Source organism: Acomys russatus, chromosome 7, assembly GCF_903995435.1.
Source record: "Acomys russatus chromosome 7, mAcoRus1.1, whole genome shotgun sequence".
Taxonomy (NCBI): Eukaryota; Metazoa; Chordata; class Mammalia; order Rodentia; family Muridae; genus Acomys; species Acomys russatus.
The window spans coordinates 10,673,480-10,745,568 of NC_067143.1; the positions used below are offsets into that span (position 1 = coordinate 10,673,480).

General features: G+C 40.6%; 1 pseudogene; it reads right to left on the reverse strand.

Annotated features, from left to right (window-relative positions):
- Positions 1-17,896: 17,896 nt before the first annotated feature.
- Positions 17,897-42,580, reverse strand: LOC127192432 (voltage-gated hydrogen channel 1-like; annotated as a pseudogene).
- Positions 42,581-72,089: the final 29,509 nt, after the last annotated feature.

A 72,089-nucleotide genomic window follows, 5' to 3' on the forward strand; every position in this document is an offset into this window, starting at 1 on the left:
AAAGAAGATGATGAGCATCAGAGAACCTCCTTATGGATTTGGCTTCAAATGTGGCAAGCCAGCCACTGGGCAAAATGTCCTTGTTTCTGCCAAAGACAGAATTCTTCCTAAAAATTAGGCAATTTTAGATGCAGGCAGAGTCGACAGCCAAATTCTGCCAAGAAAGGGTAAGCAAGTCCTCAATAGCTCCTGCTTCGCAAATATGTCTGTCAAATATATTGGACCAGAAGGCTGAAGATGATGCTCCAACGTTATAGAGAGTGTTGGGTGACTATTCAGGCAGTAAACTGTCTCAGTCATTTTTTCATTTTGGAAACTGCTAAATTGGACTTCTGGTTCACGAGGGTATTTAAGTTTTATTCCTTCTCATATTTCTGATGCAGTTGAAGACCAGATAGTTTAGTCTTTAAATTAAGCTTAGTAGGTTAGGAGTTAAGATGTTTTTAGATCAAGATAGATGTTTTAAGTTAGTAGAGATGAGATATGATAGATATTGATCTTCATTCAGAAATTTAGACCCAACAAGATAGGAAAGATGTTTACTTCAAGTTTGCTGAATACAAATAACCAAATCACTATGAATCGAACAGTTATGTAATTCCTGATTGTCTTGTGGTTCTTCCTGCCGTGTTTATTTTATTTATGCATAATAATATAAATTTATACATTAAAAAGAAATATAATAAAAATTGAGAGAAAAAGAATGTAAAATATACTGTATGTTCCCTCACAAACAAACAAACAAAGAAACAAACAGATGATCAGTGCACCAGATGGCTAAATGCACAAAGGTTAAATGCACCAGATAACTCTGTTAGGCAAAAAAAACTTTCCCCCCATGGGACAAATAGTTCTCTTTGTACCTGTTTATATGCACCCACCACATAGCACACACACATAGTACAACCACACTCACAATATACACAGTACACACAATATAGCACACAATACACATCAAATACTATGTGGCATACACCCACACATTGACACTGTACACATATACCTACTCACACCACACACATCACACCCCATGTAGCATACACACTCATATCACTTACTATGTAGCACACAACATACTCACACCACACACACATGCACATATCACACACACACACATCACATACTACATAGCATACAACCCTTCCCAAATATATGCGGAAGGTCTTGGCAGAACAGGAAGTGCTGGTGAGGCTCTGTGTGACCTAGCACAGCTTGTGATAATGGCAGACAAAGGCATCACACCTGCCTGCCTGCCACCAGCCAGCCAGTCAGTCGTTTTGCCTCTGGAATGCTACAAAGATTTATTTGAACTGATTGGGCTATAGGAAGGGAAAGGCATGCTGAGTAATTGAAATAGTCCACAGGCTTTCTGGGATTCATTAAACATAGTTTAGAGTTATTGCATGGCATTATCAATGGAGCAATATTTTCCAATGGCTTGGAGGGAAATGGACAGATCTGTCTGGTATGTTTGTATTTAAGGGGAGGGAGGTGAAGTGGCTTTATATCCTTTCAGTAGCACAGGTATTTTTATGTGCGTTCCATACTAAGGCACTCAAATTATCCCTTTTCTCCTCTGGCACAAAACTTGATATTCCTGTTTTATTTAACAGCCATCCCAGCCACAAGTCACTTTAAATAGATGACAATATGAAAATATAATTTCTTTGCAAATCAATTCTTGATTATTATGAAGTTATAGCTCCTGCCCTCATCGCAATGTGGTGTGTGGGCTTCGGAATGAGGCCAAGAGGGCAAACTCGGAGGCTGGCAAGGTCATGGTGAGATGCCTCCCGAACCACTAGCTAGTAACATCATCAAGTTCATCTTGGGTACCTGAAAGAACAGAAGACTACATCTCCAACGGCTCTGGGAGCTTGTTAACCTCACTTAGCATGAAATGATTTGTTTTAGCAACAGCTGACAGAATTCCAGGGCTGGCTGGCTGCAGACTAAAAACACTGTTGGGGGTTGCAGAAGGGCAGCTCATAACAGAGTCAATGGTCCTCTGATTATCATAGACAGACCACATCCATCGGGGGGGGGGGGTGTGGACACCTCTATCCTGATCCTGAGCTAAGAGTTCCCGTGACAGATATCTGCTTTGAGGAGAGGATTATCTTGCTACTCTGTGTGTGGACCTTAGAAAAGCGTTTTGCCTCTCAGTGGCTTCAGAACCTGCTCTTAAGATTAGTCAGGGTGACTTAACATCAGCCTAGGATGTCAGAAGGACTTGTTGAAATAATCAAACACACACACACACACACACACACACACACACAGAGACAGAGAGAGAGAGAGAGAGAGAGAGAGAGAGAGAGAGAGAGAGAGAGAGAGAGAGAGAGAGAGAGAGAGAGACTTGGAATGTCAAACCTTGCACTTAATAGACAAGAAGGATACTTCAAGTTCACTTAACTTAAAAATTATACTTATTTGTTTGTTTATTTGCTCTGTTTGTGTGTGTGTGTGTGTGTCTGTGCCTTTGTGAGTTATATGCACCACAGGTGTGTAGGTACCTTTAGAGTCCAGAAGAGGGAGTCAGAGTCTCCAGAACTGGAGTTCCAGGTTGCTATGAGCTGCCATTGTGGGCACCGGGAACTGAACATCCTCTGCAAGATTTGTCCTCTGTAGTTTTGTGCGTACGGACGTTGGTGATATGTGTATAAGTGGTGGTGTGTATAGGGGTGGTAATATGTGTAGGGGTGGTAGGGACGGCGATGTCTGTAGGGGTAGTGGTGGCGGTGTCTATAAAGGTGGTGGCATGTACAAAGATGATCGTGTGTGCAAGGGTGGTAAGCGTGGCAGTGTGTGTAGGAGTCCCGGTGTTCGTGTGTGTATATGGCTGGTGGTGGTGGTGAATGAGGAACATTTTAAAACAGTCCCTGCTTACTGCCACTGAGCTGCGTCGCGGATGCTACTGTAGGAGGACTTGCAGATAGTCTTCACTGGCTCATCATAGCTACCCCAGGCCATTGCATGTGTATCTGCCTAGTAAAGAACAATGCTGGGCACATGAATTCAGACAGAGCATGGAGACATTATAAAGTCCCTGGTAGGCCCCAGGTTGAGAACGGCCAGATTCCAGTAACTCGGCGGAATAAGTTCGCTCCAGGCTCTGCCCTTTATTTCCCAGCTGCTCATCCTCTTTCTGACAACACCCTTTCGCGTAGGTCTCAGCCAATCTACCTAATTCCCAGAGCCGTGGGCTGGCCTTCCCAGGTTTTCCATCTCTTACGCCATGACTTGGTATTTGTCACCCATTTTTTTCTGTCCAATACACTCTTGTTGATCTTGCCTAACCTCACAGCTGTGACAGAAGCTCCAGTCCTAGTGATCCAAGATGTGAATCCACAGGACATCTCCTGCTCCCAAGTTCCAGGATCTTGGCCAGTGAGCTATTTCACAAGTCCTCTCGCATTCCTAAGAGACCTCATAATGAGACCATCTCCAAAGCCCAACGGAACTCTGTCCTGCTCTGCCTGCTCCTTCTGCAGTCTCCCCTATGCTGCTGCGCTGTCTCTGGCTGTCCACCCACACAGGCTACGACACCCAGCACGCTCTGTCTCAAGCTGCGCAGTTGAAGCTCAGGGAGACAGACTTTCGTCGGTGCCATCCTGATTCCCATTGCTTCCGCCTGAGTTCTGTCATCTACCGTGTAATGTTGGATCATCAGAAGAACTGAAATGCGGGGTTGGAGAGCGTTACTTTCCCCTATTAATTTAACAGTGCCTTCAGTTTCTCACTACTCAAAGCTACTCACGCTGTCATTTCCTCTAAATGCAATCCCTTCCTCCAACATCACTCATCACCTTCTGTCTAATCCATGATTCTGCTGCTTTGGTGTAACCTCTTTCCTCATTAAGACAAGCCAGTCTGATCCACACAGCAGACTAGTTGTCCACTCTGCCCGAGCACTGCCTGGCCTGTCTCTCTTTTCCTCTCTCTTTCTCATCAGTCGGCCAGCATGTTTTAACAAGGCCATAGCTCCCTCTCTGAATATATTCTAACAAAGGCGCACCTGTCTCTACCCTAAACAAGTTACTTTCTGTATTATTCTGCTTGCAAAATTGTCTTTCCACAGCATTTACCACCTGTTGGTTTCACAGATTAGAAGTAAACAGATGTAGACATATGTATAAATATACACACATATGAGTTGCTGCACTGTTTACTGTTTATCCCGTTGCTTAATATCTGGGCTGTTTTTTTCCTCTATCAGAACATAAACTAAGTGGGCACCTAGATGGCCTTTATATGTTGTTATTGATATATTGACATGAAGAAAATGAGTAAGAAAATTGAGTTCTACCAAGCTTCAATTACTTCCATAGAGGATCCCACTGAAAACCGTTGCTAGATGTTGCTCACATTGTTATTTTAGCACTGAGGACACTGAGGCAGGGGGATCACAAGGGTTAGGGAAGGCTGGAGGCTGTAGAGTGAGTAGATTGAGGCCAACTGCAACTCCCAGTAAAACCCTGCTTCAAAATAAATAAATAAAAGTCAGGGTTTTTTTTTTCTCCATTTCATTGAGACTAAGCGGGTGTGCCCAACCTTTTAATATTGCAACATATTTTCATCAATAAAACTCATGCTGGTGAACGTCACAAACAAGTAAAAAAATATCATCAAAGGCTGAAAAGATGGCAGAACACTTTCTGCTTTTCTAGAGAACCCAAGTTCAGTTTCTAGCTCACACATTGGATGGTGCACAAACACTTGTGGCTCAAAGCCCAAAACACATAAAGCCTCCAGTCTCCAAGGGAATTTACACTCCGATGCACGTACCTTCATGGATGAGGACACACACACACATGCACACGCACATACACATGCATGCATGCATGCACACACAGAGAGTTAGAAATACTAAATATAAACATAAGGGTTTTTAATTCATTTCAGTAAATATGGACTTGTAGTGATCAAAACCTGGTTCCAATGTACAAACAGAGTAGCAATTATAAGAAAACGTCTTATATAGTATTCCTTCCAAACCATAGTGGTTTTGGTGCAAAGAAATATATACCCCTCGGCTTTAAGTGTTGCCTCTATTTGGCTTACATGAAGTCACATTCTTTTTTTTTTTTTTTCAAATACTGATAATTGAAGAAGATAATGAAAACTACCAGATAATTTTCAAAGTCCAAAGATGATTTTCTGAAGAAAAAAAAAAAAAAAAAAAGACTGTTCTGTGGTATTACAGCGATTGGTCAAATAAATGTTATTCTCATGTGTCAGGCAGGGTGCTGTAATTTTTCTAGAAGCTGTGTGCTATGATGGGACCATAAAGTGGCTTGCTTCCCTACCTTTTTCCCTTTGCTGACAAATAACATGGAGGGAACATTCAGAAACCGGAAGAGCTGGGAGGAAGTAGAGCTCTCTTCCCCATCAAACAGTCTCCCTTAATGGAATTCTGCTCACGTAGCCCAGAGCCCAGACCTGCCTTGGTTTAATCAGCTTGCTGAACATTAGAGTCGGGAACAGCCACGGTGATGGAGGCTACACATACATTATTCATTCCCTCTAAATTAGGTCTCGGTTCACTCCCCTCCTTTGGTGTTACTGTGAAAGCTGCCATGGAGGGAAGACAGCCCTGTAACAGGTTTATGTGGGTGTGTATCTCTGTTCATGCTTGAAGAATCCCACCATACACCTCCAAGATGTAAGGCAAGTCTCTGTAGTCTAGGTAGCCGACACAGCATGGCACTGGTGTTTAAAGCAGGACCTTCCTCCTCCGCTAGTTTGAAAGAACAGTCTGGGCTGAAGAATATCCTGTCCTCCATGGCAGACACAGAGCAGCACACGTGTGGGCTGGGAGTTAGGTTGGCTCTGTTCTGTCCTGCATGGAAAGGTCTCACAGCAGCTGCATGGGACGAGCGAGGCGGTAAGGCTGTAGAGATGAGCAAGACACACACAAACATGTAAGGCTGTAGGGACGAGCGAGGCACACGCAAACATGTAAGGCTGTAGAGATTCTGGGCACATCCAGCCCAATGCTTTTAGGACCACTGTGGCAGATACACAACTGTTAATTTCCAGATTTTTCTCTATAGCTGAAAGAATGACATCTCAGAGTTGGGATTAGAAGGATAAATCATTCAGGCAAGCCTGACATGTTGAGTTTCTCCTGATGTGCAATGCTTCACCATCAACACTCCTGACCCAGAGAAGAATGAGGACATCGTGACTCTATTACCCAATGAGTGGCCGGAAGAAGATGAATTTATCGAAATTCTACCTATGGTTTTCAGAATGGCAAAAAAAAATTATAGTAACAGTTCAATAAAGCCTGTTTCTTCAAGAGTCTTTTAAGGCTCGCTTTGTGTGGGCAGCTTTAGCCATGCGAACCGTTACGTCCATCGGGAAGACAGGTCCTGCAGTACCCCTCACTCATTCCTGATAGAATTAAAGGGGGACCAGGTTGGCTGAGGTGATGAGATGATATTTACAGCACAGCATCATCAAAAGGCAATCCCTTGCTTATTTGGGATTCGAAGCCTGGCCAGATCTCCCTTGTGACTCATTCAGGATTCATTCGGAGCTCTGTGCTTTCAGCGTGCTCTGTGCTCTCATGAATCCTTAATTCCATCTGAACACAGTGCTGCCAGCATCACTTTCCATCAGCCTGCTGGCTCAGCTGACATGCGCCAGCCTCCCCCATGCTAAGCATTTTACCCCTGCTCTGAGACTGAGCAGGTGGGGAGTCACTGCCACAAAGACAAGGGAAGTCAGAGTCACTGTTCACAGTTTCTTTTAAGACACCACAGCAGCCTCATCTCCTCTGACTTGTGGAGCTGATGGTGGGATTTTCTGGGGTTTACATCAGGTCTTGCTGATAGAGCTCCACAGAGCCATCAGTGCTGAGCTTCCAATGGATTATTAACAGTATGGAATTAAAGCCCTGTATCTTCCCAGAAAAACAGAAGTGATAAAGTGAGGACAGATCAGACACAGATGTGAAGCTAAGCCGGTATCATGGGTCACTCCTAGGGGTGATACTGCAAGCATGCTAGAGCACTGGCCATAAATCTAATACAGGGTGATGCCCTAGTCTGTCAAAACTGCTGCTAAGATATCCAGCTGGCCATAGGGGCCAGAAGTGAGGTGAGTCATAGATTGGGTTACAATGCAACCTAAGCATCATAAGGTGAGTATTTAACCTAAATAATGCAACTAAGGCAGAGGGTCCAGTGTGTAGTAAAGACAAACTCTTTCAGCGCAGGGGGCAGAAATGCTGAATGTAAGATAGTCACCAAGATGAAGACAGTGACTTTCAAATATCCATTTCCCTTATGGTCTGGAGTCATGGCTCAGCAATTAAGAGCTCTTCCCGGGGTCCTCAGCTCAGTTCCTGGCTACAGCTATAATGAGATCTGATGCTGTCTTTTGACATGGAGGCATACGTAGAGAAAGAGCATCCATACATAAAATACACAAATAAAATTAAAAAAAATATTCCCCTCAGAGGCATGTGTATGGCCTAACTTCACTTCAGGCTATGGGAGACAGACAATGTGAAAAGCATGTAGGTCGTATTGAACTTGTAAGCCTTTCTCCCCCGGGGCTATCTCAGTAGCCCAAGCTAGAGATAAATCAGATGTGGTCCTGTTTATCATCTGCAAATAGAGATCAAATATAAGTTAAAAAACCTATGACACTTATAGGCTACGTGGGAAGTAATGGAGTTGGTGTCGCAAGGGGGCAAAAACAATGGCTAGTGTTTACTGAAAGCTCACTGTGGACCAGGAGAAGAGAGCAAAGGAAGGTAGAAGTTGGACCAACCCCCTAGAGTTTCACATGCAGCTAGCAGCTACATCTGATTCCCACAGCTCGTGCCTTGGCCACTGCACAGTCAGTTCCGGGAGACACATACGAAGACTGTGAGCAAACAGTGCTGAGAGTTTTCTAGAGGCAGCAACCTGTGCTCTGTGGCCTTCCCAGAAGACTGCTGAGATAAGACATCAGGGCCTTCAGCAAAAGGTACATATTGTATCTCCTGGTATAGACGAGCATGGAGCCACAGCAAGCGGTTTCTCTCTGAGTGGAAGAACAAGAGATTTATCTGTCCTTGGACCACTTACTCTCTTCAGTGGAGCAGAACGTGGGATCCTGGACAAATAGACCTCAGAATGTTCTACCAGTGAACAGAAATGAAAAACAAAAGCATCTAAGCAAGTTTTTGCTTGGAGAAGAAAATTTATTGGAGGTTTGTCACATCTGAAGCTCTTCAAGTGAAAGAACAGAGTGGCGTTTTTCCACATGACTTCATGTGTGCAACTCAACACCGTGATTGGAGACCACAGATGGATGCATATTTATTTTCCAAAATCCAAAGCTAACAAAAATGAGAAGTGGACATTGTGTATGTGAGTTCTTGGTAGCTAACAGTATTCACATAGAAGCTTTCCTATCTTCTACTGAGAGCATCGACCTGCAGATTTCCAGGCTCCTAAGAGTCATTTGAACTATATACTCAGGATGACTGACTCCGATGTGCTAGTCATTGCTCCTCCAGATGTCACTCACGGGCATCAGGGATTTCTCATGGTTTTGGAGGCAGGGTCTCACAAAGCCCAGGGGGACCTTGGAGTTTCCATGTAGCTGACACTATCCTAAAACTCCCTCCCTGCTCTACCTGACAGGTGCTGATGTTACAGATGAGTGCCGCTACACCCAACCAGAATCTCTGTTTTAAATCATGGACTAGAACATCCTGGTCCCTGTGAGAAGTGTCAGTGTGGACAGGATGAACAGGAACTTCTTTCAAAGATGAAGTTGTATTACATGATGTAGGCTCCACTGAGGTCCCTCTCATGGCCAGATTGATCTGTCTACACTGAGGAATCCTAATGTTTAGGTAGCCCATGATACAAAGGTAGCCCGTGTCACTAACCTTAATGGTCGGTTGCACTATCCTCACCTCTTTCTGATTACTTTGCTCATGTAGCTAATGTGTACGGGGCATCAACTGCATGCTAGGCTCTGTGCCCATCTCTGCGGAAACATAAGGGAATAAAGCAACCACTCTTGTGGCATACTGGGGAGACTCCAAAAATAAAATGAATATTTAACACATTTCATGAATGAATTCACCTATGTCGCCAGAGGCCAGTGGGTTTCTATCTTTGTGTTTTATACGGAACCTAGAACAACCCTGTGAAGAAACAAGTGCTCAATAGTGCTTATTTGTTTGGCTTTTGGTACCAGGGACTGAACCCAAGGCCTTAAACTTACTAAGCATGGCTCTTCCTCTGAGCCACTTCAACATGCCTCAAAGGTACATTTCAAAGAACATTTAAATCAAAAGTAGACTTAGAGATAAAGTGCAAATTATATATTTTTTTCTATATTAAACTAGACAATCTCAGTGGTTTTTCTGAAAATGTGGGAATCCATCAACTTAAAAAACTCTCAATGATAAAAGACTATATATATATATATATATATATATATATATATATATATATGTATGTATGTATGTATGTATATTCATACATGTGTATATATGTACATGTACATACTTACATATATTTATGTACGTATATATGCAGTCTTTTATCAAGAGGGTTTTTAAAGTTGATGAATTTCTCCCTGCATTGACAGAAATAACTTCTGCAAGAAGTAACACAGGCTTCTCATGCTTTAGGGATGCCCGGCTCATGACAGTAGAGAAATCTAAGGGCTTAAGACACACTGGGGTGTAGGGCAACAGTCAGCAAACCAGATATATCTGTAGACAGAAGACACATTAAATATTTTTGCTCCTGTGGACCACACAGTCTATCCAAGCTATTCATTTCTGCCATGTAGTAGAAATAGGTATGAAAGACATTTAAATAAGCAGATATGTTCTGTGCATAGGTCACTATGTCAACTAGACTTTTTATCACTATGACAAAATACCCAACAGAATGATTTAAATGGGGGGAAGGATTGATTTTGGTCATAGTTTCTGAGGCTTCCATCTACGTGGCAGGGAGGGTGTGGCAAGACAGAGTAGTTGTCCTTGCAGGGAAGAGATGGTACCCATGACTACATATAATCTTCCCAAGACCTTAGGGATCTATTTCCTCCAGCAAGGCTCCACCTTTCAAGGTCTCCACAACCTCCCAAATAGAACCTCCTGCCAGGAATTGTATTTAACACATGAGCCTGTGGGGGACACTGCATAGTTAGACCCAAAGCCTAACAACTGTCATAGGATTAGTAGTAAGAAATGTGTTGTTTGACTTGGAGTAGTCAGAAGCACACCACGTTTATTTTCAAATATTTGAATCACGTCCATGAAGAACAGGAATGTGAGCTATATTATATGACGAACAGATTTATATGCAATGAGTGAGATTTTATGTCAACCCCTTTTTTCCAAGTAAAACAAGGTCTTTTTTAATATAAGTTCTAGAGTGGTCGTGAATTTAAGGAGCTCGGTTTTACTGGACATATCAAGAAAATATCAGATGTCTACTTCTTTTTAATGTTCTAAGAGAGCTTTACCCCCTCTTCTTTAAATGTCATTTTCAAATATAAATTTCATGATAAAGAGAATCTCATGCATGAGGCACAGCATAACTTTAGGCTGACTAAGAGGCACAGGTCACCAGAGGCACAGCAATTTCACACATGGAATTTTGTCTCTGGAAAGTCAATTACTGGCTAGAAAGCAAATTTTACTAAGTATCAGGTATGCCTATTATATTAGTAAAGGAGGCAAAAAGCTAAGTTAATAATAGATTAGATGTCAGTACAGTATCCAGAAACATGATTTACAGAACTTCAGATGTTATCTTATAGTTTGAAAAACAAAACAAAACAAAAACAACCAAATAGATGTCTCCTAATGCACAATTTAAAAAAAAAAATGGTTAAACATCTTTGAGAATTTGATAGTACTTAAAAATCTTAGTCTTCTTTGGACTTGCTATAAAATCTTTGTCTGTTGTCTTAGGATGTTTTGTAAATTGTAGTTTTTAAGCTGTAAATGCTGAAAACAACTGCGATCCCAGCTGAATGTTGTAGATGCATAGAATTAATGATAGTGATTTATTCAGAGCCTCTTGCCCCCTGAAACAAATAAGAAGCAGGCTGTGTCTGAAGGATGAGCACGACAGGAAGCTAAATGGTTTAAAATTTGTGGCTGCTGTTAACAGGGTACCCATGTGTGCCAAACAGGCAGAGCCTCAGTCAGCCTCAGATTGGTTTCCACCTCCCAGCGGAGGGTCGGGAGGGGTGACCGACTCCAATCAATAGCCAGTTGTTAAAGTAACAGCCGTATCGGTTCTGGATGGCCGACTGGGCGAAAACATGTTTGTTCTACTTAATGTGACAGTGTCCTGTCAAATTAACAGCCACGGTGGCAGGAGCAAGCTTGCTTTAATGGGTCTGAGGCAGTTCCGCTGAGAATTTATCATCAGCATGCAACCGAGAGGAACCCTAAACCTCATTACCGAGGTTTATTTGCAGACGATGACTGAACCTATGCCGCATACAGCAGAATTTGTTTGCCTTCTCGCAATGGCAGTGCAGTGCTCTTCATCAAACGCTGCCCTTAGAACTCTGACACATGATCGGGGTTGGTATGGGTTTTCAGATACCCAAGGAAGCACAGCTCTGAAGGAATGATGCCCAGGCGGGCACCAAGATGAGTGCGCATTGGAATGAGCCAAGCGCCAGAGGCAGAGTGCAATGCTGAGCAGGCCCCACGCGTGTTTGCTTTCACCTCCCTCTTGCTTTGCATGTTTCAAAGCAGGTGGGCGGATGTTTCAAAGCTAGATCACCGGCTTTTCAGATTCACCATATAGTAGGATGTGTCTGGTTGACAGAAAAGTTTTTCTTTTTTAAGAATGCTTTTTCATTTGGAAATGATGCAATTTAACAGTTGATTTGGTGTGTGCTTGTCTCCCTCTCCTCTTCCTTCTCCTCCCTCCTTCCTCCCTCCTTCCTTCCGTCCCCACTCTCCATCCTTTCCTTCTTTCTTTCCTTTCACTCCCTTTCCCTCACCACCCTCTTCATTCTTTGTTGATACAAAGTTTCACCCCCTGGAATTCACTGCAGTCTAGTGATCCTCCTGGCTCCGTGTCCTGAGCACTGGGATTACGGGCACTCTCCATGCCTAGCTTTGGATATTGGGTGTTAGCAGAACAAAGTAGATTTCCCCCACGGGAGTAGGACAACACAGACTGGCAGTGAGACTCTCCGAGGGAAAACCTGTAGAAGCCGCTGTTTGGCTGTGAGAAGACAAGGCTACAAACCAATGTTGTGGTTCCCGAAAAGTCTTCAGAGAACCTGGTCCTCAGAGAATGAAAGCTTATGTAAGGTTTTCCGTGAAACTTCTCAAAGTGCGTCTGTGGTGGGAGGGTTGGCACTGCCTCGATTCTGTCACTGTTTATACCTGCATGGGTAGTTTTTACAAGTGGCAAACCATCTCGTAGAACTGAAATGTTTGGGGAGAAACATGATATTTGCGTGGCGTGAATCCAGACAGCAGCATAACACTGTTATTTGAGGACAGCTTGAAGGCAACACTAATATTCACACAGGCACCCTTGTACAGTGAGGACTCTCCTACACACCGTCCCTGTCTTGTGGAGTGACTTTGCAGACAACAGACGTGAATCCACAACCTCAGGAAGCCGAGGATATCTTTCAAAGAAACAAAACCAGCAGCATTTCATCAAGATTTTCACAGAATTTCTATCTAAGTTTTCAGAAAGAAACCCAGAAAGAGACCCAGTTTGCCCCAGCCTGCTAGCCATCCCCTGGGACCATGAGACCCCGTCTGATTGCTCGCTGCCCCTAGAAATGCGAGTGCAGATGCCTGATGGAGAAATTCTTCCTTTGCACTAGGGACTGTGGTGTGTCAGGAAATGGCACCAGCTTGGTCAAGTTCATTTCTTGAAGCAGATACAATTCTTTCCACTCTGCTTCATTAAATGTCAAATATCCCAATAGAAACCTAAGCCTGCATTTTCCACGTGCCATTAGAGGTATATTAAATTTTCCGGGATGAAGGGGTACTTTAAAAGTAAGCACCGTTTGAAATTTACCCATTATGGCACCACCTGAGACCTTAACAATTTTGTAATTTTTCTCCTCTGAAAGTGGAAATATTCAGAAGCAAACACAGAATCTTTCATTTTACTCTTAATGTGGAACTGAGGCAAAGATACAAAATTGTTTCCCTGGTAGATAGTGACAGACAGGACACTGACATTTTTCACAGATATTAAGCCATTGTCACTTGCTGGCTGACAGGCTTAAAGCATCAGGAAGCAGTCATGGGAGCAGGTGCTGCCTCACCCCAGGCTCACCGGGCTCACCAAATACATCCCACTCAAGAATTCACTCTGTCAAAAGCTTGAAGATGGATGTGTAAGAAAGGCCGAGGGTAACTCTGTGCCATCCAGAGGACCTAAGTCTAACGCATCCTCTGAACCTATAGCCAGAGAGAACTGACTTCCACACACCTGTGACGGCACATGACTGTATATACCTGTTTACACATCACATCATACACACACACACACACACACACACACACACACACTACAGGGTTTTAAAAAGCTTGAAGATGAGTCGTTTGCACGCTGTAGTGTCCAGCACCCAACAAGCTAATCGTGGGACTGCATTTCACACTTCAATTTAAAAGACAAGAAACTAAAACTATTAGGAACAAAAGTAAAATGAAACTAAAACAGAGTCTCCAAATAAACCTCTCTTAACCACCTCGCTTCCCTCATGCGCCACCCCGTGCTGGGCTCAAGCTCATGTCTTGGGAATATGAAGCAATGGGGAGCTAAAATCCTAGACTGATAACAATCTATTGAGAACTGGATAGAGTTTAAGATTCAGGTCAACTAAAGGTTTGGCTTGGCTGAGCTTTCTTCTTGCGTTGGGAGTCTTTGCTGGGGACAATTACAAGTGTCATCCTCCTCTCTTACTTCGACTGGCCTTTGCTGGATGCAATGAATCGATGTCATCATGCTCGAAGAGAGGAGGAAAGGAACCCCTCCATCTACTTCTATGGGATTCTTAGATTCTTTGGCTGAACGCATCAAATGCAGCATTTCATCCTGGAGTCCTTCAGATCTATTGGCCTGAATTATTTTATACTGCATCTGGCTGGAATGCAAACAGTCTAGGAGAATGGATTCGGAGGGAGGGGTCTGGAGGCTGAAATGAGGTAATCCTATGAACGCTGCTTTATAACGTCTGCAGGGTCCACACGCATTCATTCAAAATTCTTATAAAAGACACATGGAAGGCATCGACCCGCTCCCAATAAGAGCTTGGTGTCAGAAAAGGAATCAGATGTTTGCAATATTTTTTTCTTAATTAATCAAATAAATGTGTTCTCTAAGTTTATTACAGTGAGATTAAAACTTGGTACACTGAGTCTTCCAGGGTCTTCCTTTGAGGTCAGCTTGCTCTGGGAACACTCAGAGAAGAAATTAATACCAAATTTTGGGTACCAGGAACTAATCCCTAAAGGAAACTGATATTTCAAGAATATTTGAGGAGAGGGTAATTTTAAAGCAGATCACTGCACCATGGAATAGCTGTTCCTGTGGCACACCTGAAGGACATGTTGGGATCAGAGACTCACATAACAGTGAAATTTCTGATGCATAATCATATGTTATTCTTAATAAACCATCAATTTCTCCAAAACTGTCATAGTGGCCTTACCTGCTCTACATTCAGTATGATAGTGAGTTAATATTAAGTTGATAGGGATTAGTGTAAAGGGAACACACATTAAGTTTCAAAGTTGTCGTTCCTCCAGGATCTATGGAAAAGGCATACTTGATTAAAATGTTAAGTATAAAATGTAATAACTACAAAAGTGTTGTATTCATGACAAAAAAGTGTTATGACTTATTTATAAATAATTAGGAGCAGATAGTTTTATATTATATTCATTTAGAGGTAATGATAAAACAATTCTAATGAAAAGCCTGGCAATCTGTCTTTCTGCTTCTCCACTTAATGCCAATTTTTAAATGACCTTAAAGTAAAATTATTTGTAAGCCTGAATATCGACTTCCATTTTTTTCTATCTGTCTCAGCAAACTCTCTAAAATCAAAGCTCCCTGCCCATATTGTTACCTGTGGGCATTTATAATCCCAAGAAGATTGAGTTCTCTTGTTCCCTACCTTCATCCCTAAAGACTTGGGCATTCAAGTGTGAGATCTGGGTCTCGGGTATTGAAATTTTTGACAAGCTGAAGAGCATTGAACATCCTTTCTATGAATGTTATACAAGCGTGGTTACATGTTCTGTTGTGTTTTTTAATTGATCCATGCTCCAATTAATTTGTGTGTTAGTCATACAAGTGCATGTGAATATATGTGAGTGAGCGCATATGTTCTGTCTTGTTTTATTCCTGCTGACCTTCACTGGTTATGTGATCTTGGAAGAGTGAGTCACCAAGTAGATTCTGAGACATGGTTTCCCCTCTGGTCAGTTGAAGACACATTGAGGTGGATGACTATGCTCCTGGAGAGATAATGAAGGCTTTCTAGAATATGAGCATCCAGTTGTACATCGTGGTGGCTGATTCATTCTGTTGTACGTTCACCCATAGAGCAAAGATGGAGCAGGGATGAGATTTTTATGCTTGCCACTTACGTATAGTCCATGTCCAACAGTGCTTTTGTCCATCTTAAAGATTTCAAGCTTCATCCACAATATTGGAACATGTTTCTCATTTCACTCTAAGAAAAAAAATAGGAGAAACAGCTGCAAAAACAGCTCTGCAAAGTCAAAACTAAGGACTTATAAAACCCAAGACGGCATATTAGATGAATATTTCTATGTTGAAATCAGGTTCTTTGTAAGCAGTTCTCCTCAGGATTTAAACATCAGACCACATTAATTTTCTTTTTACCTGAAAGGGAATGAAAGAATTTCCTTGGCTTGATGCAAAAAAGAACAATCAGTACAGTAGGGCTCAGGAAGCTAAAATTATGTCCCTGTTTGCCACTAATTAGCTATGACATCATTATGTCAGCTAATGCATCTGTTTTTTTCTTTGTAAAATGAGCAGAATGTATTAGATAAATTTTATGCTCCCTTTCAAATTTTATACTCCCTAAGTTTCCAGAGGAAATAGCAAACTTGAACCCCAAGTAACTTCTCATACTACCCCAGTTTCCTGAATCTCTTATTCCTGAGGGACATGTATTCCTTCCCACACGTATTTCTACAGGACATTTTTATGCTATTCTGGAATGCATACTTAGTGGGCTATTTTGCTGGCTAATTTAGGTCACACCAGATTATTGTTATAATCCATCTGGGTGACAATAATAGCAATAGCCACCACTTATAGGACAGTACCTGCTGGGAATTACGCTAAGAACTTCAATCTATTAACTCATTCAATAGCCATGACAACTGTATAAGCTGGATACTGTAATGCTTTTATAAATATATAGTTTTTTTTTTAATAGAAAAGTACTCTAAGGTAAAAGGAGGATCTATAACACGGACAAAGTCACACTCCTGTCAAACACCAGAATGGCCACTCAAATCTTAATGCTTTTATGACCTGGCACCCACATGCTAAAAGATGGTCAACAGTGAGTGTAGAAGGTATATGCAATGATGGTAAGAGGAGGCAGGGTGTGCAGTGGAACCCCGAGACTTGGGTCCAGGCTGCCAGGGACACAGGACAGGTAATCTCTTCAAACCACTGAAAGTCTGGGTTCTGTCCTCAAGACTAGATTGCTCTCACAGTTTGATCTTTGGGATTACCTGCCAACAAATGTGCCTATAAATATAAAACCAACACAATGAAATCACTTCTTGTAAAACACTGCTGCCAAGGTGAGAAGATGTGACTTGCATTTGCAAGCACATGTGCTGCAGCGGTTTCATGGGGTAATGAGTTGGCTTCCACTGAAGATATTTGATTTTTTACAGGGCTGGAGCTGAAACAGGAGGCATTATGGGCAGGCAGGGAAATATCTGACTTCACTTGCAACTGAATTCTCTAGGAACTCTGGATTTAACCGTTCAGTGGGTTGCGCCTAAGGGATTGGGATATAATGGAATGAGGGTTGGAGATCATGGAGGAGGAGTTGTGGTTTACGGGAAATAATATGAGTTACAATGGGGAAAACAGGAAACTTTTATCTGATTCTTTAAATTTGAGTGAGACTTAAATTTCATTCATCAAACTCAGTAGAGGAGACTGTGGTTCTAAATGCACAGTGGGTGTCCAAAGCTATGGCTGCACACAGACTATAGCAAATAACTGAATTCAGTTCTCAGTGCCCGTCTGTGGTGGTTCACAGCCTATAATTGCTGTCCCAGAGGATCTGATCCCTCTCTTCTGGACTCTGTGGGTTCCCACACCCACAGATGCACATATTCCCATATAAACATGGACATACATAAACCTTCAAAATGCACAATAAAGATGAATGTGATGGCCCGCGTCTGTAATCCTATCAGCTTGGGTGGTGAAGTCAGGAGAATCAGGAATTCAAAGTCATAGCCAGCTTCATAGTAAGTCTGAGAGGCCATCCCAGGCTACATGAGACCCTACATGAAAAACAACAAAAGCACAAATAAATGGAGGCAGTGCAGTATCAAAAATGGGAAACGCAATTCTCATCTCTCTTTATCATATACAGATGCCAGATTATGTTATCTACCCATGTTTATCCAGTCTGAACTTCCTTCTGGAATGACTGAATGACTAACACATTCTCTTTCCAGATTTCCTTGCAGCTAGAGATCTGCATGTGACACTATTCTGTCCACAGCCCAGCTTCTCTAGGATGGAGCATCTGGAAAGCTGGCTCATGGCTCATTGTGCTGCATCCCCTAGAGGAGCCATCATGGGACCCAGCCTCTCCTCTTCAGCATCCAGCTCTACCATCAGCTTCAGTCTGGTCTCAACAGCTTGTTGAGTCACTCAGTTTCTTGTTCCTTCTCAGGGCAGCTGAATTCCAGGTGCTGGGTTGTGATGGCCAGTTGAATGTTTACCTGCTTTAAGCTTAAGAGTTGCTGTTCCAAGCAAGTCTTGACTTTGACGATGACGCCATTGATGATTTGGGCCATCCTCCAGAGCAGCAAAAGGATCAGCAGACCAAGACCATCAAACTGGTGCTTCCTAAATAGAAGGAAGAAGTCAAGGATGAATGACACTGCTACCACAATGGCATCCAGGATTTCAAACTTGTGTCAGAAGTACTCCAAGGGGAATATGAAGATTTTAAAGAAAATCTCCAACATGAAGAAGACCAAGATGACAAAACAAAGCTCATGTAGTGAGTGGGATGCCTTTTCTGCATGGCCTTTCTCGTCTGGCTTGATGATCCACAAATCCAGAAGGAGCTCAGCAAGCACCAGGAAGGCATCCAGTATCACCAGGCAGATAATGACAACTTGAAACCTGTGAGAACTGAGGGGTTTTCCCCAGCCTGCTCCTGAATTGCAGGGGTGGTCTGGGTGTGGGAATAGGACCAGCCTCAGAGGAGGCACTGCCCTCACCCTCAGCTGATGTTCTTCTTCTTTCTCTTCTTCTAAAGGACCTCTATGAAGACTGACTGCCTGTCAGCTACATCTGAGCAGGGAAGATGCATGGTCCTTGTTTGGTGCATCAGTCTCTGCGCCCCCCTCGCCCGCACCCCACTGCTTGTGGAGCTTCTGTCCCCACTAGGTCCTTCGATCCCCACAATCTTCCTTAAGACTCCCTGCCCTCACATATGCTCAACGATGTTCATAGCTGCTTTATTCATAATAGCCAGAACATGGAAACAGCCTAAGTGTCCCTTAGTAGAAGAATGGGTTAAGAAACTGTGGCGCATTTACACTATGGAATACTACTCAGCTATTAAAAACAAGGAATTCCCGAAATTTGTGGACAAATGGATTGAACTAGAAATTATCATAATGAGTGAGCTCACCAGAAGCAAAAAGAGACAAACAGTATATACTCACTTATATCGAGACACTAGTCCAAGGGATAGGTCCCATGAAAAACTTTCCTTACCAGGAAAGTGGGTCAGAGGGAGGACATCCTATTGAGACTTTAGGTGAGAGTAGCATGGAAGAATGAGGAAATAGAAGGTTCCAGAGGGTCTTGGAAACCTACAAGAACTTTATGACAGGCAGATCTGGGTCCTGGGGTCCTCCTCAAACTAAGGCACCAACCAAGGGAAAAATAGGCAGTAAACTTTGAACCCCTACCCAGACCTAGCCTATGAACAGGATATTCTCCACCATTAAGTGGAGAGTGAGATCTGACTCACACATGAACTCTGGTGCCCCTTTTCTGACCGCGTTCCCTGGATGGGGAGGCCTGGTGGCACTCAGCGGAAGGATAGCAAGTTACCAAGAAGAGACTCGATACCCTAAGAGCATATATAAGGGGTGGAGGTCTCCCTCAGTCACAGACATAGAGGAGGGGAGAAGGGGGAAGCGGGAGAGGGGAAGGAATAGGAGGATACAAGGGAAGGGCTAACAATTGAGATGTAATATGAATAAATTAATAAAAAAAGACTCCCTACCCTCTGCCCAAAGTTTGGCTGTGAGACTCAGCTTCTGCTTGGCCATTCTCTTCAAAGTTACTGTTTACCAAGCACCTGTGCACCTAGCTTGTGGTCCCTAACAGGCAAGCTAATTTGGGGATTGATAAAAGTCACTATATGTATATCTGAAATTTCCCTTGCACTTTAGGGGATTGAACAACCAACTCAAGGGCAACTCAGATGCCTCACCCTAAGAACACCCTACAGTACAAATGTCCACTCCTTCCTGGTTACTCTGGACAATCCCAAAGCAGGTGCCATGCCCTTCTACCAGTGAAGACCTAAGAGCAGGGCTTTGAGAGAATGTGTCTGAGTTTTACCTGGTCAACAAAAGCAGCAGTGGAACCAAATCCAAATTAATACGAAGCCAGTTTTGGTTTGGGGTGGTAGGATCACCCTTATGTCTGGTTTTAATTGTCATTAAAAAAAAACCTCTATCATTTTGGAATTTAATATTTTTACTTGAAATACAGAAAAATTAAAAAAAGAAAAAGATCTCCATTTTCCATGGGTCCAGCAGCAATTATAATTTGAACTTTGAAACCTGGACTATAAATGATTAAATGCCTGTCTGCTAGGACATTTTGCCTTTACAGAATAGCACCTCATTAGCTGACACAGAAAGACATTTCCGAGGCTTGCCTTACTGTGATTTTAGAAACTGTGTGCTGGATTGTTTTGATGCAGTCATGGGAGGATGGGATTTGTGGTAAGTTAACTCAATCCAGGGTTTATCCTGAGCTGTGAGCTGTGTCTTCATGCAAAAGTTTACCCAAATTGTGTCAAGCATTTATAGCATAATACAAATACAAAAAAAAATAGTGCCTTGAACAAACAAAAATGAATTTTCAGCTCATGAAATGGGGTCAGGCCTGAGGGGACTGTGGAGACTCTGGGGTTTTGAGAAAGTTACTTTGGCATTAATATTTCCATGGTTGCCTGCAAAATTCTAATCGACACAGGAATGTCAAAGAACAAAAAGAGTATGTTGCTGTTTATTCCTCATCCCACAGGGAAGCCTCTGGAAGAACAATGAATAAATTAAAGTCATTTTCAACATGAAGTTTAAAACAAAGTGAAATGTTACCTACGGAATGATTGTGTGGTCCTGCTGGGTCTTGCTCACTAGTAGCTGGGGTCCCAATTAAAGGTGGTGACAGGATTGCTCATGGATGGCTGGACTCCTGCTCATGGGTGTCCAGGGCCTGCGTCCTGTGCTACTGTGAACTCACAGCATCCGTCTTCATTTCAGTGCTGTGTAGGATGCTAAGGGTTTACTTATTTTCCCCAATATCCAATTTGTTTCAGGAGAATTTATCCACCCAAACACCTTGGCTCTCTGACTGAGCACCAACTGTCTATAAATACAGAGGGAAGAGAATGCTTCTCTGTAAATTTGGTTTCACCAAATCAAATGGCTGTTTTTATGCCAATCCTACTGTGTCTTATTTATTACAGATTTATAGTAAGCTTTGAATTTAGGTGGGTTAATTTCTATACTTTCATTCTTCTTTTTAAATGTTTTATGTATTCAAAACCCTAGGTGCTTCTAGACCCATCCCTGTAAAGGCCCCATGGTCATACCTGCTGCAGAGGCAACCTGCTCCCATGGTTACACACCGGCAGTGGACTTTCTCCTAACAACTGGACTCTCTTTTCCATACTCACTAAGTCCATAGCCTCTGACATAAGCTGGCTTAACTATTGGGAGGATTCCCTGCCTCAACTAAACATAAAGCCAAAGTAGCATACCAAACGAGCACACTAAGACACCTCCTTGGAGATGATCTCTCACCAAGGAAGCTATCCTATGAAAGATATCTAGAAAAAAAAGAGTGGACATACTGATCTTGCTAGCCGACTCTAAGAGTTAACTGGTAAACTCTGAAAAATAATACACACTCGATGTTCCTAAGAGGAAAAAAATGAACAGCCAAGAATTTACACCAAAAACACAATCTTTCAGAAGTGAAGACTTTCTAAGACAAGGCCATTTATAATCACACATATACTTTAATATCTTCGTCAGCTGAAACACTTTCTGCTACAGTTTCGGTTGGAATTGTCCAGAGATCAAGCAGGAGAATTTATTTCTTGTTAATCACTACTGCAATACTTGAGCATAAGATTTCTTTTTATTTGTTTTAGATATTTCTCTTTTTTTTTTCCATCAAGTCTTATTATTAAAATGTAGAATGTTCCCCCACAGATTCATGTGTTTATACCCATGGTTCCAAGGTGGTGGTGCTCTTTGTGGAGGTTGTATATTGTATAACAATCGGGTAACTTCTGATTGACAGATGTGGTCATTGGGGGGTGGGTCTTACAGCTTTTCTCTGCTTCCTTTCCAGTCACCCTCTGCTTCCTAACCGGAGTTATGCATAAAAATAGCTCAATCACCAAGCACTGACTGCATCAAGCTTTCTGCCATGTCCTCCCTGATGTAATAGGCTCTAACTCCCAAGCCCATGTGGAAAAATCAATCCTTTTTCTTAGTTTGAGTCTGTCAGATGTTCAATCCTATTGAGAAGAAAAGTAATACAGGTATATATTTTAGGTCTTAGTGTGCACGTATATGAGTCATTCTGTCGCTATAACAAAACACCCAAGGCTGAGGACCTAAGAAGACAGGAACGTAACAGGCCTTATGATTTCAGTGACTGGTGGGTCCAAATGCATCTGTGATGATGATGTCTTGGCTGCAGACCAACATGGCAGAGGAACAGAAAAGCAATCAGCTTTGCCTTTCTGTTATAAGAAGAATGAAGTTACTTCCCAAACCAGGGCAAACTCCTTAAAATCCTGCCACCAAGGCCAGTTATCTCCCAGGAGTCCCTACTTAGCCCCCTACTTAGCATAAGGGGACCCAAATATTTTAATTAGCTAACTGGACAAGTGGTTTGATTTTTTTTATTTTTCCCAGAATTCTACCCATGTTTTTTTCTCTTAAAAACATAATCTCACCTTTGAACACTCACATTTTTCTTCCTTTTCTTCTTCCCGTTTTATTACCATGTTTTTCTTTATCTTCTCCTCACTATACTGGAGAGCATCAGCACTATAACACTGTAAGAAACAGAAAACAAGCCAGCTTTTTGCTGACCAAAAAAAAAAAAAAAAAGGAATACTAAATGTTTGAGCAGTGATGATGTATTTTTCTATATAGGTGAGAACTTCCTGTTTGGGTTTGCATGGTCTAATAAATAAAATTGACTTATTTTCTTTTTAGTTGTCATCAGAAAGGGGTAAGTTTGTAGAATGAAAGGCTATTCCTTTAAGTGTCTTTGAGACATAATCCCACTCTGTAGCCCAGGCTGACCTTAACTCAGGACAGTCCATTTGCCTTTGTCTCATGGTGCTGAATTGTAGAGTCTGATAAAACAGGGCTTCATTTATGTGTTGTCCTCTTCTGTTCTTTGTAGTAGTTAGTTTGAAGTAATTGCCGGTGAAAGTGTGTTAACGCTGCCCTCTGTAGCTATCTTTGTCCTAGTAACTTCATTGTGAATAAACTTTTCATCACTGATTTATTTGTATTTAGAGCTCCTTGTTGTTTGTCCTTTCTTTCTGAAGTCAAAGTTAACTAGAAATTTGTTAAGAATGTGCTGCAAAAATTTAATTATGCCTATTTTTAGCCTTAGTTAGAGTTTATATTATTGTTGATATTCCTCCTACTCTGAGAGTTGAAGCGTTTCCCTTCAGAAAAAAGGTATTCATATTAATTAATTTTCTTGAGTTGCCTCATTAGGACTGTTTCTGTCTTCCTCTTCAAATGCAGATGGTGAAATTCAGGAGCAAATGTGTCTATTTGGAGGTAGAGCCTGTACAGCCTTCCCATCTGCCATCATCAAAATTTATCTTTGGAGCCTCATTCTCAATGTACCTTAGTATTAATAAGCGCCTTTTGGCAGGTAATGAAGTGGGACACTCATTGATGAATTAGTGCCATGGAAGAGGTCAGAGAGGAGATGCTGATTCTTCACCACTACAAGACTCATCTAGAGGATGACGTTAGTGCAGAATGGACTCACCTTAGGCACTAAGACCCCTTCACCTTGGTCTAAAACTTCTGAGCCCTCTCCACTTGTGATGAATAAATTTCCATTCTTTACAAATTACCCAGTGTAAAGAAACTTACTTTAGCAGCCCAAATAAGAAACAGTCTTTAAGTAAAGAATTAAGGCTAAATGAGTTCACGGTGTAGGCTTTAATCTGATAAGACTGCTGTGCTTAAATGAGACACATTAGGGCCTCTCCTCTTCTCCAACCTCTCCCTCTCTTTCTATCCCTTTCTTTCTCTCTCCTTCTCTTCCTCTCTCCACTCTTCCTTCCTCCCTTCTCTTGTCTTTTCCTCTCTCCCTCTCCACACCCATGCACTAAGGAAGGTCTCATAAAGACATAGTGTTAGAGTATTTGCCTCAAGTCAGGAGAAAAGTCCTCAGCAAAGTAAGCCAGCTGGAACCCCAATCTTCTAGTGTTCAGAGCTATGAGCAATTAAGTTTTTGTTGCTTAAGCTTCCCAGTGTCAAGCATTTTGTTATAAATCTCTGGCAGATAATGCACAGCTTAGGAGAAGGCAGCAGAAACTTATTCCACACCTGTATTGGGGCTCCCATTTGGGTCGCTAAGGGGTGAATTTTGCCACTCAGCCAGAATTGAACTTCCATGCCTTGCCTAGACTGTGTGGGCTTTCCTGAGGATTGCTTCATTAATGCTGGCCTTTGCTCAGTGCCCTCAGTTTCTGGGTTATGCCCCTCCTGTGCTGCTGATCTGTCAGAGAGAAATATCATTCGCGGTGAGATTAGGTATTCAGATGAGATATGCCTGAGCAGTGTTGAAAGGGCAGTTTGGTTCTTCCTGGTGGTGCACAATAAAGTGAGAATGTGGATAAACTGACTGAAAATGAATTGTTATCCTAAAAGGAAATCAAATTAAAGAACTGGAAAATTCTCAGCCTTGTCCATATTCAGGGGGGAAGCCACATAAATAGAAAAGAACATCTACAGGAGGAGTGTACCGCTCTTTCTTTTTTATGGACTCGTGTGTTTCAGGCTGGTCTCTTTCTTACGTAGTATAAGGAGGATGACCTTGGCATCAGGCCTGGCCTGGACTTTTAGTAAAGAAATTACTGTGGCCACCAACCAGGGGCCTACTGCCAGAGAGCAGAGCAGTAAAGAGAAGTAGTGATGTAATTTCTGATCCTGACAATCTGAAATCAAAAGTAGACAATGAATGAGAGGAATTGAAGGGAGGGAAGCTAATTGCTTGGAACCCAGAAATGAAATGAAAATGGATCTTGTTCTGTTTTTCAAAGAAAGAATGTTTCCTTAAGAATTTAGAGACATCAGGTTTCCAAAATGGCGGAGTGTATCCATGAGAGCTATAGGGGTGGGGCTTCCAGGAACTTCAGGGGTCTGACTCTGATCAGGCCAAGACTTATATTCTGGAACAAACTGGAAAACATATCACTATCACTTGGGCCTCTATTACTGAGGAAGCCCGTTTATAAAATAGCAAACAAAATAATGAGCTGAAATTTTCTACACAAATAAAGCCTTTCTAAATTGCATTTAGACCAACTCAACAGCAGAATTAATTGCTCATTTTTAGATACAGTTTCTGCTAAATGTCTTTGTGGAAAAGTTTTCTGCTTCCACTAAATTGCAGATTAGTCAGCCCAAGGTCTCTGAATATGGCTATTAGGTAAGAAACATGTGAAGAATATATGTAAAGAGGAAATTTTGATCATAAATATGGCAACCTCACACAAGCAACAGTAATTACAGGCATCCACAGGCAATGGGTGTGTAAAGTTCCCTTTTACATGTAGCTTAGTTTTAAGGCAGCACTCATTACCTTCCTTGTATATCTTTTGTGCCTTTGGAAGACCTGTGACTCATGACTTTGATGGCATCCAGAGTTGGAATACCAGACTGGAGCGCAAGGCTTTGTCATTCTTGCCTTGTGTTCTGCTTAGAGATTGTCACTTGTCTTACAATTCTGCTGCTGAAATGACAAGAAATGATTAAACTGATATTTTCTAACCTCTTCTATTGCTTAGGAAATGAACATTATAGTTTTAAATGTGTAAACTGTATATACATTTATACACACACATATGTATACACATTATACTCTGTGTGTGTGTGTGAGAGAGAGAGAGAGAGACAGAGAGAGAGAGAGAGAGAGAGAGAGAGAGAGAGAGAGAGACAGAGACAGAGACAGAGACAGAGACAGAGACAGAGACAGAGACAGAGACAGAGAGAGCAAGTGAGAGTTATTTAGCCTTAGGCCAAACTCTCCATAGAGAAACTCTTTGGTACAGGTTTTTAGAGAGTGAGAAGATGGATTTTGGAGGGGTTGGGCACAGAAAGTACTAGGGCTTGTCTTTCCTCAGTGTATGACTTTGATGTGTTACAGAACATCATGTTCTCTACCTGAGGGCAGAGGCAATTATTTTATGTTTCAAGAGACTGAAAGATAAAGTAGACAGACGGTGTGGAACACCAGCCATAAATGGCCAACCAATGTTCACTCACTGTTTTACTTAATTATTAACTGTAAGGCTATATAATTGATAAAGCTGGATGGAAAATGAGTATGTAAGCAATCCAGAAGATACTGAGTTTGTCCAGTTCACATTGATGTAGTAGACTCAAGACCCTAGTACATACTGTGCATGTAGCCAAACCTGATGCCTTTTTGCTTTGCTATGAAATAAAACAGCTATGGGGTATGTCTGTGCTACCATGACATTGCTGTTTTCATGGTGCTTAGAAGAATTCCATGTGCTCTTCATAGGGCCAGGCTTCTCTCAGCCATGCCATTGACTGTCTGTATTTTGCCTGCCTCTAACCAGTCATCTCTGTTGTGTTGCTTGTTGAAGCAGCCATTTGCCTCTAGCCTGCTCCCTCTGCCCAGATAGAGAGGCCATAGCACACAGGCAGGGTACAGGCATACAGAGTAAGGAAGCAGGCAGAGCTTGAGATTCCAGGAGATGGATAGAATGAGGCAAGGAGGCCGAGGTCCTACCAGAAAGGTCAGACTCCCATTAATACTAAGGAGGAAGCTGTCCTTTGTCTGTTGGGAGATGTGTGAGCTTTCTGCCTAAACCAGACTCAGGAGGCCAAATAGCAGGAAAATGAAGACTTAATAAATTCAGCTTTCAGAGGTGTGGCTATAAAATTAACGAATGAGTCACACCCTACTGTTTAGTCTACAGAACCAGGGTTGACTTTTCTTTTGTTTCTTTTTCACTCGTCTTTCCCAGAGGAACACAGATGATTTAAGAAGCCTTCCAGCACCACATACCTAAAATAATAAAGCAATTTAGAAGGGAAAAGAAATCTACTGAAGGTGTAGACTGTCCCCCTCCCCAGGCTCCATGACTGTGGTGAATTCCGTCCCCTCTCTCTAAATCAGAGCTAAGCACTGCACAGAAATGTTTACCTTTGTCTGATCTCTAATTCCTTAAATTTATGTGGAATCATGCCCAGATGCTCTGGAAACAAGCCTGGAAAAGCCTGGCATTTTAATTGATCCCAGAGCTTCTTGCTGCACAGCCCCTGCTGAGATGGAGCCTGGCTCTGACTCCACTGAGTCTCTGCCTGGTTGCTTAGCCACCGGCAACTGGCCAATCAGGATGTCCATACACGGAGAGGGAAGCAACCAATCAATTTTTTAATTTCCTTCTGTAAACTGGAGTGAATCACGGTGGATTTGAAATCTCATTAGTCAAAAGTAAGACGTATAGTACGCATTTTTAACACATGTATTAGTTGAATGCAGTGAATGCTTAGTGATAAATTCTGGTGAGCCTTTGGAAGCTAATTGCAAACAAACATGAAGCACGGATCTTTTAAAAAAAAAATAGTATAATCTGAGTGGTCCTATCCATGTGTAAAATTTCAATACTATTGAGTTCAACCAACAAACTACCACCGCTTTTTTGAAAACAAGTTCATTGGAAACACTTACTTGTAACAACCATAGGGGTTCTCACTTCCAAACCATCCCAATTTGATAAGTGGTACTGCATCTCAATTTATGCAATTATATTATTAATTATATTATCATTGTTATTATTGTTGTTGTTATTTAAATTCTTTCCTCCTCCACTTCACCCAAATTCTCCACTCTCATGGTCTTTACCCTGGTCCTTTGATGGCTTCCCTATTGTATTCCTTGCCAGTCCCTCATCTCCCATCCTTCAATCCACCCTATAAACTTTTAGTCAACATCATGCTATTTCTCTTCAGGAGTTTTTTTATTCAAATGAGACAGACCTGGAGAGCTTTGTCCATTTGATAATTAGAGTATTCCTGTGTCTCTCAGTCTATTTCCTCACCTATGAAGGTGGAGGTGTCTAAATGACATAAAATAATATGCACTGTATCTAATCTGATTCACTATGTAGGTTGTGTGGATTGTATGTTGTATATCTTCTACTGGTTTTATTTTCATTACTGTTATTTTATGGATTCTCTTCTTCATTAAGCATAAAAGGTAATTTCATGATCCTTTATCATCTGATATTCTGGACTCCATCCCAATCTTCTTTGTTCCCAATACCATTCATCTTCTACCCCAGATCTCTCAGCGTGTGCCTACCACTCTTTGAAGATCACTCAGCTTCAAATTTATTATGGCATATTTATTCATGTAACTCCTATTTTTTTACTGGTTCTTCAGAACCCAAATTTCAGGTTGTTTTGCTACTGAACAGAAACCATGCGCTATCACTTCAGAGGACTTTTCTGTGTGCTTGTATACATGACTAGCCTAGGTACTTAGTGAGTTAAGCTTGCACCTTGGACATCATGCAAGCTTCTGTTTGTTACTCTATTCTTAGTGCCTCCTATTGTGTAAGTCCTTGTTGAGAGAATGATGTTGCGCTATTGTACTGAAATGGGATATATTCTTCCCTTTCTGTCTGTGTGTGTGGAGGGTAATGGTTTATCAGGACCGTATAACATAGTCCATTAGGAAAATGGGTCTGAGAAGCAGGACCAGACATTTGATTACTTTCAACAAACTCAAAGAAATCACTTCTCCTCCAAAAGCTTCTGTGTTCTTCATTGTGACAAAAGTAAGTCAAGTCGGTCTATCTTTAGGATTTCATCATGTCATCTGGTTCTGTGCATCAACACTGAAGGCATATGGTATTAACACACACCTGTACTTAAAAGTTATATGGATGGATATGATTTTAGTAAAAATTAGGATCTTCTTTTGTTTTCTTTTTGAACTCAGTAATATAAACATTTCTTATGGTACTGCAATGAACCTCCCCACACCACCCCTGTCTGTGTGTGTGTGTGTGTAAGAGAGAGAGAGAGAGAGAGAGAGAGAGAGAGAGAGAGAGAGAGAGAGAGAGAGAGAGAGAAAGAGCAGACAGAGACACAAAGATAGACTGAGATATATAGGGACAAAGACAGACAGAGATACAGAGTCTCAGTGCAGCCCAAGCTGGACTCCTGGAATATGTGGCAGGGACTCTGGTGGGCATCAGGTGAAAGAATACAGACAAAGTCATGGGGTGAACAAGGCAAAGTTTTGGTCTTCACAAAGCTTTTGTTGGTGTGAGAACACACACTCTGCATGCATGTTTCATACCAAGCTGTACTATAGACTTTATATCTCACAGGTGTGCACATACAAAATGCAACGAACACTCTTGTACTATATTTTATGCTCAATAAATGCCATGGAACATTTATGTTTTCTGAAAAATAGAATAAAAATGACACAATTACCTGGAAGAAGAAGTTTTATAGAGCTAAGTTAAACTGACTTGTGGTTACCAATTATTTTAAATGCTTGGACATTTTTATGTTAGGGCCACAGTTGCTAAAGCATAGGTCAGACTGACTTACATAGACTAGGTTTTCAAAATGGCAGCATGAACAGAGGAGGGAAGGTGGTGTCAGCAGCATGCTCTTTACAATTATTACCCTGGGGTGGAAAGCAAACAGACATCTGAAAATTCTATGTGTTCTAACACTGAGAAAAATAATTTAGGTGAGTATATTAATTTGTCAAAGTTTCAATATTCCCTTTAAATAATTCAGTGGTAAGAGCAACTAGCTCATGGAGTTGCTTAGAAAAGTATATAACACCATCACATCAAAGCCTTAAATCCTCTGCTTGGAAAAATAGAGATGTTTAGGAAATTCAGTATCTTGATCTCCCTGGGAAAGTGGATCACGATCCCAATTGCACAAAATCACTGCAGTGATTGCTTGAGAAGTTTTTCAGGGCTGTGAACCACATACAGTGCACTTTGTAGCCACCTGTTCTGCCCTCGTTTTGTCACAACTGGCATGGCTGCCCTACCCCCGACAGCCATGCCGTGCTTGCCGATGCATCTGAGTTAAAATAGATGGGAGCAGGGAATGAGATGCTTGCCAAAGGAATGAGTGCTGCCTTCATTAGCTGCTATTAGATGCAGTTTGCCACCAGCACACAAGCTGGCCCTGCGCAGTGTCAAAGAGCTGAAAGCCTCACACAGCAGCTGACCTTACCTCCAAATGACTACAGGGTTTTCATTCAGATACAAATCAAATCTGGAGACACGCTCCCAGGAGAATTGCTACCAGCTATGCAGCAGCAATAGACGCAAGAGGAAAGGGCACGGGGCCAGGGTCAATGAGTTACCGTGAGCTGAGCCTCGGCCACCTATGAGTTGCTGGTGGCTAAGCCTGAGGAACTATGTCTGGAGGCCAGTTAGCCCAGGACAGCTAAGATGAGCTGGCAGAGGGTAATGGGGGCATGAGGTATTTGTAACAGTCTATCCTCATGAGTAGAATAGAATAAATAATATTTCTAAATGATACATAGATGGTTTTTAAACATAAGCTCTTGGCTGTCTAAATGCATGTGTGATTGAGTGAGTCCCTGACTAGAGGCTAAGAACATCTTCCATCTTTAGGAGCACCGGTTTCTTTAATTCACTAGACTTACTATATGTCGTGTACTATGATACAATACTAGAAATTCAACCACTAGCATGATGCAATGGCTTTCAAGTAATTCTTTTTTTTTTTCTTTTCTTTATTTATTTTTTTTAATTAATTTATTCTTGTTACGTTTCAAGTAATTCTTAATCAAATAGGAAAGGATTTGTAAATATTTTCTTTCCTTCTTTCTTTTTCTTTTTGAAACAGATTTTCTCTGTATACATAGCCTTGGCTGTGCTGGAACTCGTTCTGTAGACCAGGCTGGCCTTGAGCTCCCAGAGATCAGACTGCTCTGCCTCCCAAGTGCTAGGATTAAAGGCATGCACCACCGCTGCCTGGCGGATTTCTAATTTTGAACCAGTATGGCTCCTGCAGAAATGTCATAGTGGCTGCTAGCAGGAGTGAAGCTAGACAAAGAAATTATATTGACTGGAGTGTAGGTAAGAGAAAGAACAGTAAGATTTGGTGAGGGATTCGCTTGTGTTGGGTTTTAGAAAGTGACAAATGAATGCAATAGGAGGATAAAAGTACACTCCAGGCAGAAGGAATAGCATTTATAGTCACATGTACTGTGGGGAAAATGCAAATAAGTGGAGTTCACTGTGAAAAAGCATGTGCATTAAAGGGAGGGTTGAAAAGCACTGGGACAGTGTCTAGAAAGAGAAAGGAACTCTCCCTGCAGGGTCAGCAGTGTGGGCACTTGTTAAGGCCTCAGGTTTGGCTCACACTCCATCAGCAGTAGCTCTCTGCCCACGGCTCCAACAGTACTCTGCATGGTCTCCTCAGCTTCTGCAAGTTGCTGCCTTAGCTACAGGTCTTTACTTACCTCTCAAGGCTGAGAAACCCTTGAAGTGAGCAATTAAAGGTTATAGAGTCCCTCTGATTTGTCTTTCTCTTTGGAAGTTTCTTCCATACAATGTTTAAGAGCAGCATGACTTTATTTATTCATTCGGTCAGTCAGTCTGTCCATCAAGTTACATGCATATTAATTCAATAGTCATCAATCATCTGCAAAGGAACAAGTTCTAGAGTAACTGTTGCCAGCCATCCTAATTCCCTCCCGCCTTCTCTGTCTCATATTTTTCTTTTTTAAACATATGTATTTATTTTATTACACATGAATAAAACAAGAAACATACATCAGGGAGAAGCATGTGACAATCATGAGTTCTATAAATGTTACATTCATAGTGATTTGGCTGTTTGCATGTGTCAAACTTGAAATAAACACCTTTCCTATTTTGTTGGGTCTAAATTTTTGAAAGAAATTCGATATCTATCATATCTCATCTCTATTAACTTAAATTCCTTATCTTGATCTAAAAAGATATTATCCCCTAACAAATTAAACTTGATTGTAAAACTAAACTATCTGGTCTTCAATCCCTCTCAGAGACTTGAGAAGGAATAAAACTCAAATGCCTGGGTGAACCAGTAGTGCAGGTTAGCAGCTTCCAAAATGAAAAAATGATTGGGACCGTTTACTACCTGAACAGTTACCCAACACTCTCTATAATGTTGAAGCCTTACCTTTGGCCTTCTAGCCCAATATCTGTGCCAGACTTATTCACGAGGCAGGAACTATTGAGGATGTGCTTACCCTGTCATGCAGAGTTTGGCCATTGACTTTGCCTGCATCTAAGCTTGCCCATTTTTAGGCAGAATTTTGTCTGTGTCAGAAATGAGGACATTTTGCCCTGTGGCTTGTTTGCCACATTTAAAGCCAACTCCATAAGGAGGTTCTTTGATGCTCATCATCTTCTTTGAGATCGGCTGGGTGTTGTCATGAGTTAACTTGTTTTGTTGTCAAAGAATCTTTAGACTAATAAAAAAAACTTTAAATGCCATATTCTGTGGGTCTCTGTGGCTTTTGAAGACCTTATTTAACTATTTTATCTTATATACCTATAGAATCATATATATATATATATATGTGTGTGTGTGTGTGTGTGTGTGTGTGTGTATAAATATATATATATATATATACATATGTTAGACTTAGGATATATATTCTTGTGCTAAATCAGATTAGTATTTGACATGACCATGATTTGCATCAATATACAAAATTCTATCCTTGGCTTGCTTAACCATTTCCCCCAATTTTTTGGTCCCCTTCTAAGGTATTATATGTCCCAGTTCAGCCTAAAGAAACCTTAAGAGAATGATGTCCCATTCCCTCTAAGGGGGGTTGGGTAGGTTTCTGTTTGCTCTCTTGGTCTACAAATGCTTATTATCTTCTGGAGGTGGTTACAAATTATTATTGGTCTTATGCAGACAGAAAACTAGGTAGAACTCAGAGACATCTCTCTTTTCCTTTATCTTTCATCCATAGGTAAGGAGATTGGAGCTGAAAAGAAAGAAAGGGGGATATAGAAATATAGAGGGAGGATAGAACAAAAGGTAGATGATTGAAATCTACTCTTTAAATCAAGGTCTTAATGTTACTCACAAAAAGGTTGTCTCTATATTTCATATTTTTCACAAATCACTTTTATCCAGTCATCATTCCTTCTCTCAGATATAACATCCCACATGTATACTGGCCCAGGGTTAATTATGTCCACTGGTAGAGCACAGTGTCTCAGTCCCAGGATTTAAGTAATTCCTTCAGTAAAGAGTCTACTGTAGGAAAGATTTCACTTGCGTACTTACAATAATCAGTTGGAACTTGAGAGTCTATTTGAGAACTGTGGCCTCTCGGAGGACACTGAAGCAAATCACACATTTAGATTTTAACATGAAATTGACCACAAATCCCAATTCTCTACTTACATCAAACTGAAAAATTAAGTCTTTACTTTTGGGCCAAAGTATTTATTTCAAATTCTAAATGCATATTGTAAAAATATGCATTATGCAATTATGGCATTATGTTTCTGTGAAAATTAAGGGAGGATAAAAAAGATAATATATGATCAGTTAATAAACTTTCAAGTTTCAATGACTATTGATCATTTCAAGATCATAAAATTCAAGGTACACATAAAGATTTAATAATAATTTTGAAAATAATATAAATGTTAATATGTAAGAATCCTTTCTCCCAAAGTTCCATGTGTTGTCGGATTCCTGTTGTAAAACCACTCAGGAGACAGAACAGGAGGACTGACTGCCTGAAGTTTGCCTGAGCTATATAGTGAGGACATGTATTCAAAACTACAAACCAGCTGGGTGTGGTGGTGCACACCTTTAATCCCAGCACTCGGGAGGCAGAGGCAGGCAGATCTCTGGGAGTTCGAGGCCAGCCTGGTCTACAAAGTGAGTCCAGGACAGCCAAGACTTCACAGAGAAACCCTGTCTCGAACAAACAAAAAGCAAAAGAAACAAACAAACAAACAAATGAAAACCCAACAACAACAAACCAAAGCAAAATAAATAAATAAATAAAAATAAACAAAAAACAAGAAAACAAGAAACAAACAAAACCCTACAAACCAAACCAGACAGAAACCTCTCCTCCCTCTTCTAGATGATAGTCAATGCTTGTTGGTTACTAATTTGAGAGCATGGTGGGAGTAAGGGAACACCATGTGTGATAGGGTTTTCACTCACATATGGAAATGGTACTTATCTTCTAATTTATGATGACATTAGTATTCTCAAATGTCTCTCTTTTCTAAGACAGACATACAGCTGCCATGTCAATAGAACCAGGAGGTTTTCCAAAAAGTACAATTAATTCCTAAGTAAGGCTGTGAACCTGACCACTCACTGAGGGAATGCAGTAGGTGACAGTGAGTGGAGTGTAGTCAGCTTAGAGGACTGTATTGCCTATGTAAGGACATGCTACTATCAATTTCTCATGCAGTCTACAACCACCTTTCTAACAAGTTGTTCAGGTCACATATTAGTAATGGTGTCAAATGCCCAATGTGTTAGATGTATTTTGGGTAAAGAAAGTGAAAACACATGCCAAAGAGACTGTGTTGCTTCAGTAAAGACGGTGTTTCATGATAACTTCTAGATCTTTATTTCGTACTTGTTTTATGACTTTTCTCTAGTTAAAATTTTATCTTGTTGAAATTAATGGGCGTATTCTTAAGAGGCAATATGACATTATAACCACATGAGCTAAGAAGATGTCAATAATTTATATTATACTTAGTGATCCATGTATATGTACCTCCAGAATGCCACTTACTCTTTGGACCCCATACTGTCCATCTATAATACTTATATTATTCTACATAATCTACAATAAGAACCACATGACATACTAAATATAAATATATGTTAAAGTTCATAAATCTCTAAACCAATTGTGAGATGATACTTCTCCCCCATCACACACACACAACATAAAAACTATTCACTGTGTGTGATTTCTAAATAAATATTAATAATGCTTGTGTGTCTCAACAGTTCCAAAATCAGTTAAATATTAACAAAATATATATACTGATAATTCCACTAGGCAGCTGGCATTTCATTGTGTTATAAAGTATCTATAATTAAAGAAAGAGAGCTTTAAAAGATCATAATTATTATAATTTCATTTTTCTGTCTTTGATTTTACTGTGAAAAAAAAGATGTTTAGAAGCTGCAGTGAAAAGATTTTTGTAACTTATGGCATGGAAAGAATGAGTCCCACAATGGTCATATACTGTGTTGAAGGTTTTCCTGCTCTGTGAATTTTACAGTCTTGTGTTAAACAGAAGACAGATTTCTGCCCATGAAAAGAAAACACATGAAATTCTCACTCTCCAGACAAAGGGAATCCAAGCCAACACAAGTGTGAAGGCTGATGTCACAGCTGAAATGGAAGTCAAAATGGTGGCTCTGAATATCATTAAGATATGACACTTTCTCTCAGATCTAAAACCCAGACACCTAGAAAGAGAATTTTCTCAAAGATGGGAAGATGAAAATAAAATGTTTGAGGAATTGGGCTTTGAGCTCAAAGTAGTGGATTTCCCTGTGAGTTATAATTTTCTGGAACTATGACCACTACAGGAAGATTTCAGAGATGACAACCCCTATCAGAATTATATGGACCTCTCTGAAACTCTTCCTTTATAACATTTTTCTTTGTTACTTTAGTGTTTTGGGGTGAGGGGCGTGGTACCACAGCAGCATAGAGTTCAAAGGGTGGCTAATGGAGTTGATAGTTCACTCCTTTCACATTTTGATTGCAATCAGTGGGTGGATATCCGGTCTCCAGGCTTACCCAGCAAGCACCTTTACCTGCTGAGCCATCCCACTGGCCTACATGAAAATTAGTAGTATGAAAAGGAGGAAGAAAAGGTTTCAAACAATCCATTCTAGACTTTTCCTCCCTTTAGCAGTCTTCTGGATTGCAGGTCTGCTTTTTCTGCTGACTCCTGCCAACATGTCTAGTCATGGCTGGAGAAAACACCGGCATGACTAGTTTCCATTTAACATGGCATATCAAGATGTGAATCTTGGTTCTGCCATGGACTCCTCTTTCCCAAAAGACTTTCTGGGAAATTTGCCAGGTGCGACACAGATGACCACAAAATACAACCAAGGTGAGAGAGTCTCCTGGGTTGTGTTTGTCTTTAAATACATGTTCTAAACTACATATTTGTGTTATAAAAACCCATATTATTTAGTTCTTGCAAAATCCACATGCTTCCCAGCCTTCTTGCTTATCAAGCACCATTCTCCCTCTATAAGCACAATCATATCAGAGGACAGAAGAAAGAACAGCTATATAGAGTATGCCAGCTGTTGTCTGCAACTTTTTTTTCTTCATGCTCAACCCTGAATTTGGAGAAGCACCTACTGAAATGCATTTTGTGACTCTCTAACTCTTTAGTGTTCTGGGCAGTGAAGTTCAGTAGTCAAAGCATCCTAAAAAAAGTCTTCATCAACTATTTTGGGATTTTGTGTGTGTGTGTGTGTGTGTGTGTGTGTGTGTGTGTGTGTGTGTGTATTCTACTGTGTTACTAAAGCCTCTCATGTTATGGTCAGTGTTTATCATTGTGTGTCCAAAATTTCTCTGATTATGGAGTATTTGTTTGTAAGTACTGAGCTATAGGTTACATAAAATGGTTCATTAAACTACATCACAACTCAGGGTTACTGGATGAAGTCAGGATTGCAAGCAAATGCTTACTAATGTAAAGATATAGATTTGAGAACAAAAGAGGAAAGAGCTTCCTATGCCCTGGAAGTAATTACTGGGAGCTTCCAGAAGTACAGGGTCAAGTGTCACTAGTGTATATCGAATAATTTCCAAACCATGCCCCACGAGTGATCAGAGGTTTAGACTACTTTTCTCATGTTGCAGTTCTACCTCAGGTGATATGGAGAGAACCATTCAGATTTTTCAGATACTTTGCTGTGTGTCAATCTTTTCTGCCATAGATGCTGACTTTCTATTCCATTCTTGTTGGTGGTATTTTCTATGATGTAATTGTTGCAGCAAAAATTAACATCCACAAGCCAGGCAGTGGTTGTGCACATTTTTAGTCCCATCACTTGGGAGGCAGAGGCAGGCAGATCTCTGTGAATTCTAGGCCAGCCTAGTCTATAGAGTGAGTTCAAGGACAGCCAAGGCTGTGCAGAGAAACCCTGTCTAGGAAAATAAAATTAGCATCCGTGATAAAACTAGGTAATCATTGACCCAGCTTGACATAACTTACTTACTGAGTTGAAATACATCTTACATCTTGGGAACATCTTGCCTTTCTGTTACAAGAACTTTTCTACCCAGCACCGTATGATACACACTGAGTCACAAACCTTTGAGTCTCTCCTTGAACACAGAAGAGACTCTGAATTCGTTACCTTGATCTTTTCAGACTCCGCTTAATTTTCTCGTCTTTCCAGAAGACTTTTCTCAGTTTCCTCCCAAAATGCAGCAATCTCTTAGGCACGGGTTTCGATTCCTCAAGGCCTCTTACACTTTGTCCCTGGGTGCTGTGTGGTTTTGCATATCATAGCTGCTGCACTGTGTATATTTGATCTGATACAAATCCTTGGAATAACAAAAACGAGTGGGCCTTGTGTGCAAGTTCATTGGAATTTGAGCAGGAATTAACTGCTCCCCAGCTACATGAACTTTAAGAAATCATTAGAATATACAATATTCCACTGAATTTACAGGGCTGTAAAGATTGATGATACTATGACCACCATGACAGCTGACACATAGACATTTTAAAATATTGGTTCTTTCTCTGCCTTAAGGTTTTTTAAAGCTTTTTTTACATTATTAACTGCTTAATATATAGGATTTCATTGCTATTTTCATGGATATTAATATTTACATATTATAAAGATGTCTTCCACACTTTCATAAGGAAATTTTTATTAAATAGTTTTTATTTTTCACATATACATTTATATTATCACAGATATATACAATATGCTACCCACAGCAAGAAGAACCATAAAACAATCAGGAATTATGTAAATGTTACATTCATAGTGTTTTGGCTACTGGTATTTGGCAACTTTGAAGAAAACATCTTTCCTATCTTGGTGAGTCTAAAATTCTGAATGTAAATCAATATCTATCATATCTCTTCATTATCAACTTAAAACATCTATCTAGACTGAAAAACATCTTAACCCCTAAACAACTAAGCTTAATTGTAAAGCTAAACTATCTGGTCTTCAACCCCTTCAGAGACTTGAGAAGGAATAAAATTGATTACCTGAGTATACAGGAGGTGCAGGTTATCAGATTCCCAAATGAGAAGATGACAGAGACAGTTTGTTGCCTGTACAGTCACCCAGAATACTCTATAACACTGGAGCATCATCTTCAGCCTTATGGCCCAATATATCTGACAGACATGTTTGTGAGGCAGGAATTTTAATTATTTTACCATTTAAATAAAATGCTCAAGGTAATTTAAACTTAGTCTATAAAATGATGTTTCTACCATATCAATCCAAATTTTATTTAAAAACCAAATTTAATGCTCATCATAAAGATAGATGTTGGTCTGTCATAAACCTGTTAACAACTTCATTTCTGTGGGAGGTCCTGCCAGGGGAGTTTCTAAATACTAAAGTCATGGTTAATGCCACAAAAAACCAAATACAGTCTATATTGATGATCTTCAGTTGATATAGAGCCTGTCAAAAATATTTTCTGAACCTATTAAGATCCTCATATAGCTTTTGTTTTCAAAGTCTGCTCCTCTTTGAGACAGGGACCCCAGTCTCACAATCCTCATTGCTCAGCCTCCTAAGCTCCTGGACAGTAGTAAGGAGAAACCACACCTTGCAAGAGTCCCATGTAATGTTTACTTTAAAGCTTGTTTATCCAGTAAAGAAGCTTCAATATAGTTCAAACATTTCATGTATGTTGTTCCATATTGTTTATTATTCATAAATATATAAGTATCCACTCTGTTTCAACAGCTAGGTTAAATTTGTTATATGCATGCACTAAAATTTGAGTCTTCTATAGGCCTTTGTTCCTAGATACTTTTGCAACTACAATGCCATGGTATCTATGTGTAAGGGATAAATCATACAGCTTTGTACATTTATGTAAGACATTATCTCCTAATCTATCTTCCTACAGGAGAGTATGGACGTTGACAAATTGCACTTCAAATTAGTTTTGTTTTGTTTTTTAGTATTATTTTAGTATTTATGATTATTGGAATTATTTTTTACTTTCTCTAATACCCAAAACTAGCAAATATTTAAATCTCTGGGAGCATTACCTACACAGCAGATGCTTATTTTAATTTACATTTATTTACTTATGTTTCCAGGGATACTGAGGAATACTATCATACTACCAAATGGTGTTGGCATGCTGCTATTCCTAGGCCAGGAGGTTGGGCGTGAGTGCTGTGCATGCAAGAATGAGAACAGACAGGACTTGTGAGACGTTAATCTTGTGCTAGACACTGCTTTAAGCAGGTTCCTCAGACGATATTGTCACCACAGCTCTGACACGGGCAGTGAGAGAACCCTCGTTGTGTAAGTAACTACAAGACTAGACAGAGAAGGTGAGATTTGGATCTAAATGCCCAACTTCAGGAGGAGATAAAGCCAACTAACTGCCATAATAAAACACCAAAGGCACTGAATAGGGAAGTACCCAAATCCTAGCTCTGGTCTTCCCCAGAGCAAATTAAGGAGTCAGCTACATATGACTGTGTTAGTTAGGGTTTCTATTGTCCTGATAAAGCACCATTGACCGAAGGAAACTTGGAAAGGTTTAATCCATCTTATAGCTTTCAGGTCACAGCCTATCGCTGAGGGAAGGCAGGGCTGGAACCTGGAAACAGGAGCTGATGCAGATGCCACGAAGGGACGCTGCTTACTGACTTGCTCCTCTTGCCTTGCTCTGCCTGCTTTCTTATAGGGCCTGGGTCCACCTGCCTAGGTATACAACCCACAGTGGGCTGGGCTGTCCAACATAACGCATTAATCAAGACAATCCTCCACTGTTCGGCCTATGGGCCAATCTGATGGAGGCATCTTCTCAATTAAAGATTCTTTCTTTTCAGAGGACTCTAGCTTGTGTCAAGTGAACAAATGACAAAACAAAACAAAACAAAACAAAAAGCAACCAAGACAATTGTCTCTAACAATACACAGTTTCTTAAGGCAAACCCACTTTCTTGGTTTGCTAAACACAAAATATACCAGCAGTGCCTGACTTCTATTGTTGTACTTTGAACCATTAATAACAAGTACTCAGATGCCTAATGAATGTTACAATGATTAACGGTTTCATTTACAGGCAAGCGTCCTTCCCAACCCAACTCGTTAGGCTTAAAGTGGGACAATTAGAGTGTGGGGGATGGTCTGGGGACCGAGGTCGGAGAGCTCAGGAGAACTGTGGTTTTAATTTTAATTTGTGGAACTTCGCTTCCAATTTCTTCTCTTTTCACTTCCAATCAGAGCTGCAAACTACTTTTTTGCGTGCTTTCTGCAGCCTTCGCTGAGGATCTCACACTTACTTTGCTGTCTATTAATGTGTGATTTCTCCTCCTGTTTCATTGTGTAGGGCTGTGGGTGAGGTAATTGAAGGCTCCCTTTTCTTTTCACCCTGGTAAATAAGGAGATCTTTTTTCATGCTGACAGTAAGGCTCTAAGGCCAGCTCAGTTCCAGAAACTGGCCTTTCTAAACCGCAAATCACTTGACCATATGCTCAGGCCACATGTTGTGCTGGCTGGTTAACACAGCCCGTGCCAAGCTCTTTGCTTGGGGTGAATGCTGGAGCAGTAGTCTGCTTGCCAATGATTATGGATGTGTAAATTCACAGGTCACTTGTGACAGCCTCAGGGTGATGCTCTAAGCTGTGACAGACACCTCTGCAGAGTGATTGCAAAGTCAGAGCTATTTAGAATGTAAAAATGAAATGCTGAACTCAAGTCTGGTGCCTAGAGTTATATTTAGCTCATACATGTGAGACAAATATTATTATACAAATTATATTTGAAGCACTAATTTACACAAGTATGTGTAATGCCACTGGGGAAATTATATATATGACATATATATTTGAGCAGGAATTAACTGCTCCCCAGCCATGTGAACTTTAAGGAATAATTAGAATATGCATTATTACGCTGATTTTACAGAGGACTATAAGTATTGCTGATAATATGACCATCATGACAATTGATACATAGACATTTAACAAATACTGATTCTTTTTCTGCCTCAAGCTTTTTTAAAAGCTTTCTGACATTATTTTTAACATTATTAATATGTCATATATATCATATGTATATAAAATTTTCCTCAGAATATATATGAGTATATATATGTATATATATATGTGTATATATATATATCATGTACATGAGACTTAGATGCCAGTTACATTAAATTAAATTAAAATTAAAGACTAATGAAGAACCACACATGGTTGTGCACACCTTAAGTTCCTGTACTCGGGAGGCAATGGCAGGCATATCAGTGTGAGTTTGAGGCCAGCCTGGTCTACAAATCAAGGCCAGGACAGCCAAGGCTACTTAGAGAAACCCTGTCTTGAAAACTCAAAAAGATAAAAAATAAAATAAAATAAAAAATTTATATTGGGGTAGAAAGATGGTTCAACCATTAAAGGCTAGGCTTACAACCGAATATATAAGAATAAAGAAAAGGAGGTGTTCTCAAAATAAACAGTTGGCTTTTACACCATTGCTATAGATATGCTATACACTTAAGTCAAAATTTCAACAAACAAAAGCAAAAACTTAAAGGAAAATTTAAATCTTACAAAATAAAGCTGTGAAGTTTCATAGCAGAACATACATACCCAGTAATAAGATCTGAAATAAGTGTCTTTGTGCATGAGACACTAAGGTTGTATAATAGAATTTTTCTGTGGAACTATAGCCATCAACATCCTCTATGATAAATATTATAGCTGATTCTTTAATATTCTCAAATACAGATTAACTTCTTTATATCTATTATATTGAAATAAGTTTGGTAAGGAACATGATACAGTTACTTATCTCTGGAAACTGGTTATACAAGAGCAAACAGTCAATTGTACAGAAGGAAAAGATAGATGTAATATTTCTAGAGGAATATTCTAGAGATGTGTCTTACACTGGTTTTTGATTGTCACTACTAAGCAGAGATACTTGGGTTGGGGATCAGACAAGTATTTAATAGTCAATAAAAATAGAGAGTAAATATTTTAAGAGACCATCTTTCACAAATATGTTGCTTATTGAATAGTGTTTCCACATTGCTTCTAGACAGAAGCTACAGCAGGTTTCTGGGAGTGGGGAGCAGCCTGGCTGTTGCCCAGGCAGTGCAGGAGCACACTGTGGAAGCAGGAGAACTTTGGCAGAGGGATTCTGACAGGCCTGCTGGAGTTCTCAGAGTCCTAACACCGTGAATTATTTTGTTCCTCCTCATACAACCAGGTTATGCCTGGGCCCAATGGGCCAATCCTGGAATAGAACCAAACCAAGACTGTCTACTGTTATTACAAACCATGGATGTTCTGGGGTGATCTAAAAGTCTGAAGAGTACCATTATCTCCAAATAATTTTGAAATCCAAGCCTACCTTTGTCACTGGATATGTTGCATTGTACAGTCTGAAGAGTGTATCTACTTCCTGAAAGCCCATGGTCAGCAGGAAAGTCCAAACACTTGCCACATCATTCATCCCCACAGGCCAAGTCAATCCATTACTGTAAGACCATCTCCTGCCATGTTTTTGATGCCTGGTAAGACTCTAAATACTTCTGTTTTTAACACATAGTAGTATGTGTCTTGTGGCATGGTTCCTCAAAGACCCTCTGCTGTCTTATCTTTTTGTTGTTGTTGTTGTTGTTTTGTTTTGTTTTTCGAGACAAGGTTTCTCTGTGTAGCCTTGGCCATCCTGGACTCACTTTGTAGACCAGGCTGGCCTCGAACTCACAGTGATCCTCCTGCTTCTGCCTCCCGAGTGCTGGGATTAAAGGCGTGCGCCACCACGCCCGGCTCATGATGTCTTATCTTTATAAAGGATTCCAACAGAGACGTCCAGACTCAACTCTGAAAAGCAAGTGCCCCTTCATGTTCCATCTGCAGGGTCCATGCCTACCCTAGAAATCTGAATACATGTGGACTGAGCACTGATTGTTTGCTCTGTTTATTTTGCTTTACCTGTGGGTCTCCTGGGTTGGAAAATGTCTTTTAAGAATATTAATTGTTTATCATTCATTTCTACATCACTAGAATTCCTAAAATATAGTTTAGGAAGCTTTTCCAATTCTTGGAATCTAGAGTGAGCTGCAGTCTCCTTATCCCACATGGACACAGATGCTCTGAGTAACAACAGTGGAATAAATAGTCCCAGAGATTCTCAGAATTTTCCACTGTGTTTGGATGGCATTCCTGCATGAGAAGCTGGTTTGACCAAACACTTGGATTTTTTAGGGACATGTTTATAAGGAATCTGACTTAATTAAGATGCTACCCATGATCAATTATTAAACAATAGAATTGCTGGTTTGAGGTGCCACCCAATTATCTAACATCACAAGGCTTCTGGAATGATTTTCCTCCATTTTCAAAATTCACAATCAACAGTTCAATTAGACTATTCTGGAAGGAGTTCATAGATTGATAGCATTATGTTCTTCCAGATTAAAACTGGCATCTTTAGGAGAAATGATACAGTGTGCTGGAAAATGTAATGGAAAATGGCTATTCCCAGTATACTACATGACAGGTATTTATGTAATCTCATGGGGTTCCTCACATGATGGGGGTGTACCCATGTGTCAGGAGGAAAAGGAATGGGGTGTTTTAGAAGGACAAGGAGAGAGTTTTTGTTCTTAGAGCTGTTTATTCTAAATGAGGTTAGATGGCCAGCTACATTATCACCAGCAGATAAGACTCAGGTGGTAACCCCTGCAGGCAATGTGAACCGATACCTGCTTGTGAGAATAAAGGCAGGGCTAAACTTCTCTTCCCTATCTTACAATAATAATTAATTATAATACATAAAAATCACATCACCATAGCCCCAAATTGGTACCTAAACCTTAATCTCATAGATGAATTTGATGAATATATGTGTGTGTTTAAGGGATTGACACGTATTTACCTACTAATAAGGATGTATCACACGGGGGAGGTGCATGGACAGCCTGAAGATGTCTATGATTGAGTCCGTCAAGCTCTTAGATGTGCTGGGATGGCAACATGTTGTGGTCCTTTACAGAGGCTGGTTGTGCCTTTTAATGAATCTGTAACAAAAGCAGAAAAATAAACCCCACCAAACCTATTGCTGGAATTTACTCTTGAAAAGTGGAACAAAGGATCTAGGTCTGAACAAAGAGTTCATTTTTTTTTTTCCTTTTGCCTCATGAAGAATCAAGGCCAACCTTGACTGCAGCTCTCCAACCTTCTCCTTTTGGGAAATTTACCAAAGACGAGAAACTTGCTGCTTTATTGTTTAGACTCAAGTGTTGCAAAGAGTCAAGGCTGGTCTCTCTCTCTCTCTCTCTCTCTCTCTCTCTGACACACACACACACACACGTGTACATGCATGTGCATGTGTATATGCAAACATAAAATGAAATTTAAAAACTAGATCTAAACATACCAAATGAAGGGCTACTTTGTGCCTTTGGGGAAGTCATCTTCTCTCTGACACTTCTTGCTTTCCCATGTCTTACTTTGCTTCTCAGCCCCTCCAGCCTCTCCTCTGAGAAGCCCTCACTGGTGCTGCTGATGCCAGCCCTTTACCTGGCCTCAAATACACATGAAAACTCATTAAATGAAACACTATGTATTAAAAATCAAGAGGCTTTCTTCATAGTGTGTTTCTCTTGTTAGGTTTGCTTGTTCTTTCAACTTCACTAGCACATTTCACTCATTTTATTTGTGGGCAAATTAGTTGGGTACTAAAGCCATAGTGTTCTTTTGTCATAAAGCCACTACATTACTGCACTGATCAGAGAACTCCATGATCAAGACCAGATGAGGCAAGGACTTTACAAGAAATACTTCCATTGATGCTTGAGTTAATCTCAGTCATCAGCTTCATGCTTTTGAAAGACCAATGAAGACATAAAGAACTCAAAGGACGTGCTTGGTCTTAGCGTTTGAATAGAAACACCAGATTTTAGGGTTCTAGCTATGACTTTCTTTCAAGATAGCACTTCTGACTTGGGCCAAATTTTAAAACGTCTAAAACACTAACTTAAGAAGGTATGCACAGACCCAAGGCACATGTGCACATACATATGAATGCACACAGACACATATAAACATAACTACACGTATGAACATACTGATGTGCACACATATTCACATACTGACATACATAAATGTATATTAAGTGTACATAAAATCATAGATGAACACAATATGTTTATACATACACAAACACACACAGCGGTGCATGCATTCACACACAGACACAGACATACACACGCTGAGCTCCAGATTTTCCTTGGCAACATTTTGAACACAGCTGCTGGACCCAGTCATGAATGTTGACAATGGGAGAGGCGACACAGCAGACGGTCAGCACATCCACTCAAATGTCAGGCGGCCACATCATTAACACAGTGCACTGCCCAATAACTCCCAGCTCCCTGTGGATGCAACTGTGCAGGAATAATTACTTGGACATCACATGTACTTCATCACTTCCAAATTAGATTTTACTAATCCACCGCTTTATTTCCAGAGTAATCTCATTAGTGCAGCGGTGTTTCTGCCTCCCCCATGTCTCAGAAGATTTATTGCCTTAGAGCAATAACAAGATTTAATGTTTATCGAAAGACGCATCATCTTAAGATTCAGACAGAGGTGTTGGGGTTGTGCACACCCGTCCCTCTTCTCTCTCATCCTTCAGACTTCAAGAAAGATTGCAGAGTATAAATGTCTATGTCTGTATCCTGGCTCTTCTTTATTGAAACACAAATAAAACCATATTAAAGACTGCTGCTGCCTACCTCAAACAAAAGGAATGGATGGTAGATTATTAGATACCGTTCTTCCCCCTGTGAAAATGCAGCAAGGAAACTGTTCTGATTTATTTACTCACTGGGCATTGCAGTATGTACATGCGTGTGCACAGTGCATAGGTGAATGCACTCCCTCCCATATGCACCATTGGAAGACAGAGGTGGAATTCAGGTGTCTCCTTCCATCACTCTCCATAGCATATTCTTTTTTTTTTTTTTTTTTTTTTTTTTGGTAGTAAATCTCTTTATTTTAATGTTTGAAACCAATCTATTTATACAGAGAACATAAATATAAAGGTAACTTTTAAATTTCATATAAGTAACATATTTTAGAGATCAATTTAGACTGCATATTCTTTTAGACGAGGTCTCTCGCAGAAGGTAAAGGTTGCTATTTTGGCTATATGAGCCGGTGAGTGAGCTGTGGAGATCTACCTTTCTCTGCTCTACCTCAACCACCATAGCACTGGGGTAGCAGATAGACACACCACACACAGCTTTGACTGAAGTGTTTGGAACTGAACACAGGTCCTCATGCCTGTGCAACAGGCACTGCTCACTGACCCTCTCCCTACCCCCCCCCACACACACAGGAAAATGAAAATGTGGGCGTTTTCTCCATTATTACTTTCTTCATTAAAATAAAATAAATAGTCTTGATCATTTTCCTTCACTGATGCAGATCCAGAGAATGCAGGGTTAAAGAATAAAGGCTGGTTTGTCTCTGCCCAAAGACAGTGGAGTCACCAGAGTTGCAAACTCAAGATTATTTCAGATACAGAAATCTTTGTTTCTTGTCATAGCAAAAACAAAACAAACAAAAAAATTCAAATGTTTTCTTCTACTTTGATACAATGAAATAGAGTGGTATGGTAGGTTATCAAATGGTACAATATTGAACGGAATGTTATGATGACATGAGCTGCACTATGTAAGGTATCAGTTTTCTTGTCATATACTTAACCTGTTGTTCAGAAATGTTCTGTCTGCATGGTTCTAGAAAATTGCTGACTGATAGCGTCTGTAACCCCTGTATTCATTGTACTTGGATGCTAGCTAGAGTTCTGGGCTCACAGAAGGATAGAAAGCTTTGAAAGACTTAGCTTTTTCATCCAGGGTTTTTCAGCAATTAATAATCTGATACTGGGCCATCCTCAGCATTTCTGAGCTTCCATCCCATGTCTATACAGTAAAGAGGTGAGAAATAATCCTATGTGTGTTTAGAGTTATGGGTGCTCATGGATTTCCATATATTTTACAAAAACATTTGAAGTCAATTAGGCCTATAATAAAAGATTAAAAAAAAAAAAGAGCGTAAATGACAAGTGAGTAAAGTTGTTATGCAGTATTGATTGTATACACACACACACACACACACACACACACACACACACACACACACACACACACACCAAAGATGGAGACAAATTCAAGTGTAGATTGCAAGGCTTACTGGCCTCCATAGAGATTATGTATGAAGATGGATCATGCCAAGATCCACACAAGGTGTCTAAAGTGTGGACTTCTCATTTCAGCATTTTGGACACCTAGACATCCAACAATAATTCCAGACAGAGAACACTCCTTGTACCCTAAACACAGTTTTTAAAAAAAAATTACTGACTACCTACATTAGGAATAACCATATTTGAGTAAATAGAATAAAAACTAACAAGGGAAATGACCAGCACTAAAGGAAAGCTAGGGCATGGAGCCCACAGAATGGACTCTTTCACCTCTTCACTCTTTGTTTCTCAAGGGAACACTGTGACCTGCAAGCATGTTGCACAGCCAGCACAGTGCAAAGCAGGATGCAGACTGGAATCTGATCATGATGAAGGCCTTCCCAAGCTGGTTTGGTGGTGGCATATCTTCCTGGTATTCTATTGCTCTGATGAAAGAAATGGCAACATTTTCATTGCTGCCTTGTTTCCATGGCAATATAGCTCAGAGCTTTTCCAAATTTCTATCTGCAGTGGAATACGTTACATAAAAGAGTGTTGTTTTGCCCAAACTTTGTGGAAGGTGGCAGCAACTGCTGTCACATTTAACTAGCAGTGTCAAGGCTACATCTAAGGAGGAGGCGGAGGTCAGAGACCTGAGATGGGGGCATTGTGTCAGATATGGCATCTGAGAGAGGTGTCAGACTTTGGGAAAACTGAACAAAAGGGAGGATGGAGGCATCAGATCCCGTGGCAAGGAACTCAAATATACTCGAGTATACAGAGTCATGTTGAACTGAGCTGAGGAAATATTGATGGACTGCAATGCAGTTGTTGTAATGCACCATTGCTTTCCTTAACAGCTTTAAAGTAATGCTCAATTTTATAATAATATTATACATTTTGCATAGTTGCAAAGTTGGTTCACAGACTTCTTATAATTCTTGGATGTCACATAAATGATGCCACAAACTTGTTGATATTTGTTGCAGATGTAAGAGATCTGCTGTGGGGCCCACTGCACACAGTAAAGGTACTGGTGAGGCTGCAGAGCCCAGTGTACACAGGGAAGGTGCTGGCAAGGCTGCAGAGCCCACTGCACACAGGGAAGGTGCTGGAGATGCTGCAGAGCCCACTGCACACAGGGAAGGTGCTGGCGAGACTGCAGGGTCCACTGCACACAGGGAAGGTGCTAACACATGGTGCTAACAAGGCTGCGTGCCATCTGGATGTTCTAGATATCAGCTTGTTCTTTCCCAGTTTTCATAGGCTTTCTGTATTCCTTTTTATGTAGCCTCCTTTGAATTTCAAACTCAGAAACTTTCTCTCCTACTGTATCATCCAGACCCTGGTTCCTACACTTTCTTCTTTTCATACAGGGATGCTATGACTAACGTGTTCACAGGTTTTAGACAGCCTCAAGGGAGCATTATTTTACTTATCACATCCTCTGCCTAATTCACTTCTCATTTTTTGTTCTGGTTTTGTCTTTGGTATGATAAAAACTATCTTAACAAAAATCAATTTAGAAGAGAAGGGGGTTTATTTCAGCTTATAATTTCAGGTTATGGTCTTTTATCAAGGATGTCACAATGGCAGGATCTTGAAGTAGTTAGCTATATCCCATCCACAGTCAAGAATAGAGGAGAATAAAATGCACGCTCCTTGCTGGCTTTTCAGCTGGGTTTCTCTATTCCTTTTTTTTTTTTTTTTTTTTTTAATGTGGCAATATTTTCTTTTTTTATTTTATTTTTTTTATTAATTTATTCTTGTTACATCTCAATGGTTCTCCCATCCCTTGTATCCTCCCATTCTTCCCTCCCTCCCATTTTCCCCTTATTCTCCTCCCCTATGACTGTTCCTGAGGGGGATTACCTCTCCTGTATATGCTCATAGGGTATCAAGTCTCTTCTTGGTAACCTGCTGTTCTTCCTCTGAGTGCCACCAGGTCTCCCCCTCCAGGGGACATGGTCAAATATGAGGCACCAGAATACATGAGAAAGTCATATCCCACTCTCCACTCAACTGTGGAGAATATTCTGACCATTGGCTAGATCTGGGTAGGGGTTTAAAGTGTACCGCCTGTATTGTCCTTGGCTGGTGCCTTAGTTTGAGTGGGACCCCTGGGCCCAAAATCTGCCTATCATAATGTTCTACTTGTAGGTTTCTAGGACCCTCTGGATCCTTCTACTTTGCTATTCTACCATGCTTCTCTCATTTAGAGTCCCAATAGGATGTCCTCCCCTCTGTCCCAGTTTCCTGGTAAGTGAAGGCTTTCGTGGGACATGCCCCTTGGGCTAGTATGCAGATATAAGTGAGTATATACCGTTTGAGTCATTCTGCTTCTGGGTTAACTCACTCATTATGATCATTTCTAGCTCAATCCATTTGTCCACAAATTTCGGGAATTCCTTGTTTTAATAGCTGAGTAGTGTTCCATAGTGTATATGTACCACAGTTTCTTTATCCACTCTTCTACTGAGGGACACTTAGGCTGTTTCCATGTTCTGGCTATTATGAATAAGGCTGCTATGAACATGGTTGAGCAAATTTTCTTGTTGTGTGCTGGAGCATCTTCTGGGTATATTCCAAGGAGTGGAATAGCTGGGTCTTGAGGAAGCCTTATTCCCATTTTTCTAAGATAGCACCAGATAGATTTCCAAAGTGGCTGTACTAATTTGCATTCCCACCAGCAATGAAGGAGTGTTCCTCTCTCCCCACATCCTTGCCAGCATGTGGTGTCGCTTGAATTTTCGATCTTAGCCATTCTGATGGGTGTAAGATGGAATCTCAGAGTTGTTTTGATTTGCATTTCCCTGATGACTAAGGAGGTTGAGCATTTCTTTAAGTGTTTCTCAGCCATTTGATACTCCTCTGTTGAGAATGCTCTGTTTAGTTCCAAGCCCCATTTCTCAATTGGGTTATTTGGTTTGGTGGTGTTTAATTTCTTGAGTTCTTTATATATTTTGGATATTAGACCTTTGTCAGATGTAGGGTTGGTGAAGATCTTTTCCCAGTCTGTAGGCTGTCGCTTTGTTCTCTTGACAGTGTCTCCTGCCTTACAGAAGCTTCTCAGCCTCATGAGGTTTCTCTATTCCTTAAACACTTCAGAACTCTCCTTCTCAGGGAAAGGTGCTGGGATTAATTAAGACAATGTCTCATAGATATTACTACAGGCCAACCCATGGAAGGCAATCCTTCATTGTGACTCTCTTTCGATGAGATTCTAGGTTGTGTCAAGTTAAAAACGAAAACCAACCAACAAAGTTACCATCTTGCACTGTAGAGCATTCACTACTAAATGTTGCCAAACATTCATCTCTCAAAGCTAAGAAACAAACAAACTGATATAGGGACCATTATTATGAGCTAAACTACAAATTGAATGCTGTGTTCATAATCTCCTCTTTCTGCCCCAAGCTTTTACTAGGGAAGCTGAAACAAACAAACAAACAAACAAACAAAAAAGTGGCATTCATGAACTGCTTGCATTCATCACTGAAGTTCAAAATCACATCGATGGAGACGCGTGTGTTGTAGAATGGTGTCTTCTAGGCATGGTGTGGCTGTTGCCTTCTTGAACTCAGAGCAGCTGTGATTACCCACACAAGTTACAAGATTGGACTTATTAATAGTCCTGAAAAGTGGAAGGCACAAGAGGAAGGAGTTCACAGGTAGCTTCTGAGATAGTGTATGAGGCCTCAGCTCAGCTCTCCAGAGGCTATGTAAGTAGTTACCATGACTGCAGGAAGTGCCTCATGCACCTGTAAGTAACTCCTTACCCTTGTTCCTAATAAATTAGCGTCATTGGTTCACCAAGCTGCATGTGGGTAAACATGTCCTAAAAGACATTGTCAGCTGGCCCTGGAGATGGATTTGTAGTTGATGTGAAAGTATTGGGCTTTATAAAGATTTGCTAAAACTATACATTGTTAGCTATCCCCCACTTTTCAAATTTCTGAGACAAGATCTCATGTAGAACTTGCTGGCTTCAAATTCATTACATACCTGAAAATTACCATGGAAAATTACAAGGCTTGCACCACCACATCCAATTTTATTAGGTGCTGGGGACTGATCTCAGGTTTTCAAGCCTGCTAGTTGGACATTGAACCATTTGAACCACATGACCAACATTGGTGGATTCTCACATATGCCTATTGGAGAGTAGGAGATAATATTCATTCCGAGCGCACTAAAATTTCAGGTTTACCCTAAGGCCCTAGGTTGTCATGGTCCACAAAAAGAGATTTCAAATAGGACAAAGCCCAGGAATGTGTGTCTTCCATCTTACTCCTTATAAGTGTGTATGCCAGTGAGTTGCTGTTGTCACAAACATGGAGGCAGCATCACTGGCCATTTCTCTCTATGATGAGAATGAGGCTATTCAGATTCATGCTAAGAATAGACTACATTAGTCACTGACGGTGTGTTCAGAGATACACCTCAGCAGTGTAAAACCAGTTTCGGATTTGGGAATAACCTCTTCTTATTAAATTTGCTTTTCTTTAAGAATCTGTTACACAGGTCAAATCTCCCAGCTACCATGGGAGGATATTTTACAATTAACTTCCTTCATAGAGATCACAGAAAATTGTTTCGTTGTGAATTTTTTTCCCGATGTCTGGATGAGTGATTGTAACACCCACTTGAAACACTTCCTGGTTATATTTAAATGTAGGGCATGAAGCCTTGCCTACCCAGAAGGTGCTAATTATATTTCTAAGCAAAATGGGATTCCAAGCCACTTGGCTTAGCTTCGCAATCTAAAAGAACAATGGTGAGCGAGTGATCAGTCACGTGTGCTATACACAATCTTGGCCATCTTCCTGCCACATGAACTTCACTCTGGCTTAGGGTGATTGGATATACCTAGGGTAGCCCTTAACTGGAAACCTATGTTACCTAAACTCCATATTCTTTTGTTTGTTTGTTTTAATAAATCAAATTTGTTCTTTAACACACACCCACACCCCATTCTGTTATTTTTATCTCCTCACCCTTTCTTATCCCCTCCTGCCCATGCAAACTCCCCCACTTTTCTCTCCTAAATGTCCACATTCAATACTTTTTGTTTTGTTTTATGATCTATTGCGTTTATCTTGCATGGTCTGTAAGTCCATGGGCTTGAAAATATCCCACAGAGTCTCATGGGTACACAGCCATACTTCTCAGAAGACCCTTAGAAATAATTCTGTTTATATTTTTGATTTTGTGATGAAAATTTGTGACTTAAGTTTTCTGAATATAGGTCCAAAGTACAGAAAAATAGATCTGAATATAGGAAAAGCATAGTGGGCTCATGTTTTTCCTTGCCATAGGATCACTTGTAAATGTCTAAGTTGGTTTTAGAACTGTTTTCATCATACGTAGCCTCTCCTGGTTTTCAGTCCAGGTTACCTGAACAGAAACTTTGAAGATGTCACTCTGTGTCCTGAGACCTTCCATACTTTCTTAGTACCAGAAAAACAAGAGATAACATTCTTCAAGCTAGTGTCCAAGGCTCCTACATAAATAGCTTCATCTTCCACTCCTTCAAGGCACAGCCAAGTGGAAGAAGTTGCCATTGCATAATGGGTCACCGAGGTACCAATGCACAGTGCTCACTTTCTCTGGTAAAATTGTTACTTATCCCTTGAGCAATTCCTCTACTTTCAATTATTCTTCACAATAGCCTAGACGTTCTAGTGTTTACTTATTCCTAAGACCACTCTGCAAAATTGGCAGGTGACTGTCTCTTTGTTGTATCCTCACACAAGATGTTTCTTTTCTGCATACTATCTCCTGGTTCTTTTTTTTTTTTTTTTTTCCTCCTTTCTGTACACACACCAGTCTGTTAAGTAGGGTCTCTTAACAACCGACAGCATAATTTAATCATTCCTTTAAAAAAGAAAGGTATATTGCCAAAAAGTCTCATTCTAAGGTATTAGGGGTTAGAGTTTCAACATAGAAATTTGACAAGAAGGAGTGTCCTATTTAGATTTAATTGTCAACCTGACACAGCTCTGATCATCTGAGAGAAACGCCTCCATTGAAGCAATGCCTAGTTTAGACTAGACTATTGGCATGTTTATGGGGGTGAGAGTTGTCTTAACTGTTAATTGATGAAGGAGGGCTCATCCCTTTGTGAGTGGTACCATTCCTAGGTAGGTGTTCCTGAGCAGTATAAGAAACACCAATTAAATGCTACTCAGAGAATGGGCCACCGAGGAGTATAATCCCCATGGTTTATTGTCTGTGAGCAAGTTCTCTGGTTAGAGATAATGCAGAACAGAGCAACTCTCTGACCTGCCTTCAAATTCCTGCCTTGATTTCCCTCAATGATGGACTGTGACCTGGAAAGGGAAGCCTAAATAATCCCTTTCCTGCCCTAAATTGCTTTTGCTCAGAGTGTTTTTTAAAAAAATATTTTATTAATTTATTCATTTTACATCTCAATTGTTATCCCATTCCTTGCATCCTCCCATTCCTCCCTCCCTCCTGCTTTTCCCCTACTCCCCTCCTCTATGACTGTGACTGAGGGAAACCCCTTCCCCCTGTATATGCTCATAGGGTATCAAGTCTCTTCTTGGTAGCCTGCTATCCTTCCTCTGAGTGCCATCAGGCCTCCCCATCCAGGAGACATGGTCAAATATGGGGCACCAGAGTTCATGTGAAACCCAGTTACCACTCTCCACTCAACTGTGGACAATGTCCTGCCCATTGGCTAGATCTGGGTAGGGGTTCGAAATTCACTGCATGCATTGTCCTTGGCTGGTGCCATAGTTTGAGTGGGATCCCTGGGCCCAGATCCGCCCATCATAATGTTCTTCTTGTAGGTTTCTAGGACCCTCTAGATCCTTCTATTTCCCCATTCTCCTATGCTTCTCTCACCTAGAGTCCCAATAGGATTTCCTCCCCTCTGTCCCATTTTCCTGGTAAGTGAAGACTTTCATGGGACTTGCCCCTTGGGCTAGTGTCCAGGTATAAGTGAGTATATACCATTTGACTCTTTCTGTTTCTGGGTTAACTCACTCATTATGATCATTTTTAGTTCAATCCATTTGTCCACATATTTTGTGAATTTCTTGTTTTTAATAGCTGAGTAGTATTCCATATGGCTGAGATCAAAAATTCAAGTGACACCACATGCTGGCAAAGATGTGGAGAAAGAAGAACACTTTCATTGATGGTAGGAATGCAAACTGGTACAACCACTTTGGATAATCTATCTGGTCCTTTGTCAGAAAAATGGGAATAGTGCTTCCTCAAGACCCAGCTTTTCCACTCCTTGGAATATACCAAAAAAATGCTCCACCACACAACAGGGACATATGCTCAATCATGTTCATAGCGGCCTTATTCATAATAGCCAGAACATGGAAACAGCCTAAGTGTCCCTCAGTAGAAGAATGGATAAAGAAACTGTGGTATAGTCAGAGCATTTTATCACGGCATCAGAAAGGAAACTAGAACAGATAAATAGGCCCAGCTTGATACTCAACAATGTAATAGTTCCTGCACTAGTTTCCTAGCATTGCCATTAAAACTTATCTTAAGCAGGCCCTCTGCCCTGCTGCTCTCGCTTTCAGGGGCATTTTTGTGACACGCAGGATACCTAAGAGAGGCTAGGCTTCTGGGAGGGTATGGGGGTGACTCTAGCTGAGACTTCTAGTAGCAGGGGTCATGGAGACTAAAGAGGGCACTTTTTAATTAGACAGTACTCCTAATTTGGGGGGGACACCAACCCACTCACAAAAACTTGTACCAAAATTTTCCTTGCCTACAAGATGTACAGGGATAAAGAAAGAGTACAGATTGAGGGAATGTCCAACCAATGCCTGGCCCAACCTGAGACCCACCCCATGGGAGACAGCCAAGCCCTGATACTATTAACAATACTCTGCTTTGCTTGCAGATAGGCCCATATCACAGCTGTGCTCTGAGAGGCTCCACCAAGCAATGTATTAAAACAGATGTTAAGCTCACAGCCAAACATTGGGCAAAGAGTAGGGATTCTTGTTTTTAAAAGTGGGGGCAATAGAAGGACCTAGAGGTGACAGGAGCCCCACAAGAAGACCAACAGAGCCAACTAACCAGGACCTAGAGGGGCTTGTAGAGACTGAAGTACCAACCAAGAACTATGCATGGACTGGACATAGGCCCCCAACACAGATATAGCTTCATGTGGATCCCCCAGTAAGAACAGCAGGGGCTGTCTCTGACATGGACTCTGTTGCCTGCTTTTTAAAAAATTGCTTCCCCTTGTCAGGGCTGCTTCACCAGGCTACATGGGAAGAGGACATGCTCAGTCCTGCTGTGACTTGATGTGCTAGGGTAGGCTGGGGGGGGGAGGGGACTCCCCTTTTTTGAGAATTAGGGGAGGGGCATAGGAGGGAAAAGAGAGGGAGGGTAGGACTGGGAGGAGAGGAGGGCGGGTGCTACAATCAGGTTGTAAAGTGAATCAATAAATTAATTATTTAAAAAGTTATCTTAAGCTATATGGCTTAAAAATGACAAAGATTCATTTTCTTATAGTCTGGAGTCTGGAAATGTGAATGAAGGTGCTATCTAGGCCATGTGCTCTCTAAAGGCTTTTGGGAATAATCCATCCAACTTCTCATCTTTTGTGGATCCACATAATGCTTTGCTCTCTGGGTGGATTACCAAATGCAGACTCTCTGCTTTCCATTCGGCCTTTGTCTCTGTGGTTAGCTACATCACCCTTCTTTCTCCTCCATCAGTGTCTGCTGAGTCTTTTCTCACAGTAGCTGCCTGGCTTCTGCTTAAGGATCTCAGGAGATCCCCAGCTTCAGCTCAACCTTTCTTCTAGGAAACCATACTTGACCTTTGGGAAGGGACTAGGAAACCATGCTTAACCACATAAATTACTGGAAAGGGATCTTTGTGTTATTATTATGTCCACTATGGTCTAGCCTCAATAGTCTTGTCCTTTTTACACATGCCAATGAGAGAAATCGAGAATTAGAAAATAGGGATTGAAACTTGTTACCAACATGGGTGCATAGCACCTAACAGGAGCTTACAAAAAAAAATCATACTATTATTGGTCATGTTAACCAAGAAAATACAATTATAAAGACACTGGGTTGTTTTTAAGCTAACAATTTCAGGAGTCCCTACCCATGACTATTTGGCCTATGGTGAGGCCATGGGTCATGATGGGGAGCAAATGAGAGAAGCAAAAGCATCCAAAGAGAGAAAGGAAGGGAGGGATTGGGTCATCTCCATCTTTTTAAAAACTGTACCTCATTGTTCCAATATCTCTTACTAAGTTTTCAATCTTGTACTCCTCCTGATAACACCTGGGCTGGGAGAACAGGTTTTGTACACATTGACCTGCTTAGTGTAGTACAGATCTAAACTAGAACGCCTACCAGATGAATGAAGATGACATATTGCTTTCCATAGTCTATGATTACATACATACATAATTGTTTAATATAGATCATGTAAACTGAGTCAGGAAATAATATATGACGATACATCATTATATGAAAGCATTTGTCACATGAAATGAACTTGTTAAATATGCCTTTTTAAATACTAGAATCTTTTAAATTTATCCTTAGCATTTTAATAGTAGACATTTGTTTCTAGAAAGTAAAACTCCCCAGCAAGATACTGAGAGCTATGGTTGGTATGATGAATTTTGAATGTTACTATACACAGAGCATGCACTAGTTGTCAAATCAGCTCTTCATATTTTCTTTTTTCCATTTATTTATTTATTTGATCTCTTTACAACCTAACCACAACCCTCTCCCCCTCTATTCCTGGTCCCATCGTCAGGCCCCATCCCCCATCCCCAGTTCCCCCTCTCCTTCTTCTCAGAGAAGAAGAGGCCCCCAAGAGGTATCAACCAACCCTGGTCACCTCAAGTCATAGCCGGACTAAGCAATCCTCTCCTACAAGGGCTGACAAGGCAGCTCAGCTAGACGAAAGGTACCCAAAGTCAGGGAACAGAGTCAAACACAGCCCCTACTTCCATTGTTAGGGGACCCATATGTTGAGCACTCTGCCCATCAGCTACATATGTGTAAGGGTTCTAGGTCCAGTCCATGCATGTTCTTTGGTTGGTGGTTCAGTCTCTGTGAGATCCCATGGGCCCAGGCTAGTTGGCTCTGTTGGTCTTCTTATGGTGTCATTAACCCCTCCAGCTCCCTCAATCTTTCCTCCCACTCTTCCACAGAACTCCTTAAGCTCAACCTATTGTTTTGCTGTGGGTCTCAGCATCTATTTCCATCAGCTGCTGCATGAAGCCTCACAAAAGATAGTTATTCTAGGCTCCAGTCTGCAAGCATAGTAGAATATCATTAATAGTAACAAGGGTTGATATAAACCCACACACCTATGAACATTTGATTTTTGACACAGACCCCAAAATTATATAATAGAAAAAGGAAAGAATCTTCAACAAATGGGGCTGGTCTAACTGATGTCTGCATGTAGGTGAATGCAAATAGATCCATATTTATCACCTTGTTAAATATTCCATTGAGGCTTGTGACATATTAAATGTCCAGACTGGGCATAGATGGTCATGCTTTTAAATTGGCTAGAAAAATATTTCCAAAATAATTTCAGATTGGCAATGTGCGTGAAATATTTGCCTGAGTCTTGGTAACTTTTTAAAAATTTATTTATTTATTATTTATGAGCCAGCAGGCCAGAAGAGGGCACCATATCTTTTTCTAGACGGCTGTGAGCTACCATGTAGTTGCTAGGAATTGAACTCAGGATCTCTGAGCTATCTCTTCAGCCACGTGTCTTAGTAAATTTTAACACAAAAAACCAACTGCAGGTTTCTAAACATTGTTCTTGTACTGTGTCCCCTTACTCTGGGAGTCTTGACAAGTTTTATATTTGTGGTATTAATATTTCAAACCTTAGTTATTTGTAGAGAAAGGAGAAGCAGGGAAATTAAATATAATGATATTATACTCTCATTTTTATCCTGGAGACAGATCTATCTTTAGGAAATATAATTATCCTTTATAGTAGTTCTTTGCTTAACAAAAATTGATGATCCCTAATCAAGCCTTTTCCTTTTGACTTAGATGAGAATAGCTTGAGGGCTCTAATGGCCTTCTGTTTTCAGTCACTCCTGTAAGAAAGGGAAAGGATGACTTTTTAATAGGTCAAATTGCATTAGAATAGTTCTAAGTAACTGCATATATTCTTTCCCCTGTATAGAAATGCAATTGAACCCGACTTAATGAGAGTAATCCTGTGATGAAGATGCCCAAGCTAGTGGATCATGAGGAATGAGAGAAAGCAAGGATGGGAGAGAGAGAGACAGAGAGAGGGGGGGGGGGGTAAAGGAAGGAATAGAAAATGAAAAATGAGAGAAGGGAGGGAGGGAGGAAGGAAAGGAGGGAGGGAGGGTGGGTGGGAGTGAGGGAGGGAAGACCTAGAGAAGACAGACAGGAAACTAGCCTTCACTTTTTAGTCTCATAAACAGGTAGCCTTTCGATTCCTAAACCTGAAGGCTCTAGTTATCGATCTGATCTGTTTGGATACTTATTATAATAAAAAAAAAAGACGATTGTTTTCTTTCCTAATTTTAATATTTTGTCCTTTAATATTTTAATACTATTACCACAGTGGCTAGAAAATTATGGTACTCAAATTAATTTTGTAGGCAAATTTTAATAGAAAGTTTCTAACGCTGCACTACCTATAATGTTTGATGAATTATTGACAACATCTATTATCAGATTTAGAATCCTGCCTTGTCTACTTCTCTTACTTGTTGGCAGTCTTTGAATTCTGTCAGGTGACATCTCATCAGATGTTAAGTAATATTTTATTCTATGAAGACTATGGACTGTTGATTTAGTGGGTTGCATCGTGTGTTTCTATGAAAGTCTCATGGTTTCTGGTTTACCTCTGCCTAGCACATCTTTATCATTTAACTATGCTATAGATTTTCTAGATTCTTGATTTTTAGATGCATCCCTTTTAGCTTGAGTGTTTAGCAGTTACTTGTCAAATCTCCCCTTGAATTTTTGATGCCATATTTTTAATTCCTTCTCTCTCCCTTCCTTCCTTTTTTATTTTCCAAGTAACATGCAGGCTAGGCAAGTACTCTACCAGGAATGGACAAATAGACAGACACACAGAGAAAGACAGGAAGAGGAAATGAAGATAGAAATTTTCAAGATATAATGATTGAGATGGTTTGAGACAGTCATCTGAAGATGTGAAGGTAACCTTTACTTGTGTTTTGCCTCCAAAAAGCCAACCAATAAACTAGCCAACCCAAAACAGTCACAGGTCAAAGTATGCAACTCAGAGGGACTGCATGAGCTGAAAATTTTAAATTCAGCTTTGTCCACACACAGAGCAGAGCAGTATAAAACATACAGAACATATGGTTTTGAGTCACTACTGACCAAAGTCTCAAACTCTATGGACTTTGTTTCTTGAGTAGTATATTTATTTAAAGTTAGTACCAATTAATGTCAAAATAATGAGTCATTAATAATGACCATTCATGTCTAGGTGAATATTAGAAGAAGAATTGCTATAAGAAAAATATTTTTGGAGGCAGGATGCCTGCTTACCCATGCCAGTCCACATATGAGTCCACCCTTGAGTGGGACCACCCAGTACTCAGCATGCACTAGAAGCATAGATGATGTTAATGGGATGAATAACACTGATGCAATGACAATCATTTTAGGTTTTCTAGAGTGTTCTGAGAATTTGCAGAGCAGCTCCGGCTCTCTGACATCTTAGAGGTCTCTTCTGCCAAGTTATGCCAGGGCTGAGTGTGTTCTGTTAGGCCTGCCAAAGGGACTCCTTCCTCCACTCCCAGCACAAATTCATAACATGAAATTAATCTACACAGCAAAACCCTTTATTCAAAACAAACTTGACCTCTGAATTAAGTCATAATCTTTACCTGAGTCCAACCACTGGGCTTGTTAACTTTTCTACAATGGAGATGTCTTGTACTGTGCCCAGTCTCTGAATGACAGACAGAATTGTAAAATACAAAGAGGAAAACATACAGCAGAAGCACAGCCTCTGGCTCGCTGAGCTTGTAATAAATATTTTGGTGCACTCTAGTGGTGAATTGAGAGAAATGGGCAATGAGGCACACTTGGGACCGCAGTAGTGGCCCCTGAGGAAAAACAGACCACAAACTGTGAATTTCAAAACAGAGGGAATGTGTGAGGACACAGGTGAGTGATCTCATGAGCAGCTCTCCTTGAAAACATTTTCAGGAGAGTGACCCAACATTTAATAGGCATAAGCTGAAATACAATGTATGTGCTTGAGGAACATGTCTTTGGTTATCATTTTCTTTCCCACAGCAATGAAGTTTACTGGGACCTTCACAAAGTGACAGAAACAACAACAGCAACAACAAGTCATAAGAATTCCTCAAGTTCCAGAATATGTGTGTGTGTGTGTGTGTGTGTGTGTGTGTGTGTGTGTGTGTGTGTGTGAAAAGCCCATATTCATAAATGTAAACCAGTAGTTTGCAAATTGAATTTCCATACTAGCTGAAAATGTTTCACATTGCTGCTAATCTTAATTCTTAGCATTTTATTTCAGTAGTTTATCCATTTCTTAAGACCCATCTGTGCCCTCTTCATCACCATCATGTTTATCATACCCAGCCCAGCATCCAATGCTCTGTGGACTTTGAGAACACCTGATAAATGAGCAAAGTTGTAGACAATCTGACTGTGGCTTTTGAGAGTCTTCATTAGGATGGATCATAGCCAAAGGCCCAAGTCCTTCTGAAGTTTAACCCAAAAGTAGACAGAAGGAAGTTTAGACATTTTCAGAGAGGTTGAAGGGATCCATCTTTACAATGGTGATGGCCAGATGCTCTAACCACAGGCCTGATTTCATCCTTCCTTCTTTCTCTCATCCTAAGGCAGGGAGTAGAATATTCTCACATAATCTATACTAAGGAGGAAGAAAATACTTAGAAAGTCCAACGTATTAAGTGTTTAGTCAGTCAGTCTGTCTGTCTGTTTGCCTGCCTCTCTCCCTCTCCCTCACCCTCCCTCTTTCTCCCACCTCCGCACGCGCACAAGTGCGCACAAGCGTGTGTGTGTGTGTGTGTGTGTGTGTGTGTGTGTGTGTGTGTGTGTGCAGCTAATCCAAAGGGAAAGAGAGACAAAACTCACCTCAGTATGTTTTAAAGTGTGGGGGCTTGGAGAATAGAAGATTACTCTCTGTCACAAGCTCATCATCATCATCATGTGGCCTAAGCAGGTAATAAAACACTTAGTGACCTTAATTACTCTGTGTGTAGAACAACAATCAGGTGCAGTCAGGTAGAAGGCAGAAGAGAGTTTCAGAGGCCAACAGCATCATATATAAAATTATCTGAACTGTGGAAGGGCGGTAGTACAACCCTGGGGGAGGACATTAGGAACTCATTAACAGATACTGTATTGAGGATCCACAGTGAATCAGACATTTGCTCAGAGCTAGGAGACAGAAGAACGAGCACTCGAGGGCCCTTTGCCTTAGTGACCTCCATGTTCCCGCGAGAGGGAATGACAAGGAGCAAACAGGTGAACCGCGAGTCAGTAAACATGCCAAACTCAGGATGGCGAAAATCCAGAACAGGCTGGAGAATGACGAGCTGTGTAATTTTATGTAAGGTGGCCATGTAAACTTGTCTACAGAAGTGACATTTAAACTAAGACCCAAGTGAATGACAGTGGTGTGCAGATATGGTGCTGGGAAGGACAGTCCCTTAGAAAAGAAACACACCAGCAAAAGGAAAAAAGTTGGGTGGGCTGGAGAATATCAAATCTTCACTCCAGTGAATGGCTGAGCAAGCAAAGGATTCGGAGGCACATAAAGAGATGGATCAGCAGCTAAGAGCACATCCTGTTCTTGCAGAGGTCCCCAAATTCATTTGATCCCCAGCTCACAACCACCTCTAGCTCCACTTCTAGTATATCTCTGGCCTCTATAGGCATTTGCATTCATGTGCACATACCCCTCCCCCCGTACACACATGATCACAATTTTTTAAAAATCACTCTAGTACAGTGATCTGCAAGAGAAAGTGTGTAAGACACAGTACCAAGAATGTCAGTGATCTGTTATGGGCGTATTGCCTGTGAGCCCTTGAACCACACCCTATTCCCCCAGCTGTCAGTGTGTCTAATTTTTCAAAATTCCTCTACTAAAGTTCAGGCTTTGTTATCATTTCTTGAACATTTGAATGATGACCACTTCTTCTGTCTAGGATCTTATCCAAGAAGAGGCTTCTCCTTTAGCCTTCCTATCTGTGTCAGTGCCTCTTGGCTGTGACATTTCTTTAGACTTTATCTGGCTTGGGAGAGTTTTAAGTGTTTTGAGAAGCATTAGTGAGACATTTTATAGACTGCCCTTGGATTTGGATCCTGTTTGGATTGGACTTACTGGTTCTTGTAAAGAAGCATTAACATGCCTTTCTTATGGAATCATGTTGTAGATGCGTGCTACAGCATGATTTATCCTTAATGCTGCCCCCCCTGAATCTCCCATGGCAATACTCTGCCCACTATTGGATCCCACGCTTCTGAGGTAACATCTTCTTATCTTGGGTAAAAGAGCATCTGCACAGCCATTGCAGAATTATACACATTGGACATGGGTTTTATTTTATTTATTTATTTATGTTTTATGTATATTTTATTTATTATAATTTATTCACATTACATCCCAGTTATTATTCCATCTCTCTTATCATCTCGTTCCCACTCTCCCTCCCTCTTCTGCCCTATTCCCTTCCCCTAGACCTCTAATGACGGACATCCCACCCCACTCTCTGGCCACAGCCTATTAGGTCTCATCATGACAGTGTAAACCCCCTTCCTCTGTGTGCCTGCAAGGCTGTCTTGCCAAGGGACAGTGACCAAATCATGCATGCCAGAGGTTCCGCAGAAGCGCTCCTCCTCCACATGGAAAATCAGCTGTCCATCAGCTACCTTCTTCCGAACAGGCAGTCTTGGGTCTTTGCATGCATTGTCCTTGCTTGGTGCAGAAATTGTCATTGCTTTAACCAATAGAGAAATTATTACCTGGTCTTGTGTCTGTGGTGTTTTTCACCATCATCTAATTTCTTGAGCCATAGAGAAATGGCTTTGCTTATTAGCATATATTAGCTTTTAAAATAGCATTTTTATACCTGAAGGTATACATGTGTCACAATCATATTCATCCAAGGCACCCAGCTTGTCTCATTTTCCCCTCTTCTTGGTTTCTTTCTTTCTCTCAAACATTACCCCATCTACATGCATGTCTTTTAAAAAGAAATCTGGATTCTCCAGATGAGAGAAAGCATGGGTATTTGTCCTTCTGGGTCCGGCTTATTTGGGTTAACATTATGATGACAGGTCTACGTGTTCTCCTGAAAATAATGTAACCTTGTTCTAGTTGAACAAAACTCCAATTTGTGTGTTGGGGGTTGGGGGGGCAGTATATGTGTCGTGTGTGTGTGTGTGTGTGTGTGTGTGTGTGTGTGTGTGTGTGTGTGTGTGTTTCATTTATATTTGCTGTCGTCAGGTTATAGTATCACAGAAATATTTTGATACTGGCTCCAATCATATCAGAATATACTAGAGAATTTCATAAAGATTCCTGTGGCTGCAATAGAAAAAATAACATTGTAAAGCAGACTGGAGCTGGAAGCTTATGAGATGTGTTCTTCCAGTGAGGAGAGAGTGTCTCAGCCAAAGGCAGCAGTAGAGGTGTAAGAAGGGTTGGGATGCAGCTCACCATATGGGCCTGGTCATTTACTCATCAAATGGATGTGAGGAACAAAACAAACAAAACAAAACAAAACAAAACAAAAGCAAAAAAACAGAAAAGCCAACAGTGGCTCCAAGCTTTGTCCATTCAATTGAATAATGTGTCTCAGGATACTCTGGGGAGCACTTTGGGAACTTTAAATAATGCATAGAATAAATATAGCAGAGTCATTTCAGGGAAAAATCTACATAAAAGAGCAATTGCCTGATGAGGATTGTTTTGACTGGTTTCTAAGGGGAATCAGCGGCGTGATTCAAATACAGGCTCTCCTGGCCAAAAGAAGCAGATGGTTGCTCTTCCTACGGCTGTGGATTTCAGGGAAGGCTTTCATTGAGTTTTCAGAGATTGCCAGTGTCATAGTTTCTAAATATTTCTCTCTGATGGTGAAGTTGTCTGTACATAGTCAATGCTCACAGTCCTGGGTGATACTAGGCATTTGGGAAGTGGAGTAGCAACTCTGTAAACAACTATGAAAGCCTAAAGTTTCCATAACTTCCCCCAAAGATCACCTCCAGCTGAGGACCAACTGTTGAAATGACTGAGACCATGGAGGACATTTCTCATTCAAAGCATAACACAGCCCCAAAAGCTTACAAGTCCTGCATTCGTCCTACAGAATACTTATTAAAGACATGTCATATCTTACATGGATGAAGGAACAGTGAGGAGACTTGTAAGTCCCCTAGTACAGTATAGTTTAGAAGGGATTCTCACTGCTTAGCCCTTCTGGACCATAAGGAGATCTCTTTCAAATAAATTTTAGCATCCCTTCAGAATTCCCAGAAACTCCAAGATAGCACAGATAGTCCTCCTGTAGCCTACACCCAGTTTCCACTACTGGCCCGCTGGTCATTACTCTCATAGAACCTACGACTACATCATAAGCCATATGCTTCTACCACTGGGAATCTGAAGGTTCTGCTTTCTTTGTGTGAACACGCTTTCTCCTTTGTGCCTTATTAGCTGCAGCTTTGTGTGTGCATGTGTGTGAGTGAGTGTGTGTGTGTGTGAGAGGGAGTGAGTGTGTATGTGTGTGTTCACCTGTATTTGTTGTGTGTAATTATCGGCTTTTAGCACTTTTTCACATACTTATGTAATGTGTTCAATTGTATCCTATTTGCCTTCTCTTGACCTCTTCTCTTTTCACATCCCAAAGATTGAAAGATGTTTTTCTAATGTTCTCACTTCCCTCAAATCTCTTTGTTTCTCTTCTCATGTCAACATCTGGGTCATATGTCAATGAGTGATATGTTCTAACTTCGTTTCTTATCATTCTGTAAAGATCTTATCCTAGAAGGTAACACAAATATATCCTTGTTAACTATATAATTGAAAATATGTTTACTCTCTGTTTTCACCTCATCTCAACTTTGTTTTATTGCATAGTGCTCCTAAAGTCAGCATTTTTGTGCTTTTATTATTCAATCCAGGAAAATAAGTACACATTATTAACATAAAATGATACTTTTTGCTTAAAATGCAAACACAAGTCGATGTGCTTCAAACCTCCTAGGTAGTGACTATCAGTAGGTTCTCTCTCTCTCTCTCTCTCTCTCTCTCTCTCTCTCTCTCTCTCTCTCTCTCTCTCTCTCTCTCTCTCTCTCTCTCTCTCTCTCTCTGTCTCTCTCTCTCTCTCTCTCCTTTGCTCTACAACTTGGACCTCTCCTACTAGTAAACCTCATCTTAGATGCCTTAGATGTGGTCACATGGTTTGCTTTGGCTCCTGGAATGTTGACAGAGCAAGGACAGATTACAGAAAAAGACCAAGGTGCACCAAGGGAGGTACCTGAGACACCATCTGAGGGGGACTCAAGTCTTGGAGTCTGGTCTCTAAGCCTAGGGGCTGGAAAGGGGACATTGAGTCTTTCTTTGCATTTCTTCCAAGACCATGAGCCAACCATGCCAACTGCTCACCAGGGATCTATGAGGCATGTGAGCACAGCTGCCTGCCAACCATCTTTAGTTAATCCCATGAGCCTAGCAAGGCCGGCAAGACCAGCCAGCCCCAGTCACACTCAGCAGGCTCACCAATGCAGGAAATGTAAACAATTACTCATGGCCAAAGAAATTCTTGCTCCATTACATTTTATACATTTAACATTTTATTATTTGAATGAACCAAGGGAAATGATGTTTTAAATCAACAGGCAGCCAGTGTCTCCCAGTCAGGTGTTACTGGCAAAACAAACATTACAGCACATAAGTGAATACCAACAAACTCCCACATCAGGACACCAGCCTTCACTGCTGTCCTCAAGTCCACCAAGTCAGCCTCACCTGCTCCATGTTTAAAATGTCCCCCTTAGAGGCCTTTTCTGTGATGATCACACTGCTTAAGCCATCTCTCCCCAGGTCTACTCTCCCTACTCCTGTTTCAGAACTTAGACTAACAAGTGTTTAGTCAGTCTATTTTACTGTTCACTTGATGCCAGGACTGCCAATAAGAACACAACTGTTTTTGTTTTCTGAGACTTGATTAAATATTGTTAATGAGGATAGTTGATCAGCTGACATATTTGATCAGCTAACACAGGCGACAAATTCGTGAGGTGAATATCACTTCATATTGCAAAAGGTCCTCAGGCTCAGGGAATCAATTAATTTTACATGGAAACTCAAGCGACAAATGTCTCAGCCACCAGCTCCACCTTAAAATCAGTTATAATTCATTTAGCCCTGTGCTGCGGCAACTTCACAGCTCTGTGGTTTGCCTCATGTCTATTTTATAGTGACTAAAGTATAATTTTCAAGTTTTAGTATAACCTATCTTATAAATATTATTAATTGATGTCATTACTATTCTTATTAACTGAAAAATAAAACCAGTGGGTAGATGATTTTGATGGTGATGTCTCTTACAGATGATTTTAAGCTCTGTGTAATTGGGTATATCTATTTCTCTAAAAATAGTTCTTTGGGATAAATTACAAAACAAATGGTTAGGCAGATAAACTATTTGCAATATTTTGCAGCTTTGAACAAACTGTTAAATTTATTATTATTATTATTATTATTATTAATTACAGTTTTTATTACATGTTAACAATCAAGCCTCAAGCTTTGTGCATTCTAGGCAAGTACTGTCCCACGTACTTCGGTTGCTATCCCCGAGGTTATTTATAAAATGTGTTAATATCAATGTATTCTATGACCAGTTATGAATGTAGTGATGTTTCTGTGAGTTTAGAACACTAAATATACAATTTAATTGTTAAATCAGCACTCGTGAGGAACACTGCCCATGTTTCTGTTTTATTCTTTGAGTATTGGTAAACATTGTTTACATATTCTTATTTAATAATCCCCAGACTATTGTGAACATTGTATTTGCATTTTTATCCGTATATATCTTGCATACATCTTCTTTTTCATTTATTGATTCTTTATGTTCCTATTAAATTTTTTCCTGATTTGGGTTCCTGCAAATCATTTTATAGCCTAATGTCTAATTTTGCTAAAGGTAAAATTTTATAATATAGATTATATTAGTCTTACAGAGCCAGTACCAATGACAGTTATTTTCAGGAGACACTGTTTTTTTCAGATGTCAAATGCTTTGGACTCTCTTGTGCCCCACTTCTATCATAATGGTCATTGTTATAATATTTAAATCTGTTTTAAAAGAAATCACAGTTTTTCAAATTATGTAAACATTAATTCACAAGTAATATTAGTCTTCTACAAAAAATGATGTTTAATCATGAAATTTCTAATTCATTTAGCCAACCCAATGGATAACTAGTTCTTTGAAAAATTAAGCATAATTTAAATAACTGTGAAGCTTTATGCTGTTCGTAAGCACAGTGACACATACTAGCACTTAACCACTTTATATATATTCCCACAAAACAAAATAAGGTTTTATAGATTATTTTAAATGTTTTTATAATGAAGAAATTAAATATGCTTAGCATATAGATGAGTTTCTCTCCATCTAAATATCACACAATATGAACATGTATAAAACATCCTATTGCCCCATGAATATGTTTATTTTTATGTTTTTAGAGATATGTTAAAAGTAAACTTTATTTTCCAAAGAACTAGCTATCCATTGGGTTGGCTAAATGAATTATAAATTTCTTGATTAAATTTTTTGTAGAAGACGAATACTACTTGTGAGTTAATATTTACACAACTTAAAAATCTATGATTTCTTTAAAAATAGGTTCCAATAATATAACAATCTTTTTAAACTGTGATCTTAAATTTTTACTTCAAACTACATTCATCTCTGATTTTTTTTTTTTTTTAAGCAGCTGCGTGACAACATCAGAGGTGTCAGGACAGCAATTAACTAACTCATAACTTAAAATAATTCCAATCCTTCTCTAAGACCTTGGATTTGAATGCTAATTAAGCAATTAGAGGCAAAGAGGACAATCTCCAGCTGATGCCTTCTGGTTAAGTCAGCCGACCAAAAGGATGAACCCTGTTAATATGACATTTAAACTATAATAAAAAATAAAACCTAAAATAAAAAGCACTCAAGAAACAAAACAAAACAAATCTAAGAACCAAGGCTTGGTTTTGGGTGTCGGGAGGGCATTTTCATTTGTATAGATGTATGGTCTAATGCTGATAAAGCACCAAGCAGAATTACTACTGTTTTTTTGTTTTTTGTTTTTTTTGTTTTTTTTTTTTCCTGCTGATTTGTCATAATGAAATCCCGATCTCTAACAAACCAGGAAGTGCAGATGGGAAGGCAGGCTCTTAGTGTTCGGACAGTATGACGAACAACTTCTCCTGGGTCCTCCTGCTCCCCATCTTCATAGAATGTACACTATGTTGTCCCACCTGAAGTTCTTTTTGGGATGATTTATTAACCTTCTTCTTTACACACAATCCAAAAGAAATCTCACCCTGCACACGGATATTCAGGAAGGCCCTGACTCTGTGATTACATCGCAGTGGGTTCTGCATATTCCATTTGCCAAGTTTGTGGATGGATTTGATTTTGGTTGGAGGGTGAATGTCAGTCAGACAGCTTTAGATGGAATCTCTATCCGAACCTGTGTGTGGCAGCACCTTTTGTGATGTAGAAAAACCCGATGTCAAATGGTGCTGAGACTAGAAGTTCAGCTTGTTACTCTGTGTATAACCCACGCCAGCCAGTATGGCAACTTCAAAGGAAGAGATGAGAAATAACTCTGAACAAATTCTCTTTCTTTTCTGTTGTTTAGAAAAGGATTCTGACACACACCCCATAATTACATAAATTATTTGAGAAAAGACACATTTTCTAATCCTTTGTCCCCAAAGGTCATCACACACTCTTTTGGAATTTTAGGTCTCTAAATAGGGTATATGGACAGTGGGGAGGTGACCTTACACATACACACCCAGTCTTGATATGGGTGGCTGCATAGTGTGCAATTAAATTTGTCCAGAAAGTAAATAAATCTGAAGTTAGAGCACGGATTTTGGAACCTTTGTTGAAGGACCAGGAGTTTCTGAGTTGAGTCTACCCAGTCTCATCTCACAATCCTGTTTGGACTGGTACATTCGTCTGATATCTGCTTATACCATGGTTGAATATAAGGTTTTAGACTCATAACTCCAGTGGACCATGCATTTGGTTGAATTTCCCTCCCACCTCTCCCTGCCAAGGCATCCAAAGGCATTGGCGCGACAGTGTCAGTACGATGGAACTGAATCTCTGGAAAGCCTGAAGGAGTTACTAAAACAGAGAGAAGATGGCCCAGGGATGTGGCTGAGGGAGTCATCGTACTTCATTGGAACGCTCTGTAAAGATTACCCAGTCAGTTTTTGACTCAGTGGATAACCGGTGGCCATCTTATCCATCTGCTAAAGAGAGTTATTGCTTAGTAATCTCATCGTATATTACAAAGGATAGTAATATTATTGCCCGTCGTAAAGCATGGAATGATAAGGGGAAAGCTGAGAGTCCTTGGCGCTATCACTGTTTTTTACAAATCAGATGAAGGACATAGGATTTTGGGGGAGGATTGGGAGAGGAGTTGGGAAGTGTTTGTGAATCTCGTTGGCTCAAATCTCTCAGAGCCATGTCAAATTACAGCTGAATCTCATGCAACTGGCTGGCTGATTGTAGGATCCGTCAGATCCTATGAGAAACGGTATTTGGCTCTTTCACCGGAAGTAGGGAGAGTGGAAGGATGGAAGAGGTTGGTGGGACTCTTAGGTAATAGAAGACAGTCATGGGGAACTTACTGTGTGCCAGAAACCATTCCTAGAACTTTACAATCAATTCACTTAATCCAAAATATCAAAAGTGATCTTGTAAAGTGACATGAACAACACGCTGTGTAGTGAGGTTGAGTTACGCTTTCAATATGACAGGATATACACAGTGGAGATTAGCTCTCAGTCACTATTAACCGCTAAGGCTCCACACTTCCCCCCTAGAAGCAAAACAGGAAGCATAGAAAGCAGTTTTCCGTGGTTCCTTCTCCTCTCCTGCCTCTCGTAGGCTCAGACAGAGTCCTCGACTTATTCCTCTAGAGAGACAGTGAAACCATGAATTCAGTTTCCATCGTCAGCAGCACTCCGTCCTCCGGAACCATTTTTTTGATCAGCTCCATCTTGTGAATAATGAGAAAAGGAAGCCGAAAGTGAATTCTGAAAGCCTTCCCCCCCCCCCCCCCACCAACTTCTTCCTGGTGTCCCCTAGGGAGCATGGGAACATGTCTCATTTTTCACGGCTGCTTTTTATTGTTGGTTTGGCTCACTTTTCATCTGATTTCTTTATCCTTAGTGTGTCCCTGGGCTTTTGGGTCAGCAACTACCTGGAATTTTCCAAAGAATGAAAGTGGCGTGTACATACGATCTGCTTTGTGTTCTTACTCTCTTTCCTAGAAATTTTCCTTCAAAACCCAATGGTTTGGGGAAAGTATTCAGGGAACTAAAGGCAATGGGTTTCCTAAACGCTTAACCAAGAAGATGAAGTGTGAGCTTGGGGGGGGAGGGGGATAATTGTTAACATCTGGGCACACCTGGCTGGGGCCGGGGCTTCTGTGTCTGACAGCCTATAATATTATCACTTTTCATTCTGTCCTATATAGATTTCCTAAACATGTGGCCCATAAACAATCAGCTGCAACATCATCTACTCTTTATTCAAGTGTTAGTGTTAAAGATTCAACCCCTGACCGTTGAAACTCTCCAGCCTTGTCTCGGGAGCTCTGGGTAGGTTCTATAGTTTGATGGAAGTCAGAGAGCAAGCATCCCAGGCCACAAGTAGATTAACACAAAACGTTATTGATCTTGGTGATCTAGTCTCCTCAGTTTGCACAAAGCTCCGATGTACCTTCCAGGTTATGCACATATTTCAACGGCAACTATCCTATCTGCTGTTAGTAGTCCAGATTTTCATCCTAGTTTCTCTTGAAACTTCTGTTTGAGCTAGAATTCTATGCAAGTCTGCCAGTTTTCCTGAACTTGTGTTACTCTTGACTTCATTACACTGTACTCCTTTTGACCTCCTATTTGAGTCTTACTTGCTTCCAGTCAGAAGGAGATCTGGGTTTTCCCTCCTTTGAGGCTGGGCTGAGCTTCAATCAAGGCTGGCCCTATGGCCATGAGGGTTCTTTGTCCTGTAGAACAATCTAGTAGGGGAATGTTATGGACTGGGTGGTCATGTCTTCCCTAACAGCCCTATGATTGCATAGCATGAAGAGGTCTTGGCAAAGTAGTTTTGTTTAGAGCATCTTATGAGGGGACCTCACAAGAGGATCAGTGCCCAAATCAGGATGTCAATCATTAGAGCTGCTCTTCTTCCATGTCAGCCATCCACAGGTTAGGAAGGCATAGCTTACTGAGAATCAATTCTTGTAACCCTTGATCTTCACCTCCTCACCTCCCGAGCCTAGGAGAGACTTGAGGCTTGTGGTTCAAGCTGTCTAACGTAGAGCATCTAACTTTTGATCAAGACAGGAACACAGATACTTTTCTATCTGTCACAACAATATAAAGTTACAGATCATGACTGACCACAAAGAAAGAAGCA